This window comes from Seriola lalandi, unplaced genomic scaffold (genome assembly GCF_002814215.2).
Source record: "Seriola lalandi dorsalis isolate HSWRI2012SDOR001 ecotype SW California unplaced genomic scaffold, Sedor1 jcf7180002054272, whole genome shotgun sequence".
Taxonomy (NCBI): domain Eukaryota; kingdom Metazoa; phylum Chordata; class Actinopteri; order Carangiformes; family Carangidae; genus Seriola; species Seriola lalandi.
In genome coordinates, this window is record NW_019524825.1 from 408,277 (window position 1) to 464,027 (window position 55,751).

Here is a 55,751-nt window from a genome sequence, read left to right on the forward strand (position 1 = left end):
GGGGATTTGGGGGGTGTGGGGGGGTACCAAGGGGGCAGGCAATCTTTTTTGAGATGATCTAAAAATACAGCGGTGCTTCACAGAGATAACCCCGAGTCCCCCTTTCACTCATTCAGTCACCAGTGAGACCATGTGGCCATTTAAGGTCACTCAGTTGTTGTTCATTCGCTCACTCACATACAGGATCTCACGAGCTTGCTTAAATTACACTTTTTATTTCCAGTTTGTTTCTCCCCACAACAGATATGCCATATCATCCCTCCCCATCCTCCTTCCTGCAGAAAAAAAAAACAAGTCAATCTTCTCAACTGTTGTTTTTGTTTCATCAAGTATCCGTGGTTATCATTATCACAATACAGAACACACACATACAGAAACACACATTCGCTCTGTTGGGCGACATAATGGCTTAATATTCCTATGGCCTCTGATGCGTGATGGAAAGGATGCCATGGGTCAAATGTCAAAGACTGTTGTCCTGTGAGATTTGTCCCTACTCATGTGTCTCATCTGTCTCTACCTCCCTATATTCCTCCTCACAGGGGAAAACGCATTCATTCCCAAACGTCCAACGTGTTGAATACGGTATCCGGGCCTGGTAATGACAGACACCCACATGGTTTCTAAGAAAATTTTAGCACTATTTTCCGCAACCCCACTCTCTCTTGTTCACACTGCTACACCCCCTCCATCATTTCCAATGCTCTTCTCAATTCTTTCTTTCCTCATCCCACCTCTCTCTCTCTCTCTCTCTTTCTCTCTCTCTCTTTCTCTCTCTCTCTCTCTCTCTCTCTCTCTCTCTCTCTCTCTCTCTCTCTCTCTCTCTCTCTCTCCCTTTCTCTGAAACAGGTTTTCCTGACCCGGTGGTCTTTCCAGTGAAAAAATACGTCAGCAGTTTTCCACTAAGATTAAAGTGCTCTATTTGTGGCAAGCCATAAAGAGTTTAGCGCTTTGTGTGTCAGTTTGTGTGTATGTATCTCTGTGTATGCATGTTTTCGTGTTTATATCGGTATTTTTTTGCCATGCTAGCAACATGGATACTGGGTGGTCTACTGCTTTGGTACGGACTAAAATATCTCAACAATTATTTACTGGATTGCCATGAGATTTAAAAATTTTTTTTTTTTTTTTTTTACGTTTTTTGGTTTTGAGTAAAGTGTCTAAACATCTATTGGCTAGATTGTCTTGAAACTTGATACAGATTTTCATGCCTCCCTTAGAATGAGTTGAAATGATTTTGCACAAGTCAAAATTTTAATTTGTCCAGTACTTTACTTCATGACCAGATACCTGCAAAAGTAGTGAGACAGCTGCGTGACTGAGACTCAGCTGCACTGTGTGTTTAGCGCTAACAAACGAATGTTAGCATGGTGAACATGGTATTACATCTGCTAAACATCAGGATGTATGTATTCTAACTTTAGCATTTAACTCAAATCACCACTGTTTTTACATACACGCTCACAGAGCTGTAGACTGATTAGCTGTTGCAAGGATGAGTAGTTAGCAGTTTTCATTTTTTTTAAAAACAATGTTTCTCTTTCAGTTAGTCTCACTCAGCCATTTCAGGTAATCTGATTAATCTTTTATTCCAGTATTTGGCCTGTGGCTCTGCAGCCACAGGCCAAATACTGGACAGGCCTTTGTAGTTTTTACCAACTGAAATTTAAATATAATCACCAGGAAGTGTTCAATTTCTGTTAAACTGTGAGCAATAGCTTAGCAATGTTTTCATGAACGCTACTCTAAACAGGTTTGACATGGGCAGCTGGGAAAAACAGGAAGCTCTGTCATTTGGACATGGGGGAAATTGAAGTCAGATGACAGTTCGCCAGACTGAAGACAGAAGATGTACTAGTTCAGAGGACGTGACTGGGAATAGATTTGATTTGATTACCCTGTCTTTAACAGACTAGTCATCTTTTCCTTCATGTATCTAATGTGCTTTAGTAAAAAAGAAAAAAAAATGTTACCCTTGGAACTCGAGCACATATGTAAATCACATGTTCACCATCCACCCCCTATATTGCCAGTGTATACTTTAAACACTTTACAGTAATACTCTAGTATTTAACATAGGCATTTTCAGTTAACTCAGTTCACTTAATTTCAGACATGTGGTCTAATTTAAACCTCACAGGACAAATCTGTTTCATGACCAATTGAAACATTGCCCAGGACTGGTCGAGCATGCCCTCAGTCCTTGCGCCCCTGCCCCCAGCCTTTGCTTCTTCTCGGCCTTCAGCTGGCACACAGTTATCCCTCCCCCACACTGTACCCTCTGGATCGAGGCCTCCAACTCAGCTGCTAGGGCCAGCGGATAAAGGTGCAGCTGTCTGGGCACTGCAAGGCTATCGTGATGCTAAAGCCTAGTGCTTACTTCTGTTGCAAATGGAAAGGTCAAGCCAGGCAGACCCCATCATCACTAGTGGACCGTTAATCATTAATGCCACAGGAACCAATTGGACTGGAATTTCTCTGGGTCATCCAAGATCCAATACGATCCTCTGGAAGAACTTCACTGACTGCCTGTCAAATTGGTTGAAATGGATCCCAGTGACTGATTTTAAAGAACGTGCAATGTCATAATTAAGGTCTCAAATGGGCAATTAGAACCGATGAAGAGGGAAAGAATCATTTTGGGCTCCCACTGTGGGAATTGGGCATACTTACAGCTTAGCAAGTGTAGAGCAGGAGTCTCCTAGCTCAAGCTGCCATATAGCCTCAATTTGATGTTTAATACTCAGGTATTAAACATAGTGCACATGACTAGATTATCTGCATAAAAGGAAATTAAATAGATGATGAGATCATTATACAATCCTTTCATGCTTCCGGAAATAAGGCTACAGCTAGCAGCTTAGCATAAAGAAGGGGGAAACCGCTAGCTGGCTCTATCCAAAGAGAGATATTTAGGAAGCTACTGCTCCAGACGCGTCTTATTGTTTTTCTAACTTTCCAGCTCAGATTAAACTGTCCACTTCGGAAGTAGGCATGTTTAAATCTAAACTGGGATGGAAAAAAACACAAGCAACCAGGAAGTAGTTTCCCCAATAAAACTGCATTGTGTCATTTTTTGATTCCATTTTTTCTCCAGATAAAACCAAGACAATTTTACATGTTTTTTAGTGAGCTTTAGAGGCAGATTTGTTACCTTTGGACTGAGCCAGGTTAGCTGTTTCCACTCGCTTCCATTCTTGGCTGCTAGTCATAGCCTTATATTTAATGCAATCTTTTATCTAACTCTTTGCCAGAAATGTTGCATTATTGCTTAATAAGATACATTCTGTTATGCATCTGAGGTACTTAATCCACATCATCTGTGCAGGGAGGTAATTCTGTCCAAAAAAAAAAAAATGCTATCATTTTAGGGTAATACTATCTTCTGATATTACTAGTACCGGATATAATTTAAAGTTATAGTAATGTGGTCAGTGGTCAGTGGTATTATTTTTCTGGAGCAATCCACTTCTCCTGCCAAAAGGACAGTGTTATCGCTAATAAACTCAATGAATCAAATTACGCTGAATTTGAAGAAGTAATAGTGCCTTTTCATAGCCCCCTGAGCTCCTTGTGAATGTCCTGAGACCTGGGTGAGACTGCAAAAGTATCTGGGAAAGGAGAGGACTTATCTTTTCCCTTTGCCATTACAGACTACAATCCTTTCATTCCAAACTCAGGATTTTGTGTACAGTTACCGCCTGCCGCCTGCAGCATGTGACTCTTTAAGGTTCACTGTAGCTGCTCTAACAAATAAACTGAGATTTCATTTAAAGCTAAATATCTGTTGTGCCAGCTGGCAATGTAATGATGCATGTGTAACTTAAATAATGACCATAATAAATCATGAAGCCAGACCGAGATGAGTGGGATTACTTTGCATGATATCTGGCCATTTGCAAAGTTGTTTATTGTGTTAACTTGCCTGAAGAGAGTTTAGATCCATTAGTTGAGATCCAGTAGTGGAAGAGGGAGCATCCGCGGACACGGCAAGAGGAAAAAACAAACCTTTTAAAATATAAATTACTCCTGCAATGGCCAAAAATAGTTTTAATAGTTCTCAGGCTTTTCCTTCCCAAATTAACTAAACTGTCTCTGGTTAGTGTGGTGGCTTTGTCACCTGATGTTGAATGTATGACGATGATTAAAAGCCTCCTGTACTCATTTTCACTCTTTCTTCGCTTGCTGCCATCACACTGATGTGGGTCTATATATGACACAGCAAAGCCTCAGTCATTTAGCCTGGTGTTGTGTTTCAAGACTGCTAAATCCCTGAGGAGATTGGTGTGATGTTTCAACCCCAGCAGTCACTGGACACTTTATTTAGATGCTGAAGTTCCTCTTTTCTTTGCGTTCTTTTTGCCCGTGCAAACTCTTCATGCAGTCACACAGACAGTCAGCTTGACACCAATACATACAAAATTACAATGACCTGCTTTCCTCATCTGGATGTTAGTGTGACATTTGAAAGCATACGGCAGTTTGACACAGGCTTTTAGAGGTTCTACAATTAACATGGAGAGCCTCGAAAAGTAGAGCAGAGAGAATCCTTGTGACAGCATTAATATTTTAATGTGGGAAATTCATTTCCCAACTTGGATGTGACATTGTGTTACTCTCTTCCTGCAGAAAAGCTCTCATTTGTACTCATCAGTGAGGTAAGGTGATTTACAGTAAAATACTTTTCTAGCAATGTATTTTGTGAACTGGGAGGGAGTGCGTAGACATTTTGGAGATTTGTTGCGCTTCCTCCTAAAAATTGATTACCATCTCCTCCTCTGCTGATGATAGGCTACCTGTTCCAACTCTTCTAAAAGAGTTCCAGTCTTAATAACTATGTTGTTCATCTCGTGTTCTCATTTACTAAGTGGGTAAAAGACTGTTGCCGTCTCATCTGACCTCACTTATCTGGACAACAACTGGGCCCCTCTGTCTCTGGCTGAGTTTATCTTACTAATTCTGTCTGTTGCAAAGCAAGGACAGCTGTCATGGTGGTACTCTGGCAGCTCGTACCAAGCCCCCATGTCCCAGAATACAGATCCAAAAGATGTGGGGCGAGAGGAAAGATCGAGGCTGGAGGTGTGGTGGCAGCCAGGGGCCAAATTAGCCCCAAAAATCCCCACTTTGTAATGCTGTTACGCTTTTATTTGACTATTCTGACAGCAAAGGCCTATTGGTTTGGTGGAAAGGCGAAAGTGAAAGGCCTGTAGACAGTTTTCCAAAGTAAAACTTTTCAAACTTTTTTCAAACTTTTCCATTCAGTATTTATACTGAATGGTTAAATGAGCATTTCTCCATTTCATTGGCGTATCCAATTAAGCTCTGTTGCCGTTACAAATATTCATATAGCCTAATATGCTAACTGCCACAAGAAGACGAGTTTCTCGTAGAGAAACCTGAGCTATGCTAACAACAACAATAGCAATCGAATCACATCCATTCAGGGTTACTAGTATACAGCTGTTAATAAGCTGTTTTTAACGCAGTGGTATTGGATCAATACTTTGTGTGTGTTGTGCAAGTTTAGGCATCAGAATTGGCATCGGGAAGGAAATAATGGCATTGGAACATCTCTACTTTTCTCGTGTTGAGTTGTGGAAGGCTTCAAGCTCTGAATTCAGAATTTTTCAATTTGGAAATCTCCGACCTAAAAAGCAGCATAAAGGAAACAGATTAAACTGTGACGACACCTTTACCGTCACAGCAACACACGCTACTGTTCTCTGTTCAGCAGTGCGCACGCCTGTCGCTGTTTTTGAAGGGCTATAAAATCGCTGTTTATTAGAGTGTGAATCAACAACCTAATATCTGCAACAGTCATCACAACATAATCGTTTCTGTGGCTTTTTTGTGGTCTTTCAGTAAACTTTGAACCAGGATGTAACAGCTGCTAAAATATGAGGCAACTGCATGTTTTCTTGGAACACATCCCTGATATATTTTGCAACAGTATTTATCCAGTTAATCATCTGGATTCAACAGATTTTTCAGATTTGTTTGTGGTTTGGTTTAAATGTTTAAATGTTTGTGTCACAGTTGTAGTCTTGATTTGCTGCTGTGGTAAAGAAATGAAGCAAAGGGCAGTCTGAGCCTCAGTTTTAATTCTCTTCCATCCATTGATGCATTCTAAATCTTGTCAACCTTGAAACGGTAATTGCTTGAAATGAAATTTAAACTCTTTTATACAAAGTAAACACTAAGTTCTTACATAGAGATCTTCTCTAAATGTGGTGGGATCAGCTGCCATAGAAGATCTTGCAGTGGCAGTGGAGTCATGAGAAGGTACTCTGTGTGTGTTTGGTTGTGTGCCTGAAAGGGCCTCTTTCAAAAGTCCAGACATTGACTATAAAAATGTTTAAATATTTTCTAAATCAAATTATGCCCACCAAGCTGCGTCACACAACTTTACCAAATCTTCATAATGTTGTGACTGATTATGAAACAATACTAGTGAAAAAACAGTGAAAGGGCTGCAGCATTTGCACATCATAAGCAAAGCAAAGACCACTGAATTTACCTGTAATGGATAATGCCAATGCAATGATACAGTTTAACTGCATTTTATTTAGGTGTAAACCAATAAGGCAGATTGAATTATGGGGGTTTGAACATAACCAAGTAAGTATATCGTATGTCTATCAAATCTACATTTCCATTAAAAGTTGTTGAATAAGAGTTACTTTATTTCAGTGTGTACATTGTTGCAACAATAAAGGCAGAATGTATCTATGAATCTGGTGTAATTCAAACCATATTCATAGGTATCCTGTCCTTTTTCTACCCTCCACATTTTAGTTTATAATATGATACATTTGATAAGTTTTCATGGAAAGAAAATTCTCCTCCTTTTCTCTGAATTGAGATTAAATTCAGAAAAATAGAGCAGGATTCTTTTTCCATGAAAACAGAATTAGTATAGATAATATTCTCCTTGATTCAGAAAAATAGGGCCAACATTTTTCTCTCAGTTGGATGCAGTACGCTTGAGATATTTCTTCTTATGTTAGAGCATTTCACTTGGTTCAAGCTTGTTATCACTTATTTCATAAAATTTTGGCAAGTGAAATTTTCATGTCCTGTCAGCAGATAGGTTTTTTTTTTCTTGTTTTTGAAAACTGAGTTTTTAGTAGGATTAGCGTTATTCCCCTCTGCTGTTGAACACAAACAAAAAGGAACTGATCTGATCCCATTCAGACAATGGCCTTATTACCACAGAGATATATGTTCTTTGGCAATTACAATGGAAGCTATAGGCTCAATTTAAGAATAACATAAACCTGGTATAATTATATATAGTTTTATTATATAAATATTTATTGTTCAAAGCACATTTTGCTTATGTTTATGTTATATTTAAGACGCATTTCTATGATTTCCACTGACATGATTTTGAAGCTATTGTTATCCAATTTTTGCTCTCCAAATACCTTAAAATGCACAAATGTAGATCAGGAAATATATTTGGTCTCAAACCTCTGCCCACAGAAAGCTCCGTTTTTAGTCTTTGGTATTTCTAAATCCCTGCGTACTGCACATAATAATCTACATTTATTGTGATTCACATTTCACTGGGCCTGCAGGCCACCGAATAGCAAACATAGCACGGGAGCCACTGCTTCATCACATACATCATCACTTCCAGTCAGGTGGACTTGAAGACGGGCGCCTTTCTGCCAAAGTAAACATACAGTTTCATCAGCGTTGTAACTATAGCTCCTCTCAGCTCTCAGTAATCACTCAGTGGGAAGATTTGGTGCCGCTGGTGAGAATATGAGGGGCATGGATCTAAAGAGAAAGACATCCTGGTTATAGCAGTGGCAGATAGAGTGTTGACAAGTGTTACTCAGCCTCGATTAATAAGTCAAGCTGTCCTGTGGCTGAAGACAGGAGGGACATTCTAACAATTTTTCACTTTTACAGCAGCTTTGAATCCCATTCATTGCTGTGAACCACCATATTTTTACACTGTTGAGATTTAACAATGAAATCTAATAATACCAACTGTACATCTGATATAAACATGCACCTCAGCTCTTTCCAATTATCCTTGAGTCAGACAAACTTATTGTAAAATGTTCTTCAAAAAATAGGCCAAAGCATGTGCTTTTACTTATTCATCTAATTGCTTTCTAATTAAATTGATTTGTTAGGGTATGTAAGTCATTGTCTGTGTTGAGTGAGAGAGGGGAGGTGGGTGAAAGTTCAGTTGGTTATTTTAACATCCTGACACTGTAGTACAATCAGCTGGTAAAGGTTGTGTGACGTGCACGCTTGGTGATACAGACAGTGTTGAACTTTTCTGCCAGGGTTGCTCTGCCCCCTTGTGATAGGAAGTTCAACACTTCGTCAGTGCCAAAAAAAACTCTTCACATTTTACCTCAGAAATAAAAATACTGTTTTGCCCTCAAAACAATTTCACTGTCAGTTTCATATCCAAGAGTCAAAAATGAGTATCCAAAAACTTTTTTACAGGGGTACATTTCATTACTCCCATCCCCAGTGTAGGAATAAAAAACAGACATGTGGAGGTGCTGTGGAGCAGGGAACAAGTATCCGTGTATCTGTCTGGGTTGAACTGATAACGGATGAGTACTGTGTGAGACAGTGGTAAAAAATGGATGAATATTGTGGATTTAGACTAATTTTAGATGTGTGTAGGTGAGGAGGTTGTCATAGACTGGCAGTGTATTTATGGGACAAAGATATGACGTAACCCTCTGATTTTCAGTTTATCCTTAGTTTTTATTTTATGTTCACAGCAGAGAATGAGCCACAAATAACCCAAATTTTCTCTTTTTTCAACTTTAATGTCAATTTAAACAGAATTTGACTTAAACTGACCAAAAAAAAAGACAAAAGACAAAGGCTATTAATACACATACATCTATCACATATACACAAACTACACTGTCTAAATTCTGGCCATTTCTCGCATTCTCTCGTTTATCACAAACTTAAAACCATGAAATTAGTTTTTCTTTTAGCACATTTGGATAATACTTTGCCAGGGACTGTCTTTCTGAGTCAGACCAACATTACTTTATGATTCAATGCAATTTCCTGTTTGATGAAGCTTGATTCTATCAGAAGGTGTCGACCAAAATAGGATTGACTCACTTTTACCAAGTTCTAAACTATAACCTGTAATAATGTAACTACTGTCACTATAGCTATAAGCTCATGGTTTACTCAACCAACATGCATCTTTTTAGGAGCTCGCCTCCTCTCGTGTTGACTCACGTCAAAGTCATTCTACAATGTATATAAGTTACAAATATGAGAATGACGAGGGAACAAAGTTCACCACACCCCCACTAAATATAAGTTCTGCTTATTTAACAGCATTAAAACCTATGTCATGTGAAGTTTTTGATCCGATGTGAGTGTAGGCTACAAGTGTAACACCCTTTTCCATTCTACCGTCCATTAAATTTAATTTTTTTTAGAGCTCACGTCAACAACAGGACAAAACCCATTTCTCTAGTGCAATTTTTGTATTTATTTGATGTGTCTCGACCTTCCTGTGACAGCCTCCTTATAGTGGAAGCTCATAATATCCATAGTTGGCAACTCTGGTTTTATTAGGTTACTTCCTGTATCTTTACAAGCATCTATTGCTGTGCTTCCTCTTTTGGCTGAGACACTTTAATTTTCCTGTGTTGAAACAAAAAAAAAGTTGATCATGTGTAATGTGAATATGTAGCAGTTATAGAAGTGGAGTACAGTTGAAATCAGACTGTTGTTTAATACTGCTTTGATCTTACATTATGTCACATGTTCCAACATTTTGGAAATAACATAGTATCTGTCTTACTTTTTAATCTCATTTTTGATCCAGGAAACAGCAGTTGAGAATGAACAATTTTCTAACACAAATTGAATATAATATATATATATATATATATATATTATGATTTTCACATTAAAAAAAATAAAGGAAGAAAGAAAAGTCTTCTTGAAGTTGTTTTGTAGAATTTCAAAATTTCTGCCATTTGGCGTAAATGACAGACTTTCAAGTTAATTCAAGACATCCACAACTGAGGAAAATAGATTTGTGTCTGTAGATGAATGAGCTTTATATAACTCTATTAATCACTGTATATTACTTCCATTTATTGAATTCATGAATGGAGAAATTGTGTTGATTCACAGAGAGGCCTGTCTCTTATACACATCTGAGTCACAAGACTTCTCAAGATAATCACCTGTAGGCCTACTATAAAAATGTCAGAACCGGATGAACATCGACAAAAAGAATATAAAGCACGTTTCCCATTGTCATCAGCAAGGGGCGATATTGTCCCCTAGAGTTTGTCCCTTTTTTCCTTTGGCGTTGTCCTGTACTAGTCCCGGCGTTGGTGACATCACCAACCGGGCCGGCGATCAAGCCAACCAAAGAGAGCACGATACACCGGAAATCAAGTGATGTTCCTCCAAAATGTAAGTGTCTCTTCCCTTGAGTCGCTCATCTATAACGATATATAATCCCGAACCTGAATAAAATGCCAGTGGGGAGTACAAAAGTTAGATGATAAAATATTGTTATGAAAAATATAATTACAGTAGATAAAGACATCAAATGTAACACAGCTAAATATGTTATTCACAGGTTTCTCATTTGTATAGAATTTAATAGATATTTAATTTATGGAAAACTGAACAAAAAGGTGTTTGGCTCATGAATTTGACATCAATATGTGTAAAATGTAGCTATGATAATTAAGATTTGATGATCTGTGCTTGTTTTTCATTTGATCTGTTATAATTTATGTACCAAATTGTAGGCCTGTGTATTAACTAAAAAGTATACTTTACCAATAAAATATGACATAAATGTAGAATAGTTAAACCAGTTTGACCTCAACCAGATACAACACTAAAGTAGCCTATTGCTTAACTTGAATGCATTTGTAATAATAATCCAATAAAATAATATATTTTTCAGTTACACTGTTTTATTCGTTTTGTTTGTTTATTTCATTCTACTTTTTTCATCTGATTTTATTACATTTATGTATTTTATTCCGTTTTATTCACTGTAGTTTTACTTGCTGAATTTCTGCATACAGTGTTCAGTCTACAAAATGTCAGAAAATAGTGGGAAAATGAATTATTAATTATTATATTATAATATTATTCAGATTCCTTTAGCTCCCTGATTGATAGTCAAAAACCTAAGTAACTCGCTAATATTCATTAGAGAGCCTGGTACAAGGTTTTGGCTTTTTTGCTTGAAAATGAACAATAAATGATCAATGAATTGTTGCCACTTAATTTTGTGCCAGTCTCAACCAATCACTTCTGCTCCTGAACTGGTGGTTCAGGAACCTGGTTTCTGGGTGGCTCGTGAACTAATGGTACTGCATTGTATAGTGTCGGGTCTGTAGATGTTTTCTCAGTCTTCCAAGTTTTTATTACAACTAAGTCGAGCTGTTATCCAGTATGTGAACCTGTGCAGTCAACATCACCACTGAAATTGTATTACACATAAAAGAGTTGTTTTATTTTGGTAGTTGAGAGCGGAAGTTCTGGTTCCAACTGACTGGCTTGATGGGAGTGATTGAGGTGGAGGCAGTCAGCCTGCGACAGAAAAACAAGCGAGGATAGGTCGAGCAGTACATGGTCAGTCCATGATTTAAAAGAAAAAAAAGGAAACACAAGGAAATGTGGATTTAAACGTTGTTTTTGTAGCTTTTACGCCGGCTTAGTTACTTACAGTTTGCTACATAGGTTTTCATTTTGGCGTGCTGACTGTGTCGCCGTTCCCATTCTCACTGGAGTGAACATTAAGGTAAGCCTGTAACCGAAAATGAACTGTGTAAGTTGGTGCAGTTGGACGGGCTACTTTGCCTAGTCAAGCGCTGTTTAAGTGTCTTTTTTTAAATTGTATTGTCTCGCAAAAATGTAATCACAAACAGCCGTAAAAGTTGTGACAGAAATGGTAGCTCACTCGTGTCACTTTTCTCTACATTTGACGCTGGGTCTTTGTCCACTCAGATGTGGTTTGTTAACTAGACATTGTGCTGGAACCTCGGTTTACCTCGCATTTGGGCTTGTTAACGATTAAATAGCGCACTCTGCATGGCTCAGTTTTCCATTATAACAACTAAAACTGTTAGTTTAAAGGTATTCACTCTCCCATTTTGCAATATTTCTACAGGATCACTTTTTAAAGGCCTGTAAGCGCAGGCTACTATAGCAATCCACAAGCAGGTCTTTAGACATCTCTGATTTCTAAGACATCTGTTTTGTCTGAGTCATTTTCCACATTTCTGTTAGTAATTTACTTATTTAAAAAAAAAAACAACAAAAAAAAAAACCACACTCACATTTACTATTTTTTATTTACTAGAGTGAATGTCGTATGTCAGCGCTTCTCTTAAAAGCGCAATTGCTCACACAATGAACCACATTGGCCATAACACCATAGATTGGCTACTGGTGCCACATGCAGAGCTTGTCAATGTTTCTAGTGGCTCTTCATGGTAACTGCACCATGTATATTCACCATCATTCCCAGTACAATGATAGGATGCATTGCCTTTCTTGCTTGTCTGGAGTAGTTGCACACTAATTGTCCCTAAACTCATGATTTCTTACTGTTTGAGCAAAGGGACGATTCAGGTTCCTTGAAGGTACAAACACAGCAGTTTTAGTGTAGCAGGTACACTTAGATGGTACACCTTACAGACACACCCTCTGTTAAGGGTACCATGGTAACACAACGTCTAGGACAAGGTTCGTTCAGTATGACAGGTATGAGGAAGGCAAGTGTTGTAATAGACTGCTAGGTCTGTATTACAGCTACTTCTTATCTTACGTCATTAGTCAAGGCCATAAAAACTGCACTTTAAAAAAAAAACGGAAATTTGTACTTTTTACTCCACTACATTTATCTGAAAGGTAATTGTGCTAGTTAATTTAAAAATGATGATTTTACAGTTTTAAGTGACATTTAAAAATTAAGGACTTAAGGACTACTTTCACTGAAATAAGAGATATGAGCACTTCCTGGCACTGTTTGATGTGGTAGATTTGATAATGAGCTCCATGAACTTGATCCCTGTTCTAGGGCTGACGCAGTAAGTGAAAAAAGAAAATACACCATAAACTGTTATGGCAGATGGTTAATTGTTTAAGTAATTTTTGAGCTTATTCTTCTCTGATAGTGAGCTGAATATTTTTTTATTATTTTTATATTTTTATTTTTTTTGCTGGCTATTTTTCACCCTCAGAGGACAGATAGAGGAAGATTTTCCAAATGAGTCACTGTGAATTGCCTTTCTTATCCTGACAGAGACAAAAACTAATGGTGCATTCAGTTGGCCCTTTATTAATTAATAAAGAAATTCAAAAGTTAACATCCAGGAAGTTACTCCCTCACAGCTGGTTAAGTGATAAATGCAATAGATAAACTAAAGCACGTTTGCAGAGTTTACAGTGTTTATGTTCAAGACATAATTAAAAATTTGCAAAGAATACTCCAAGTTAATGATAGAGGATATAACTTCATATTGTGTGTAAGTAATTATCACAACCATGTAATGATTAACAACATATCCAGACTGATAAAAAAGAACAAACAGAGGTGTTATCACCCAGCGTTCATTATTCACACCTTGAAGTGACCTTTTTTTATTGGTCCAATTCATGCGGTGTATTTTCCAGTGACTGACAATGGAAACACATTCCAGGTAAATAAAATGCGGTTTGGTAGTTTCCAAATTCTGTAACTTGATATGGACCATGTGAGCGCACCATCCGCAATGGATTTCGGGAAGCTGAGGGCTGCAAAGGATACTCTGCTGGTGATTTAAGGGGATACTGCAGGCTTGGGTTCGGTGTTAGTTGTTGGTTGATGACAAACTGAAATTATGAATTTAACTTTCATAATGCTGTCCTGAATTTTGTGAGAGTGTAAATGTTGTCCTATTTCCAGTTTTGGTTTTGGCTGGTTTAATTTTGGTTCCACTAACACCTCTTGCATGATAAAAAATATTTCCTTCTCTTTCATTGGTTGTCATTTTAAGTCACTTGACACACAGATTTGCCATTTGAGCCACAGCTTCACAGATTAGATAATAAGCCAAAGCCTGTCTTCTTTATGTTTGATTGCGCAGTTATGAGCCGAGACTAATTACTCTGCAGTCATATGATGCTTAATGGACCTCAAATGTCCTCACACACTGAGTGATTAAACATCACACAATGCCCACACGTTTAGTTCATCCGTTCTTTTGAGTGGGAGTTAGTGGAAAATGACGTTAGGTTATTAACAAGAATTCTTTTTTCTGTAATAAAGTAGTGTGAGCATTGTGCATATAAGGAAATATTAGCCTAGTATATGTGGACTGCACATAGCGCAATTTAATATTTATAAATTTAATAGTCTGTGATACGTAACAATAAAAAATTCATACTTTAATAATGTAATTGGTAGTTCAATCATTTAAGATACTAATTTTAAGAGCAGGAAAAATGTCTGACTTGTGAGAAAAGGGTTTTAATGTCGATTGCATTGTCCTCTGAACTCTAAATAGATTATGTGATATGTCACTTTAAATCACTTAATGACAGTATGGGGTTTGATATTTATAATGCTGAGACATATCACTTCCTCATATGTGTGCGTATTTTTAATTTTTGTGTGGGCATTTCAAACGAAATAACACAATTTTTTATATATCGATGACAGTCTGCCTCTGTTTATGACTAAATAGTTTACAGTGCCTTTGAAAATTTGAGACTTATCTGTCACTTTGAGTAGCTGCAGTCGTCCTCCAGGAAGCCACAGCACGGCAGGGGAAACCATGTAAGGAATAGAGATCGTTGTATTTTGGCTTTGTGGAAAGTCTCTTGTTTGCCTCCCTCAGGAAATCTTAATCTCTCTAGCAGAGGAGAAGGAATTAATAAGTGAAGGCACAGATGGGCAGTCAGGAGACATAGAGCGATACTCATGAAGAACATCATGTTGATAGGGAGATAAAGGCCATGCCATTGTCATTGTAATCATCTGTAATCCTGGGAATGGGTAGCCATTAAACTGAGAGTACATACAGTTATGACAATGGACCCCCATTCTATGACCCCGTGATCTAGAAAGCTAAAGAGGATTAATGTCACTATGAAGCAGAAAGTGCACAATGACCACTGGTCATCTACTTGATGGATTGGCACAAAAGTTTGTATATTCATCGTTCGCAGACAATTAATCTTAATGAATTTGGTGATTGCCTCACATTTCATCTAGCACCATCATTAAGTCAAATATTTAATTTGTCTAAATCTTTAGTTTATTTTAGGAATGGGGCCCAAAAGTCACTTCCATTTTGGATCCGGTTGCAAGTTACTAAATTACTCTGATTCTTTAAGCTCCACAGCCATGAATTCCTTATGGAAATATTCCTTTAATGCTCTACATTGAGTCTCTGTAGTCTCTCCCTGGCACTACAGTCATCAGCAAAGAAGGGTGACGTATACAGACGAATGATGACTCACTGACACTGTTGTTAACATACATGGCGGACCAGCTTAAACGTTCCCAGGTCAATGAAACAGCTGCTAAATGTAACATCTGCAGGACGGTACTCACAACGAATGGAGAAAGGACAAGTCCTTTGTTAAAACATTTATCTGCAGTCGAAGTGTTCAAGTAAGAACTTAAGGAGGACGAGTGTCGTGTATTCACCATATTCAGATTCTGTGACCTGTAGCAATGCAACGAGTCCCCATTGTGCATGCAAATCACCCATGATTTATTTCATTGATATTCACTGAATATTGAAGTAGAATGAATATTATTTTGACTCTTGTTTTTACTCTAGCTTCTATGGCTTCTGCAGCTGCAGCACAGCCCCCACTGTGGAGCAAACGCTGTTTTCCCCTCGCAGCAAAAGGAAAAGTGAGTGAGGAAATTAATGTCAGAGCAGTGACAGAATGTGTGGTGAAATCCCTACAAGCCGCCAGCATAGTAGAATGTCCATGGTTTAGGTTTGATAGTTAATTATCATAGTTTATCATAATAATCACATTTATTAACTAAAAGACGTCTCCGTTCCCCACCAGACAAACTACTCACTATAGGGATTCAAAGGGATTCTGATTCAATAAAACACCTTTGAGCCCCATTCCTAATTCCCATCAGCCTCAGCTGTACTTTGTGTTTATGTTGTCCTGCTAACATGCAAGTGAGCTGGTGGCCATGGCAAATATCTGCTTAACATCAGCAACTAAACATTTTCATTGTGAGCATGTTAGCATGCTGATGTAAGCATTCAGCTCAAAGCACTGGCGAGTCTAGGTACAGCTTCTCTGAGCTGGGAGTGTGGCTGCAGACGCGGAGTTTTCTAAAAACCTGTTTTAAAAACACAGTTGATATCCAGGCATGCTTGTAATTTTACACCTTAGTTTTCTGTGACTTTGTTTTGTTCTTTTTATCAGTAGTTTAGAGTTTCAGTTGTCTGTCCTGAGCGTCTCTTTTGTTCTTTAGTTTGTCCTTTCTGTCCTCCTCATCCTTCATCTCTATCATCACCTCCCTCCTCCGCCACCCTGCTTGAGTGTTCCTAATTCATGGCCAACAACTGAACCAACAGTGTGTTGGCTTCTGTGTCCCTGTGTCACCACTGGGCACCAGGCCTAATCCTTCTCTGGGACACTGAGGGGGAGACCATGAAGGGAAGGGAAGGGAAGGAGCGAGAGGGAGGGAGGAAACTGGGAACAAGTAGAGCTGCTTATAGTACAGTGGTACAGTATCTCAGCATTACACTCACTCTGTCCACAAAGCCACAGCTGTGGGCTTTGTAATCTGTGGATGGTGCATGATGATGTCAAGGCCTGAGAAGGCATGAGAGGGGATCAGACATGCAACGCAGTTCAAGAATTTGAAACATGATGATGAAGGAAACATAAGAATGTGGGAGTAGGAGGGATATTATTTTAAAAACGGAAGGAATGGCAGCCGACTGTGAACCTTCATCTCTAAAGCAGGCAGCGTTTCTTACTCATGGAATGATACAGCAGATATAAGATTTCTTTAAATCTCCTGAGGTCTTCAGGGAGATTGTTTTGCAGATTGTTAATTTGATTCCCCCCTCCCTCCGCAGAGAAACATGACCATAAATTCACAAACGGACTGAGAACTGCTCGTTAAATGGCAATCAAGGGTCAATGGCTCCCTCGCACTGTGCTTCTGTGTGTATGGGGTTCATATTACATAGCAGAAAATTGGTACTTTCAGAGAGAGTGTGGGGAGCCGGGGCTGCAGGCTGCCACTGCAAAATGTATATAGTGGAAACACTGAGGGTGAAACCCAACACTTCTTAGCAGGAGAGTGTAAAACTTGGACAAAAGTTCAGGACGTTAGGTGCCTCTGCGCACACACACACACACACACACACACACACACACACACACACACACACACACACACACACACACAGTGGAGCTGAAAGACTTAGCCATGTAATTAAAGAAAATGAGAAATTAGCAGAAAATTAACAAATTAACTGCAATGCTGTTTTACCCAAAATGCAAAATATAACCTCTGTGTGTGGAACTGACTTAAGATAATTTCTCTCTGTGGTAACGTGCAGTTTATGGAATTGAGACATTACAATGCATCAGTCTCATGACTGACAGCAGACGCATCATCACACGTCTTTGTATGTCTAATACACACACAGTTTGTGCGGTAGGCGTACTGCTATGTGAACAGATATAGACCTGACAGAGAGCACTGAGCTGCTGTGATAAATGATGACTGGAGTCAATGCTGCACTCACTGTCTTTGGAAAAGGCTTCCCTCAGCTTAATTACATGCCTCTACATCTCTTCACAAACCACCTTCACCTGTGTGTGGCCCCATATGTTTTTCACACACCGAACCTATGTGCTAAACAACATCGCTGAATAACAGTGCAGGAAAAGTAATTAGAGTAAAAAGAGTAAATCCTCAGTTATGTTTGCTAAAGGCTTACTGCTGCTTTTTCATTAAAATGTGTTAATTAGTTAATAAGCTTACCACTATAAATGAAAGGAGCGGGAAAAAAGACTGTACTTGATGTGGATTGCTGATGTTTTGGATGATACCTGCTTCGTTTGACAAGGTCATTGTCGGTGTTGGATCAACATCGGTGCATCCCTAGAAAATAATCAGCAGTTTAATCAGGAAGGAGAATAATTGAGACTCCATTTGTATCATAGAAGCGTAAAAGTTGTGAAATGGAGAGAAGCCTGTAGCTCCTACATCATCAGAGTTTCTGTGACTCATGAAAAGAGTTAAGCTGTTGTTGGTAAGTTTGTTCCATCATGTTGTTTTCTGCAGAGGCTTCGGCAGGCCCTTCATGCTCTAATTAATTTAATTAAGTGGACGTTTTCCCCTTCAGCTGTACTGATGCACAAAACGGCAGTATGCAGACAAACATTGAGTTATCTCACCCAGAGCACGAGGGCTTTGCTTATCTGTATTCCACAGAATGATCCGTGTTCCAAGTTCCCCTTGGAGCATCGCAGCCCACGTCTCTCACCATTCCTGTGGACGCTCTGAGAGCCACCAGTGTTCGAGTAAATATTATGATTTACATTTGTTGAGTGTTTTTCCTAATAGGGGTTTGAATACATTTTGTGATGGGCAGACACGTGCTTGATTTCTGGATTTCTATGACAACCTTGTCCCTTCAGCTCGTTTTGATGTTCATTTCAGCTGAAATAAAACATTCCCCTGGAAAAATTAAGACAGTTCTCCTCCTTTTGATCTTAACAAATGTCTATTTTCTAAGTCCCCCCCCCCTATTTGGTATGTCATATTAACTATGCACTGTTAACCCTAATGTTGTCCGGCAATTAACTTCACCAAGGAGTAGCACATAGGTGCTGTACACCCCAGTTCCAAAACCTGTGTGCAGGCTCTGTGACCATCCAGTCTTCTGTTTGCAAAATAACATTCCCCTCAACATCACCGTCAGTTGTATCCTATCAATGACGACAGGCTAAAATATGATTAATATTCTTGGTGTCTGTAGTCATCCAAATATTGTTTGTGAGGGAAAAGAAACCTGACTCTGTGAACACACTCTACAACCATGAGTGAACTGCATATTCTTGCAGTACAACAAGAGTGATGAGTCATCTCAATCAAAATGATCTAGTTATTTCGCCTCAGTTTCAGGAGTCGGAATCAACCCAGTTAAAGTTTCTTTTCCTTTATCATTATGTAAGATTATCAACTTAATGAATCTGAATCGTTGTCTTCAGAAATAGGAGCCGGTAGCTTGTGAGAGGAAGTTGTGTAAAGGTAGTTGGCCACGCTTGTTATTTCAGTGTCTCAGTTATTTAATCAAGATTATTTCATTTTCAAGTGTTGACCTTTAATCAGACCGACACTGAAAAATACCATCAAACCTCAACCTTACACCACACCCTTAACATCCTCTTCAGATAACTAAATAGAGATTGGTCCTTAGTGCCATAGAGCTTCTGTGCAACTGTAATATTTGTAGCAGCGACTACTAATGTTTGTGGCTTCATGGTCAAAGCAGAAGTGTGTAGTGAGTGTGTATCAGAACACAAACTTTGAAGAGGTCTAGTGACTTGTTGAGCTTAAGTGATCTGAAATTGTATCTATGTGACTGTCCGGCTGCTGGTAGCTTTAAAATAATGCACAGGATGAGGACGTATATCCAGCGACAGGATGGCAAGTTGCTTATCTTGAATTTAAAGCATTTCCATTATTATGACAGCCACTTGAGAGCAAGATCTTTGTTGACTCATGACGGAGACAATTAGGAATGCGTTTCAAAATAATTCCCCACACAATAATTGGGAAATCTCTGTGTTTAAAGGAAATACTAACACTACACACAGAGAAAAAGAAAGTGACAGCTTCTGAAGGCGTATCAATAGTGCGTGCGTTTGCGAGGACATGCATTATGAGAGGGATTATGGGGATGGAATTAAACTCCTGCCACCACCTCTGTTGCCTCCACAACGCAGGAGCTAAACAATGTTGACAGAATTACACAATGAGCGAGACGAGACACAACACAGAACAACTAAGTGATGGTAGCCACATATCTGCATCAGACATCTGATCTGGTCGTGTGGAAAAGCTTCCTGTCACATATCACTGGAAAGCCATGTTTTCTGATCTTTTTTTCTGCTCTGGTTTATTGCCGACTGCTAAAATCATGGCTCTCTTACTAAAGTTAGACTTCTTGGATAGTTTTTCATTGTCTCACCAGTACCTGAAGCAGTGCACCTCCACCAATACAACACATTGCATTTTTTAGCTCAGGGATGTTTTTTGTTTGAATACCATACCCTTATCTGCAGCTGAAAATTCCCCAGCTGAAATGCTGCCTTTAAAATGACTTGTTGTTAGGTTTTGATTCTCCAATTGGCTTGTAACATATTTTTTTATACCAATCTGATTATGCTGCCACTGATTATTATTGACCTTTGAAATGATTAGGTTGTAACTGTATTAGTTTTTTTTTTTATCGTAATTGTCTTTTCAATGGATGGATGAATAGATGGATAGATATTGTTCAAAAACTAGCAAAAGTCATGTGACAGCCTCTCTGAACTTCAGTGAAAATCAGTCACACCAACCATCTGGACAACAGTCTGGCTGATCATGGTTGATAATTCAGTGCTCATGAAATCTGGATGAGGACAGATTAATGCTCTGGAAACAACAGTTCAACTTTGATATTTCCGCTCTAAATATTTCTAAATATTTTAAGGCAGATTATCGAGTGAAATCACCAGTTCATGTAATTTTTAACATGCCAGCTGTAAAGATATAATTTTTTCAGTTATTTCTCCTGAAATGTGCTGCTGTTGCGTGCATGGGAGGTGAGTCGGTTACTGAATTGAGCAATATGATAGGCCTCTTCTAATCCATTTGCACCCTCTCTCTCTCTCTCTCTCTCTCTCTCTCTCTTTCTCTCTCTCTCTGACACACGCGGCTGCAGCTGAAGGAAATCCTGCTTTATTTATGAGACGTATAGCTCAGAGTGCCACAGGGTTCTCCTGAGAATTCAAGACTGCACACATACACAGTATTTGGCCTGTGGAGTCTTTCTTCCTTGCACTCTCTCTCTCACACACACACACACACACACACACACACACACACACACACACACACGCACAGTCATATACACTTACTGCAGGACATCTGTTTACCCTATCTGCTGTTTTGGCTCAGCAGATCCACAGTTGTTTGAGTGTGACCTCTGTCTTCCTTAGCAGTGCGTGGAGAGCTGCCGGCTAATGCTCCCTTAGTGCGGTGCTTCGCTGCAGTTTTCTGTGGCAGCAGTTCAGAGGAAGGGGTGATATCATCTGCATGTCAGAGAAGCAGAAATGCCATCCTGTGCTCAAGTCACGCTAAATCACTGGCAGCATTCGAGTATATTGTAAAATGTCAACCTATGATATCCGATGGTGCAGAACACCATAATAGGTACAGAAGAAGTGTTAAAGAAGCTGTTTAGATACTGAACAGCATGGAGATAACATCAAACGCAGCCTTTTTTGGCCCTCAGCTGAAAGGTGAAAGAGCAAAGTTGTCCATATGATTTAGAGGTGTCTTGAAAATGTGTTCTTCTGTCCATAGCAGGGAGCATTCAGCCAGGTGTTACCTGCCCTGTGCTGGACTTGCTGGTGGAATTCTGGTATTTAACACTAGAGGCTAAATTAAGCAGCTGAACAAATATTCACCATGTGTCAGGTGAAATCCAACAGAAGCAGAGGTCATGGGAAACATTATACAAGTTGGACTTTGAAGCAGCTATAATCAATATTTACACAATAGCAATGTATCGAAAGACGATGTGAAAACAATGTGATGAATTTGAGAGGTGTCGCTAGTAGTAACGAACCTACAGAGATCTGTCTGTTCACGTCTTCCGCCGCCCACAAGAGGCCGAAGAAACTAGTTATCGCAGGTTTAAATGCTTGTGTCTATATTTGTGCACTTATCATCCAACACTCTCATTTTAAACCATCAATATAGTGTCCTATGTTTAGGGATCTTTATTTGCAGGGTTTTTTTTTTTTTCAAAACAACAAAACTAAAAACTTGGGTATTAATTAGTGTTTATTCTAATTATTAAAAGCAGGGAAGGATCCCAGCACAGTCTCTGTCGCGAGTAGTTTGACATCTTTTGAAATACTCATTTTCTTGCCAAAACATCCCAGCCAAGAAATAGTCAGGTACGTGTTTTTTTGTTTTTTTTTGTTTGTTTTTTTACGGATGAAACAAACACAACAAAACATTTTAAATAGTGATCCTTAGAGGTGCTGGCTGGCAGATTTGTTACCTTTGTACAAAACCAGGCTGTTTCCTGTTTCTACTGGCAGAATGTCATTGCAGAGGTCAGAGTCTTCTCCGGAGATTTGACAAAGCCAGTTCTGATGCTGTGAATGAGTGAAAGCATCCAGCGACACGCTGCAGCTGAAGCATGGCTCCCAGGAACTGACACATCTGTGGTTTATGCATACAAGTAAAAGAGATATGGCTTTTACATATGCCGTTTCCATTTTCAACATACTGCCCCGGTCCCCCGGTGGCTCTGACGTCAACACAAGGTTATGTAACACAGACAAACAAACATATGCAAGAAAGTCGAGCAGGATACCGGCAACAACTCTCTGCTCATGCTCCTTAGAGAGAGTTCCCATGTGTCTCGGAAAACCTGGATAAATTTAGATTGTTTCTTCAGTCAGTCATGGAAAATAACAGCCGTTCATGGAAAATAAACAACATGGATAAATGTTCTAGAAAATATTTTCTCTTCTCTGAAAATATTTGACAAATTCTCACCTTTTCCATTTGCTGAAAACAAAACTCTCATATTCCTGCCACAGTAAGTTTGAGTCTCTTTAAACCAGCTGAAGTTTTAAAAGTTCGTTTTGCTCAAATATTTTTTTTAAACAGATTTGCTCACAGTTTCCGTTGTATATTAGTCAATCAATCAATCCAAACAAAATGAATCAGAAACTATTATGTTAATCAATTAATAGTTTATTTTTCATTACAGAAATGCTGAATGCTTCTGTTTTTACATGATTTTTATAAAAATCCACTAAATATCTGTTGGATTTGGACTGTTGGTAGTGATTACATCACACTGGGCTATTCTGTCTATATCCAAACAAGTAATCAATTGATCAACAGTTCAATGTTTCTTGGCCACTTGCAAGTTGTTTTTCTGACTCTTGCTTCGGTAATTGCTGTTATCCCACATTTGGTTCACTTTTTACACTTTTTAGCCATTTCCTTTTCCCCATCTCTCCCCTCTGGAACTGAGGTTGTACAGACCGGGGACACCTCAGTAAGATTGCAAACGTAAGATGTAACTTTCTACCTTTTTTATAACTCATTTTTTCCCCATCCAAAACAGGACTCGCTTCATTGAATTTTCAGAACATTTATATATATTTTTAAACAAACACTATGCATTTAATCACAGTTTAGGGCTTTTCTTCCCTAGAGTCTTTTGGGATGATGTCTTGGTGTTGGACATATTTCCAGGACAGCTTTTGTGTCAGCTCTCCAGAGGTGTGAGAGAAAGCTGAACCTAAAAAAGAATGAATGAAATGAATGTTTGTCCTTAGAGTCAGGATAAAAATATGTGACTGAGGCATATCTGGACTTCTGTCACCTTCATTAGGAAATGATTTACACAATTTAGTATGTATTATCCACTTTAGCCTGTTTCTGGTTTGTTGAACAGACTAAAAATATTCACTGTGACTACTCAGCATTTGACTGTAAAGTAGATGCTTTGAGTAAATTAGCCACATGTACATGTGGCTGACGACGGACAAAGGCGTTCAACAGGTCTGCATTGTGTTGCACCAGTTTTTCTGCATTGCTGTCTCTACATAAGTCTGTTATCTCTTGTGAGCCTCAAGGTAGCGTCTGATCAAAGAGAATAATTCAGGTCCATAGCTGAGAGAGGAGCAGAAAGAAGACCGATGGAGCAGAGGGTACAAAGAGATGGTAAAGCTCAAGCTGGGATAGAGTCAGCAGTGCTTTGTGTTACAAAGGGAAGCAGAGAGGGGGTGAGAGAGTTTTGGAGGACTATTTCAGTACTGTGTTGTCGCATGAGCTCATTGCGCAACATATTCTTTCACAAGTTATCCCCTGTATAGGTAGTTTTAAAATGAAGCTGGCGGTCCACTGGGTGATTATGAGCTTAGTGGTGGTACTGCCTGCATACTTACACATATGAAGCACAGAGTGAATTAACTAGAAGATGCTAATTGTGCAAACTTCACACTCATACACACTGTAGATGCAGCTTGTTTAGTTTCCCTCCCATGTTACCTCATTAAGATGAAGTCTCCGCCTGACATTTATCGCTTGCAGGGATTCTCACAGATCTATATTAATGTGTGTTATTACTTGAACTGTAGAATTGGATGTTTGAAAGTGAAATCCCTAAGTCCCTTCCTCAAGCAGAGGTTTTTTTTTTCCTACTAATGCCTTGTTTTCCCAATTTGAGTCTGTTTATAATCCATGCATACTCGTTCCCAAAAAAAAGATCCACATTGAGGTTTGTGGATTATCCAAAGTAACCAGGGCATTGTTTCTGGAAAGAGATACTGGTGCCGAAATCTAATTTTTTTTTTTTTTAGATTTTTATTCCATTAGCTCCACTGTATTATGGTAGGAGAAGAAATCCCAAAACCTGGGCAAACAGAACCAAAACTTTCTGCATGGCTGGATACCACAAGACATGGTCGGGAAAATATATATTTATATTTTAGTTGTTTAATCGAGTTCACATTTTTGCAGTTTATGAACAGTCCTTTTCAGATTGTGCTGAAGTGCAGGATCCATCAGTTGGGATGGGAGCTGTCAGGGCTGTGAAGAGAAACAGAGTCTTGGGAGGCTCATAGGAGTACGAGACAATTTAAAAGTGAAGACACACCAACGATGCTGCCTCTGCATCCCTGGGTGGGAGTTGTAAACAGCAAACCATTTCATAAACAGAAGCAAACCATCATTAATTGGCTCACAGATTTACTCTTGTGTGTTCAAGTGTTGAAGTGAATGTGGCCTAGATTGTGTTGTGTGGAGTTTACACTCGCATGCAGAGAGAAATATATGAACTCCTCTACTGAAGTGTCAAACTTTGCCTTGACAAACGCTCTTCAGGAAAGAGCACAGTTAGTGTATTTTCAGTACTGCCAGGCAGTGGACTGGAGTTTAACTGTTTGCAGAAGATGAAGCTGTAGGTAACAGAAAAACAGTCATCTGATAATCTCAGTTCAACACGTAGGAGGAGGAGTGTATTAACAAATTGTTTAATCTGGCCTTGGAATTGTTAAGATTGTTGCACTGTGAATCATAGGTATTGTTCTACGGTTGGTTAAAACAAGTGATGAAACCTTTCAGAGAACCCAGTAAATATGAGTGAGTGAACTAACCAGCTACTGACTCAATAAACTCCCAGTTAAATAATGTATTAATTCAATTTGCAAAAGTCAGTCAATGATACTTGAATGAAAAGTTTCCAGAGCACTCCAGCTCTGATGAGTAAAGTAAGACACATATATTTTTTGATTTCCTACAATGAAGCATTATAATCCATGCAAATGAAGGTGAAGTGAATTGATTTGATACTGATTTCTCTCCTCTTGCATAGTGCGTGAGAATGCTGCATACCTTTTGTACAATTGCTATAATAACTAGAAAATTCCAGGGAAATTTTGAGTGCCACGGGGGCTACTGCCGGGATGAGTACATGATTTATTTCCAGTGTTCAAAAGTCACCCTGATCATATTCTGGTTTTGAGAAATGTCTTGATATTAAAGACTCTGATATAAAACTTTGGGAAAAATTGGAATTTTATCACCAAAAGTCATAGCACCTCTTTCGGGATCAAGACGCACGTTTTGATGTATATATTACCGAGGTTTTCTCAAAGCTGCGGGACGAGTTATGCGCCGAAATTTGGCGGAAGAATAATAAACCCGAAAGCTATTCTAGCTGTAGAGGAGTGCCTCGGAGCTGAGCACCCGTGGCACTAATAATAAGATAAACAATTTATATTTTAATGACGTCAAGAGGCTTTTTTTTTTTTTTTTTGAAGAGGAATTTGACAAAGCTTTCCATACCAACGTTCGGTATTTGACAGACTTCAGTACCCGGAGCTAGAGAAACATTTCAGCCATAAAAATTATTTGAGTTTAAAACCCAACCATGCTTTCGCCTTGTCTTAACATTATCACTGTAGCACACTCGGCAACATGGATCTCATTGCAAAGATGCATAATTAGCAAATTGTTCACTTATATTGTGACTAATTATCTGTTCCTGATTTAATGTGATTTCATATAATTCAGTCTCCTCTGCAAAAACAAACAAAATAAAGAGGAAATGATATTGAGACGATAATAGCAGAGTTTTACGGCCACCACGGCTCTAATCAGATTCATCAAGCAGTGGTTTGGACAGCTGTAGAGTGGCACTTTTTTTTTTTAAATTAATTAATCTTTTCAAAAACTGTTTAATTTTTCAAAAAAAAGTTACCATGGAAACATGATATCACTTGAGTGTAGACTCATCATCACTCCTCACTTGTCTGACTCTTATTGTCATTTGTTCGTGAAGAGCATGCAGCACTCACTACATCCCCATCCAGTGTATCTTCTTACTGCTGAGTGCTCCCCTCAGATTAACTCTGCATTGCTAATTGACTATGTTGTCTGTATGGAGAAAAGATGAAATGCACGGCTTGTTTGGCTTGGGGCATTTTGTCCATTTGATTCCACAAGCTGCTCATATTCCATAAAGTAAGGTTTCCAAGCCAATAATACACTGCAGTGTGGAAATGTATCTTAGCTTTAGTCCCAAAGTGCTCAATACGGCACAGAACATCGCTTGTTCTCTCCCAGCTAACTGTTGTTTCTTTTCATATTTTGACAGCACATAGATTTTCAGAGTTTGGTTAGAGAGAAAACACCACATCAGCTAATTCTAAAAATGCAGTTTATGTATAAACATAACGTGTCCACACAGGTGTGTTTAGGTTGTTTTTGTAAAGATTTCTGTCCACACCTGACCAGCAGAAAAACAGTTTCATATCTTCTTGTAGGTCCTTTTTAGTTCAGCAAGAAAATATCACAGCTGTGCATCACAGCTGTTACATGTGGAGTAGGACGGCCACAGTCCAGTGTCTGGTAAAAGCTAAGTTTTTCCCCTCGTATCACCAAAACTGTGTTTTAATACATCTGAATTAATGGTATAGTTGTTCTCATTTATATAATTTTCTGTTGAACTGAATGAGCATGAAATAATGATTTTGTGGGCGGCTCATAAATGCCACCTGTTAATGAGGCAAACAATATTTCCTGGACTGCTGTGTTGAGACGTCAATCAAATCACTATTTTATGATCAAAGATGTCTGTCAAAATCGACATAGACAAAGTTTAACAAAAAAAAAAAAATCTCAACACTACATCCAGCTTGCTTGTTTCGGAATATTTTAACATCTTAAGGCCTTTGTCATATACAACTAATTGTTAACAGGTGATTATAAGTCTACACTGATGTCATTTGATAACAAACTAAACCATCTCAATGACAACTGAGCAACTTCATCCAATGAGCACAGCCACATGTGGATGAAAGCTTCGAAAACAAGGATGTTGGATCTCGTGTTGACAACTTTCCCAAAGTCGAGAATAAAACCCTCATGCTCAACATAACTTCATGATAACATGTGAACTATGTGATCAGCTATATTGACAATTCAAATCAGTGATTACAGTGATTATAGAAAACCTACATTTGTACTTTCCCCATGTCCCCAGCTAATCTCCTCTGCGGAACAGTTTTGAAAACCTCGGTTTGAGGGGAATTATAAAACAGAGGCAAACACATGACACAAGCTCAGAGAGAAGGCCCCTGGAGACAGGCTTTATGATGAGGGGTTAGAAAAATACATTTAAATTTACACAGTGTAGTACAGTTAATTTAAAAACGATACAATAGCTTATAGCCACTGCCATATCTCTGTTGCTTGACCTGAGAGTGACTCTTTATTCATACTCATCCACACTTTATTTCTCTACTTCCCCCCCGTGTTAAAAAACAAACACACCATCACCTCAGGTTTTTCTCCAGACAAAGGAAAACGAGCAGTGTTATACATCAAAGCTGTGTTCACTACATTTGTCCTGCTGTGCTTTACAGTGCTTGCCTTTTGTTGTTCTGCCAAGGGACATGGATACCAGACTGTCACATACATAGTTAAAAATAGAGAATCCTCCAAAAAATGTTAAAAAAAAAAACACAAGAGGAAAACTATGCTAATATGTAATGGCCTGCAGCAGAGAGAGGTTGTACAGAGGAGTGAGTTATAAAACTAAAAGAGAGAAAGAGCTGCTCAGAAGAGACATCTCATCATGTGTTTAGAGCACAGGGAGGTGTGTGAAGTGAACAAGCACCTCACTGTTGTGCAAGGAGGTGAAGTTGGCATCAAGGCAGACGTTTAAGGCTGGAGCGAGGGAAAGGAATATAGTAAGAACTCAATGCAGCAGGGATTCAATGTTGTTTATCACCTTTCAGTGCAATCATTATGATGGAATAATAATATCAAATTAACATGATGTACTACTCCGCACCTACATCAAGCAGATACTAATTAAAACAGCAACTCACATAATGTGATCTCTAACAAATTAGGGACTAGGGTTTGATGCTTCAGTTGAAAAAAACATCAACACCTACCATCTGTCTGCACAGATAATGTGTGAAGCAGGAATTAAATAACAGTGGTGATGCACAATCATACCCCACTGTGGTGCCAGAACAGGGTGTTAAATGCATATCATTGTGTAATTATATCATGCGGTGCATAAAAGCACTTTTTTAAAAAAATGAATATAATCATCACACCAAGGAGACGTTTGGAGATTTAGCGCTCTCTGTCGGTCTCGCTCTAGTCCTCTCCTTTCACTTCACTGGGGAGAAAGAAAACCTTTGTTTAAAGCAGCACTCTGTGGGTGCTGAGCCCACATTCGCCTTTGTGTAGAATGAAAGTTGATCCTTTGTAAAGAAATATCGAAAATCGAAGAGTGGAGGGATAAAAGTCAGATTCTTTGGGGAACGCCCCTGTCAGTGAAACTGGGACCACCCAGTGACTGTTGTCATGGAGACTCGCTCAACAATGTTGGCTCTGCTCAGGAGAGGAGGGCTGAAGTAATGACACAAAATGAAAGTGACATGTGAAAATTGCTTGTAAAGAGGTTGGGGGGGGTTCAACATTTCTGTCATAATTAATTTAGGCAGATTTAAAGCAGTTTTTGTTGCTGCTTCAGTGGCAAACATTTGATAACTGATTATCAAAACTTAAAAATACATGCACAAGTTTGGGTTTGGTGCATAGCACTAAGGCTCGGTATCGTGTCAGATTGTCGTGTTGAGTTGAGCCACCAATACCAAAATGGTACGTTTTTTTTTTTTCAATACTTTGCTTTGAGAAATAGACATATGTTTTTGTTTTGTTTTTTTTTGTTTTTTACAAAAGAGAAGTTCTCAACTTAAATGATGCTGTACAAATACAGAAGTGTGGGAGCAGCTAAACACACTGTTTTGATAAAGATGTCAGGCAATAATTGGCCTTTTCCCATCATTCTTTGAGCAACCACGATTTTTCTATCACACGACATGAGTCTGTGAACAGCAGGGCACAGTCAAAGGAGCTTGTTACCTGGACGAGACGTTGGAGGTGTGCAGCCTGTCGCCTGCAGCTCTTCATCTAACGGCTCACTATGGCTGCTGCTCCTTCTTCCATTACTTCCTGCTAACTGAGCCATGGTCAAACAATGTGGAGGAAGTGTTCAGTTTGCATTAGCAGCCATCTAATACAGCCTTTTTTCCACTGTCACCACAGACACTCAGTTTGTAATACTGCATGTATATAAATAATGCATTACTTTCATCAGTAGCTGTAGGCTCAATCGCTTATCATCTCATTCAGTGATCAATAGTGACTTAACACAAGCTATTAAATGAAAATCTTTGAGATTGCCACTTTAAAGGGACACACCCATCAATTTAACGCGTAAAGATATACTGTATAATGTATTTTGTGGCTCTGGAGGCAACCTTTTAAAGTCTGGGAAAACAACCCTGATTGTGTCATCATTAATATCTTGAGTTAGTCCAGTGTTTTTGAGGTTTTTAAAAGGTACTAAAAGTTAAGATATTTTAGCCTCTGCTGCTTTGATCTTGTTTTTAATTTGTCTCCCAACTCTACGGATGTGGAATACTACTTGCTGGAGCACCGTCATTTACTTGCCATTGGTTTTGGATACTTACGTTTATTACATGTTATTATTATTGTGTATTTATTACGTGTAATATATATCCCAGTCTGCTGCTCAGACTGACTGTAATCATCATAAAACAGCTCAGCTTTTCAGGGATATTATTGCTTTACTTGGCCATATTTGCCCTCTGTGCTTTGTATCACAGCTTGGAACATTTGAGTTTGAAAAAGAAGCCTCCTCTGTCTTCAGTGTGTCATATGGTTTGGTGATAGCAGCCCTGTCTCTGGGATGAGTGTGTGGTCTGAGGGTGCCTTTCTTCTCAGTCCTATTTTTAAGACGACAGCAAGGAACCCTCTCAGTGTTGTAGTTGAGCTGTCTTTGAGTGGTTTGAGTTTTGGGATTTTTTTTTTTTTTTTTTAATCATTTTGATGGCATCCATGTGTATGTCACCTTTTTCCTTCCCTGAAACTGAAGAAGAGCAACCACCAACCTCATCACAGGGAGTCGGAGGAGCTAATGTTATATACCACACCCTCAGTTTAGGGTCTGTTAGTGTAAGACTGAGACAGAAAATGAACTATATGTATGTAAGTTAGAGTTTGAGAGCTTGCTGGAGTTGTAAAATATTGCCTGTTCCACAGTATAACTGTAACTCTGTTTTTTAGCTCTGTTTGTGACCTAAGGGGAAAATGTGGCATCAGCAGCAATACATGAGGAAAACATTGTTAACATTGACTGCATGTGAAAGGCATCTAACTCTGCTCTGGTCTGTTTTCTATGTTTCGCACAATTCTTTCTGTGAAGAGAAGATTAGGCCTCTTAAAATCACAGAATCTTGTCCACAGTGGCTGTACCACTGACTCTGCTTTCCTCATGTTTCAGCCTGTGTACTTCACTCCAAATGTTGCAGACACTGATTGCCAGTAGGGAGTAAAACAGTCCTCCTTCCTGTGAGAAGCAACTACCACAAACAGTGTGGAGTGGAGGGGGGAGGTGGAAATGTCCTCTCATTGGCTGAATCCTGACTGTCTTTGACCTGAATGCCAAACACAGAAAGCTCTGCCAGACGTTTCTTTAAACATCCCCCTCGTTTTTTTTTTTTTATAATCCTCTTTTACTTTCCCTTTCTCTTTGTGTAGTGTTGAAAGAGCCTCTGAGCGTTCCCCCCCTCAGTGAAGGGAGTTGTGAAGTGCTGGTGAAGCCCAGCTCAGCAGTCTGTCGCTCATCTTCCCTCTTTTAACTCTCTCAGCAGAGGAATGGGGAGGTCACAAGGAGCATGAGCTCTCAGGCTTTTTCCTTTTTAAACCCAACGCTCTCCCAAATCTGTTTGTTTTCTGTTGTGTATATTTGTATGCACTATCACAGGAACAAGCAGCTTTTGTCAAACCACCTGTCTGTTTTATTAAACATATCAAGGAAACTGAGATAAAGGCTCTGATTAAATGACAAGTGTATCAAAAAAGTTTTTACCCACAGTTGACTGAAGCACAAATGGCTTAAAACAGCATTTCTCTATAAACTGGCCTCATGGATTTCATTGGCATGTCGAGAGTGACGGCACATTTGCAGGCATCTGAATGAGCAATGGTATAGCTGCCACTCTGACATACATGATTGCCCATAGAGGAGGATCGACTTGACTTGGAGTGGCAATCCCATCACTCTGCCTAATGGGCAAGGTTGCCAGGGAGACAGAGAAATTGGTATCATGGATGAGGGGAGGCGAAGCACTCGTGCTAGGGTGGGAGGTAAGGCATTATTCAGCCAATTTACATGGAGTCACAAGTGGAATGAAATGACTCTAAGGTAGAGGGATTACAGAAGGGTTTGTTGTGTAGTGAGACTATTTTTAGGTGCCTTTTACACTGAACCTGTTGCTTAGGTTTAAGCAGCAGGAGCCGTTTGATTCAGTTCGATTAGACTCGTGAGGCCGATCCTGATATTGACATTTGGGAGTTAAAACATTGGATAACAATATATCGGTTCATTAACATCACTTGTTGGTCCAAACCAACTGAACCACACTACAGGTGTGAAAGCGACCTCAATACCGTTAAGCATTTCTGAGCTGCTTTGGGTTTCAATATCTCAAACACCATGGAGCATATTCCCAACAGACTTCATCAGATTTTCTCATCCAGCCGTCCACACCAGGAGGAATAAATGCAATAAAAATGAAAGGAAAGAAGTAGCCTAGTCTAATCCAGCAGCTGTGGCCTGAGGCGGATAGAGGCTTCAGCACGCTCACATACCTCCTGTCTCTAGGAAGAGTTGACGTCATCATCCTTCATCTTGTCATAAATCTGTCCTTCCATTTCTATTTCCCGCGTTCTCCAGAGAATCACAGCTGCTGCGTCTTTTTATTTTTTATTTTTTCTCTCTCTCTCTTCCTGGATGTTGAACATCTTTATTCTGCTGCAGTAAAAAGTTGTCACATCCCAGAAATTTGAGTAACTTAACTTATGGTGAACTTGACATAAACTCACTAAGTGTTGCGCAAGCGCCTCTTGCTCCGCCTCCTCTGCTGTCCCTGTCCTGGCCTGTGAAGAAATGCAGTTTGACAGCTTAAGTGACGGCAAGCAGAGGCACATTCACAAGTGTAATTCTTTACTCTATGCAACTGTTGCACTTGAATATTTAATTTTTTTTGCTTGGGATAGAGATGGAAAGTCGCTGTTAGACACTCTCATGCAGTGGCACACAACCCTGCTTTTGTTTGTGACTGTAACTGTAAGGATATATTCAGTAATGGCTGCGCTGTCTCTGTGGTTGTGGCCTAATTGAAGTGGAAATAAATATCTTCAGTTGAAAAAACAGCCAGCACTTTTGAGTGTTGCCATTTGCATTTCATAAAATGTTGCCTACACAGAAGATATCAATCTTTCCACCAGTAATGGAATCTTTTTACATGCTCTAATTTGTGCAGCTACACTTCCCATGAGTCATAACTCTCTTTTGTGGCTACCCTTTATCTGTGCTCTGTCCTCTCAAAGAATAAAATATAAACGACAATACGACTAAGGGAATATACAATCACCCTGCATTTTAAATGTGAGCTGGTTGTTTTAGTCCTTGTGTCTTGTCGCAGTATTGTTGTGCACATATACTAAATATGCATGAAAACATGCTTTGTGATGCTCACAATTATCAGTACTGCTTTTCTGTTTGACTCAGCAGGGGTTTCCACTCGTAAAACATAGTATATATTATGTATAAATGACCTAACCTGTTAGCATTATTGAACAGCTCTATAAAAGGTCTGTTGGGTTGTAGAGCATATGTGACTGTCAGTTTTGGCTCCTGGAGGGAATAGCTGATATAAATCAGATCATCCCACAATAGCTACTCATTACATGAGATGAGATATGAAATAGACAGTTTTATTTGATTATTCAGGCTGAACAATCGCCCACATTAAAAGCTTTACAACATGACTCTATATTCTGTCTTTGAATTCACCCTTCTCTCGAGAAAACCTTTTTTTTTTGTTTATTTATTCCAGTAATCTTGTTTCCAGCTGCAGACTGAGCTAAATATAAACTGGATTGCTCGGATGGTTCTCATACCATGCGACGCCTTTTATCACAGAAGAGGTTTTTGCAGAATAGGAATAAACTAAATTAAATCAAACTTTCCCAATCCTGTCATGCATATTCCCAAACAGTCAATTTCCCATTCGGCTGTCTCCTAAACGGCTACATGTAATTTCTCAGCAGTTAAGGGGGTCCAGCAAACTCATGTCAAATCACCTCACCTAAGGCCTGGTGAAATAGAGCATGCAATTGCTCACTCTGTCTAAAAAAAAAACTAATAGGCAAGGCTTTGCGTATGTGTGTGTGTTTGTGCGTTCGTGCGTGAGGGACAGAAAGTATTGCAGAATGAACACATAAATTGATTTTGTGTGTTTGTGCCGCTCTCTACCACAGAACCTTTCTCAGATGTGCTTTTTTGAGGCTGAATGTTGCATTTTATAGCCACAGTGCTGCTACCGTCCTAAAACCTGTGCGCTTTGTCATGTTTCCAGCTCTGTCCTCCTCTTCAGTTTCACAGAGGGGTGATCATGTGCTCAGCAGCAATTTGAGATTTTGCCATAATCTTCATCCAAGGAATTATCAATGTTAGTGCCAGTCAAGGCGCTGAATATTACCACTAACCTTAAACTCATATTTGGCTTGGTTATGTAATTTAGCCTTGTGATAAACTGGCAACCTGTCCAGGGTGAATCCTGCCTAATGCTCACTGTGAGCCGGGATAAGCAGTTTAAAAATTGTGTGCATGGATGGATATGGATTATTTTGTAATGACTTGTCACTTGTCACAGCAACACTGAGCCTTATATACACACACACACACACACACACACACACACACACACACACACACACACACACACACACACACACACTTCACAGTACATTTGAAATAATAATACATGTACTCAAATATATAAATGTCTTATAATAGGTATGTTTTGATCCAGTGTTAATACCTGTCACTGTTAATAATTTAGCACAATAGATCCACAGTTACTTAGGAACCAGAGAACCACGTTCTGGTTTGTATCTTTTTAAAATGTGAATCATCAAACAAAGTATTTCCCAATAATCAATGAATCATTAATGCATTCAATTACCTATGATCAACCGATCTGCCTCCTGTTGGCTTTTCGAAGATGTGTTAAAGTCTACCAGTGGCTGTCAATATGTCACTTGTTTTTTTGACACTAATAATACATTGAAGCTGCTGTGTGCGGCTCTGTGTGGCAGTTTGTGAGATGTCATACTCCTTGGCTGACTGAAGTCCCCTTCTTCTCCACAGGGGGACTCCATGAAAGATGACAGAGGAGGTGATTGTTGTAGCCAAGTGGGACTACACGGCCCAGCAGGACCAGGAACTTGACATCCGTAAAAATGAGCGTCTCTTCCTCCTAGACGACTCAAAGACCTGGTGGCGCGTTCGCAACGCCGCCAACCAAACGGGGTATGTGCCATCGAACTACGTCGAACGCAAGAACAGCCTGAAGAAAGGTTCGCTGGTGAAGAACATCAAAGACACACTGGGTAAGAGGAATTTGGTTTCACGCTATTAAAAAGAGAAAGGTCGCCCGTGTGTTGTCAATGATTTTTTTCAGTGAAAGTGGAACATCTCTGATTTTCCTTTTCAGTAGTTTGTGCTCCCTGGTGGCGATGATAAGATGTGGTCATAAGCAGCGGTCAGTTTGTGTTCACGCATGTGTGTTAGTCTGACTTTTCTGTCCTCCCCGGGAGCTGTCACTGCACTCCAGGGATCCTGTTGAAATGGCGTTGCTCTCAGCTGTCAGCACACGGTCTCTCAGTCCCCAGTCATGACTTGAATATATTAGACTGTGTCTGTAGCCATAGCTACCAACATATATAATGCACTTTTGGTGGATCTAGTGAGAGAGATATTTATACTCCTCTCAAATTGGGCAAGACCAAAATCATGGAACAGGCTTTTGATAAGCTACTCAAAAATAGAGACGGATCTCAGTTCTTTTAGAGCCAGCTGTGAAAATAAATAGGATCTATAAAACATAAAAAGTTACATCAAAGAAATTGCTTTCATATGCACCAAGTAGCCTATCATATAAAAAGGCCCCTCCTTCATTTTACCATTGAAGTACAGAAAGGACAACACTCCGTGTCAAAGCTTTTGGTTTTTTTCTTTTCTTCCGTCACAATCGACTAGTAAAACAGGATCAGCATGTAACTTCAGGGAAACACAGAATACACATTTGATGCATGTTTAAAAATAACATAACTATGCAGCATGTCACAGAACAACATTTTCTGAACGTCTCGACTGAGTATCGACTGAACTGTTTCTATATCACTGAAGATTGTCCAAAAGAATAAAGAGTTTTGAACATTGTATGATCAGTTAATTAATACGCACATCATCTTCAGTCCAAAGGTGATCTGGACGCATAAACTCCCTCTTCATCAGTTGTACTAAATTTAGTCTGCGGATGATCTGAACATGCATGTTAGCCCAATAACAACCAAGACACTTAGTTAGTAGTGGTAATAGTGTGGTTTATACTTACTGACTAACTTTGTGCTTAAAGACAGAGCTTTGCAGTGGTGGTATGAGAGTGTGACACACAAGCTCTGCCACATGACAGTGAGCAGCAGCTTTAACCTTTTACCAACACAATTATGTTCTCTGTTGGTATTTTGATATTTTTTGATATTTACCAGTGCGCTCTTTGATACAGCTGCATGGAGGAAAATGTTGCCTCCGAGCTTCAACTACAAATCCTGTCATGTAACTCGAGCATCATGACTTAATTTATGATGACTGATAGTGAGACAAAATAACTCATAAGCAGATATCATGCTTTCAAATTGCATGTGATCTAATTTATTTTTTAAATTTTGGGATTTTGAGATAAGCGCACACAATTATTTGGGCTACTGAAGCTCCTAATCACCCACAGAGCTGGTGCCTTTCTGCAGTCAGAGTACGGATGCTACAGATATGATGGCCAGACAGCGGCCTCGAGAAAATGAGATGACGTCCGTTATAGATTTGTGCTAAACTTGGATGTGTTGGTATACAGCTCAAGTCAAGAGTGTAGGAATTAATCAAAAAATAATGCGTTTTCTCCACTTTCTTTTGGTAGACAAAGAGCAAGAGGCGGAGCGGCGCACAGATGAATCTGTTTTGACAGTTTTAGCTTGAGTTCTAACTTTGTGTCTGGGTGGTGGAGAGAGAGAGAGAGAGTGAGGGATATGGGGAGAAATAGAAACATCTGGTAGAAATTCTAACAAAAGAAAGAATGATCAAGAAGCGAGATTGAAATAAAAATAGAAAGGCAGCCATATTTAGTTCTGATGTTCTGATACCATGATTCCTCTCGGCTCTGTGGATACCAGCCCTCAGGGAAACTGCAGCTTTATATGGGCCAGCATGGCACAGCCTGCCACTGTCACCCTCACCAGGGTTCATTGTGTGCAGAGACAACATGTATCTCCCCTCCACCCCCCTACTTCAATACTGTTCCTATCAGACCCTGTCTCTATCACTGTAGGCCTCTGCTTTTCTATGATCAGTAGATTGATTAGTGGAGAAATCAGCAGCCTAATGGTTGTACTGAAATGATGGATTACCCCTCTGCCCCCACTATGTTACATATCGACTACAACATTATGGCCTAGTTCCATTTCAGTCTAAGTAGTTTGCTTCCAGCCAGTAGCTCTTTAGTGTTAAAAGCCTGGGCAAATCCAATTGGCGAGAACATTTTCATGACGAGGTGATGAGCAATAGGTGAGGTCAGGGGCTAATGGAACTTACTCACACACTTGAATAGAGAATGTGATTGGCTGAGAGTGTGATTACTTCATCCTCTCTATAGTCTCTGGCTCTTTCTCTCTCTTTTCCTGCTCTTCAGTAAGTTGTCATTGTGATTATAGACCTTGCAGATACTCTGTGACTAGTGTTATCTCCAGCTTTTCCTCCTCATTTACTGTGCTTTAATGTGGTTGTATCATCAACATCCATCCAGGCAGAATTGAATTGTAAATGGCTGCATGCTGCTTTGTGTCCCAGTTTCCTCTCACAGGAAATAAAAACAGTGATGGGCAAAAGAATTCAGCAAAGGTCCTGCTCATTACTGAAACTGGGCCAGTACTCATTGGTAAAACATCGGCAAGCTAGATTTCTGTCCACCCGAGTTTTTACATGGCAGCTCTGCTGCAAATCAGTGTGTGATTGTGTTTAGGTGAATGTGGGGCTGTCTGAAGCACTTTGTCCTGTCCCCATGTCAAGTGTTACATACCTGCCATCACTTTTACTCAGTACTTTCAAATGAACATAGTTATAGTAAGTGTTCAGTGAAATAGCCTCATTTCCAGCTCCAACAGGCTGCTGTGTGAAGCACAATATGTGGTCTACAGTAGTTCAGTCAGAAAGCTTCTAATAAGGGCTTAAATTTCTGGTAGAGCCTCCCAAATCCTCTGTCTGTGAAAGGTCTGTACAGAACCTGGCTGGTATTGGGGATTTGTGGAGTGTTCTGGTGGCCTCATGGTCTAGATGAATACAGGATATAAAACCACACGTTGCATGTCAAACCCCCTTCCCAAGCTTTGAGTCAGTCCACCACTTTGGTCCAGACTGAGATACCTCAACAACTGTTTGACAGATTTCCATAAGATTTTGTACAGACATGTGTTGTACCATGACGCTGGTTTTGAGTGAAATCTCTCAACTCAACTGTTGGATGAATTATGTTTAGTGCAAAATAGCAAATATTAGCATGCCAACACACTAAAGTAAATTGTGAACCACAGGAAACTTGATGAGCTCTAAACATCAGCATGTTAGCATTATAATTGTGAGCATGTTAGCATTTAGCTCAAAGCATGGCTGTGCCATAGCACGACCTCACTAAACGCTTGCATGGCCATAGACTCTTAAGCTCCCAGCACACCTGCACACCTTTGCAATCCTCAGCCTCAGTCTTGTTCATCTGCATCTCCACTGTAAACAGTTTAATTTAACAGTGTACTAATTCTGTTTTTTATTCCAATGTAAGCACTGGTATCACCGGCAAATATTGTCATTTGTCTCTTTAAGGTTTTACTGGTTTTACACAGTTATGCATTAAAGAGCTTGTGGCACTTTCAGAATATTGAACAGAGCATCACTCTTAGATTTATTTAAAGGGCTTTGACTTACTCAGAGTTCTCTTTTAAATCATAGCACTCGCTGACACGGTGCTAATGCTTTATTTGAGGGCCAGGTTGTGCTTTTTCATTACTGCACACACTTAAATGTGTCTGGTGGGTGGTTTGGTATTGTGTGGACTCATTTTATACAGTAACTTTCAAACTGCCCTCCACTGTAAGCTAGAGAGTGAAGCAATATGCTGCAACATGCAGTCATCGAGGCTTTCATCAACTCACTTCCCTCTGAGTTGAAGTCCTCTGGGCTTGAAAGTCTAGTCTCCTTCCACGAGATGAAGAGGTAGGTGGAGGTTGGGAGTGAATGTGTGGGAGGAGAGAATATAGCCCGCTGCTGCTATAACCAGCAGGCCAGTGCCTTGAAGTGGAAATGAGTAAAGAAGAAAGGTGTGTGTGTGTGTGCGCGCGTGCGTGTCTGTGTGCATTAAAGTGTTTTTGCTTAGCTCAAAGGAAGTGTGTGTTTCTCCCCTCTACCCCATGGCAGCGACAGTCTATTTTATTCTTCCTGAGGGACTACCTGAAGTAGACCCGGGAGTCAACCTTTGTCTTTGGCTTACAGCCAGGAGATGTGGAATCCTCTCACACATAGACACAGCGATCAGATATAGAGGATACACACTGCTATCCATAAACATGATCTGCTTGTTATTCCTGTCTCATCCCTCCTCTTGGCATTTTTGTCAGCTGTGGTCTCTGATGTGCTTGGTCTACTGTTTGTGTGAGAAACAGCTGCCAAGGGACCCCTTGTCTTTCTTCACCACTCTCCTCCTCCTCCTCATCCTCCTCCTCCTCCTCCTCTTTCTGCCAACAAGTTTCATGCTACCCAGAGTGAACCCAGCAATTTTCCAAACAATGTAAATGTACTACTCAGCAGTGACATTTCTGTGGCATTTCAGCAGGCTCTGTGGCACAAACTGGGTGATTAGCTGTCAGGAAACTCACTTCAGTCATTAGTAGCACACTTGAGCATATGCTGACACCAGCCTCAACTGTCAAGTAAACGGTTTAAATGTTGTCAACTGCATATTGTATCATTATTATTTTAACAGGAATTTGAAGAGGAGACCTCCTTGGTTATGTTCAGCTGAGAGACTTTAGAAACTTAAGGTCTTATTGAAGTGTTCAAACACATGTTTAAAGTCTCGTCTTTGAGAGTACATGAATGGAAAAGTCAGAGACAGGTAAGACAGGAGACGACTTTGATCCTGGATATGCCTGTCATTATCAAGCCCATGGTGCCTGCTCCACTTTTCATTCCCTGTCTACACCACCTATTTTCAGCCTTTTGATTAGTATAGATGTGAATACGATGTGTAGATGTGTCGACAGAATACCAAGTAGATAATGAGCTTTGATTTCATTGGTTTTGAGTAAAAGGACACGGGGCTCTCAGTGCAAGTGGATGCGTGCACCTCTGTGTTAATTCTATTATCTGGAGTATTGATCTCTGAGGTTTCCCATAAACATTCTGAGATTCTGTATCCTTTACTTCGAAAGTAGGTTTTTTTTTTTTTTTGTCCTTCTCAGGGCCCATGAGTGAAATTTGCTGCTTCAATTAGCGTCCTGCTGACCTTAACTGCCTCCCCTCCCCGTGGAGCTCAGGCCTTTCCCTGCTTTCTAAAATCTGAATCTTTGTCACCACAGCCTCTCACTGCTGTTTTGTTGCCAACATGCAAAAGTGTTTTGATTGTATCTAAAGCTTAAAGCTGTTATAATCAATAGTTTTATGTTAACAATTAATCAAATGACTTCTTGTATGTTAAAGGAGTCACGTGTAATGATGAACCCACAGACAATTATCACCCGGCTCTGCAGTTCTTCTCAACTCTATAGAGCAGTTTAACGTCTTTCAGCTCTTTGTTTTGATTTCACGGCTCGCAGCTTAACTGTCTCCATTGTGGTCACCATTGTTTACAGAGGCAGTGGTTAGCAGTTAGCAGGTAGCAGGTTTTCAGCAGTAAAAGCTCTGATAAGCCTGCTGCTCACTACTTGCACAGTACCAAACAGCAGACACACAAAGTTAGCAACTAGCTGCTGAGCACAGTGGAACATTTATTTTCCTCACAAATTAGCTGAGAGCAAAACAAAGCTGAAAGGAGTGAATATTGGATGCATCATGAAGGCAAACACAACTCCAAGTGAATGTAGATTTACTTTTTGCTGACGAATTAGCCATAGCAACAACAAGGTGATAATATGTCACGGTTGCATTTCCCTAAAGTTTCCAAAAACGTCAAATAATGCAGGTTAATTTATGGGCCAAAGAGATGAATAAATGTGCCAACTGTTTAAAACACATGCAGGCTTTACTGCTCTGTTTCTATCTGTGACCATTCTGTTCTGCTTCTCTTCATGCTGCAGGTTTGGGAAAAACTAAGAGGAAGACAAGCGCCCGTGATGCTTCGCCAACTCCAAGCTCAGATACAGAGTACCCCTCCAATGGCAGCGGGGGTGGAGGGGTGGGAGGAGGAGCTGCCGAGAGAATCTATGACCTCAACATCCCCGCTGTGGTCAAGTTTGCCTACATGCCAGAGAGGGAAGACGAGCTGTCACTGGTCAAGGGCTCCATGGTCATCGTGATGGAGAAGTGTAGTGACGGCTGGTGGCGGGGCAGCCAGGCGGGACGCGTGGGCTGGTTTCCCTCCAATTATGTCCAGGAGGAGCTCGGAGGAGCAGATGACAGAGGAGAGGGAGATTCCTCACGAGGCTACCATGGAGGATCTCAAGGGACTTTGTTGGCCAATGGGCGTGCAGGCGGCCGCGGTGGAGTGCTCCACCTGGTTCAAACGCTCTACCCCTTCAGCTCTGTAACAGAGGAGGAGCTGAACTTTGAGAAGGGAGAGGTCATGGAGGTGGTGGAGAAGCCTGAGAACGACCCGGAGTGGTGGAGGTGTAAGAACTCACGTGGCATGGTGGGCCTGGTACCTAAAAACTATGTGATGGTGCTGGACGAGGGGCCCGGCCTGCCCCCCTCTACGTCGAGCTCCCCACAGAACCGCTTCGTGACACCGGCACGCTCAGGGAAGTTCGCTGGGAGGGACTGGTACTACGGCAACATCACGAGACACCAGGCCGAGTGTATACTCAACGAGAGGGGAGAAGAGGGAGACTTCCTCATACGAGACAGCGAGTCATCGGTGAGTCTGCGAGATGAAGTCATGACAGAGCTGAGAGAAAAAGGAAGAAAAGGAGATTTCAAAAAATGCTAACAGAAAGAGTAATGTGGTTTGGAAATATATTTCCAAAGTTACAAATGACTTTTTTGCATGTTGACCAGTATCTATTACTTAAGATCATTAGAAGTTTGATAAATAGCCAAGTTAAAATTAAAATGTTTTTGCTAAAAGGGATATTAAAGAATGGTAAAGAATATTACATATTTATTAACTGACTCATTCCTACTTACCACAATACCTTTTAGAGAAATGCTGAAGTCATCACATGATTGCTGACAAATGCTCAGAGCAGGAACAGCCAATCAGACACAATTATTCAACCTACAGATGGCTCTTTTAGAAATTCCTAATTTCTTAATTTCGTTATCCATTCCTTTGCTGATAATCTTCTCTATTAATCATTTTGCCTGCAGGTTAAGGGGACATCACATGCCTTGTTTTGTTTGACCAACTGTCTGAAGCCTGAACATTGTCAGTTTTCAATTATATAAAACAGGGAAAAGCAGCAAATCGTCACATTGGAAAAACTGGAGCCAGAGAATTTATTTTTCTTTAAAAACAAAAAGAATCAATAATTAAAAAAGATGATTTTTATGTTGATTACGCGATCAAGTCTTTAAATCAGCTCAGTTTATAATTTCTGTGAAAGCAGCAGCTGCAAATAATAGTAAATAGATAATAATATAACATTATAAATTACATGTATTGTTTCAGACTTATTTATCTCATGGCTAATGCCATGATGATAAAAAGGTGCTGACCTTGCGGCAGCCATTAAGAGTTTTCTCTTTAACGTCTTCAGAGATCTCAAGTTCTGCGACTAGCAATAAAAGTGAAGGAATTTTACTTTTCTTTCATTGAAGACCAAAATTTCACATGCAGCAGTTTGAAAAATGTGGGCCCAGATTTTTAAATGTGAGAATATACTGCCACCTGCTGGCGTAAAGCAGCAGATGATTTGTTTTCCTGTCACTCTTATATTTCTAACCGTATCAACAACTCTTTCTCTCTTTATGTTCCAGCCCAGTGATTTCTCTGTGTCTCTGAAGGCAGTGGGTAAGAATAAGCACTTTAAAGTGCAGCTGTCAGAGGGAGTGTACTGTATCGGCCAGCGCAGGTTCAACTCCATGGATGAACTAGTGGAGCACTACAAGAAAGCCCCCATCTTTACCAGCGAACATGGAGAGAAGCTGTACCTGGTCAAAGCGCTGCTGTGATTCACACATCCTCACACCTACACTGGATCGCACACACACAAACACACACTCTCTCATACACACTATACACACATAATACTAACGCCACTCCCTAACTGTCTTAACTCAAGCCTTAGCTCTGAACCCTCTCGCTGTGGCGTCTGTACCAAGTCCAGATCGTCAGTCACTCCTCTAGGTTTTATCGATCACCCTCTAGTGGTGACCAGGTGAAACTCTTTCCAGCTCTACAGCTGAGCAGTTAACCCCAGGACTGCACTAGGAGAACGCTTACCCAGCCACATCCTTCATGTGCAGCACAGTGCATAAAAAGCCTCTCTATTCTGGATGTGCTGACATGCAGCGACAACATCTGCTGCAAACAGAACGCCTGAGGCCTTGCTGTGGGTTGAGCTCTCCTTCTGATGTCATACATAATGTCCATATACTACCACGCACATAGTAGGTTACACCATTGCTCTTAATCCACACAGAAACAGTTCAAAGAGGACTTGAACCTCTGAGGGACCTTACTCTGGTGTTGTCCTGTCAAATTGCTGGCCATTGTTTTATTTTGCTCATTTGTTGTTGTTTTAAAATGCTTGTTCCTGAGTCAACTTTTTGTTAAATCTAATTTAAATTCCTCTTTGGAGGTTTGAATCATTGCGCTTTCATACAGTGACTTCACAAAGTGACTAGAATCACTCTTGCCTTTTTCTCCTAATTTTCGCCATTCCTCTACACGACTTCTCTCCCCATTTGAATCTATGTCTTTTGTTACTTTTTCAGATTAATCCTCGTTTCCATCTCCACAGTCCCAGCCATTATTAGTTATCTTATTGATAATCTGGATACGATACTTCCTGTAGTACTTCTACCAAGGCAGTGGAGGGAGTGTTAATGCAATAGGGGGGAACTCTGAATTCCTGTAGAGTTTGAATGTTTATCAATGTAACCAAATGTGCCACCCTGTACCCATAATACTGGCTCCAGGTCTGCACTGCACTCACCATACTTGGCATTCATTCATAGCTCTATGCTCATGCTTTATATTGTGTCACATTGAACATGTTCTTCAGTATGTGTCTGTAGCTACACGAGAATACTGAAGAAGAATAAGAAGAATAATAAAAAAACTTCTTTGGTAACACTTTACGAGTAAATACACTTGATCTGCGCCAGCTCCTGTGAATGAATGCAGTTAAAAAAAGTACTTCTCTTAATGTAGTATTTGTCAAAGATAAATATATCTTGTGATTTCAGAGAATTTTGCAGGGAAAGTGTCATTTACACAAAAAGGTATATGTGATTTAGTGATTTACTAAGACCCCAAAAGTAAACTAATTAGGAAGGTGTGGCCCTAAGCTCTACATTTATCAATCGCAAATGATTTAGAAATACTTGTTATTAAACCATGAAACCAGTCCGGCAACAGGTATTGACTGTTCACTAAACCCCCCCACCAAACAGCTACTGTCCACTTGTAGCTGTGCACAGCGGGTCTGACAAGCTAAGGACGGTAGTAATAGCGATACAAGACATGTAAAGCTAAAGGATTTAGAGAGAGTGTGTCTTTTTTTTACAAGCCTTTCCAAAACCAAGAACCTAGAAATAAGAAACACCCTTTTTTTTTGGTTCTACTTATGTCTGAAATCAAGGACCGATTATTTAAGAAATTGGTAAAAATTTAAATTTGCTCTCAATTTTAAACTGTGCAAGACTGGAACGTTGAACAGTCACAGCAACAGTAACAGAGGCAGGTGGGGCTTAACCAACAGTCAATTTTTAATAACAGTCATCTTTCACTGTCAACAAACCAAATATATGTCATCTGGATTATAATGAAAATAATTCTAGTCCTACCAAACATTTTCCTGTTTATTTTCTTTTGCTATGTGCATTTGTTTACCAATGGAAGTGTTGATCATGGGGTCCTCAGCTTTTATATGATATATCTGAATGTTATTGAGCATTGTTATTTAATTCTTGTCTCCACTGTATGTATATATTCAAAATAAGATGAGGTGCATATATGAATCGTTAAGATCCAACTATGGTACTGTATCACCGACAACGTGATGAGAATTGAAATACTTTTGTTCAATAAAATTTTTTGAAGAATTCTAAAATTAGGGCGTGTTGAAATGTATGTCGGTATCATCTTTGTTGTCCCAGTGGTGAATTAGAAGAGCTTCAGTCCATGAATTCGGGAAGCAAATCTATCTTATCAATAAGGTAAAACCACAATCTTTACATCATTTAGATGCATCACATTAGATGCTTTTGTTCTAAGCGTGTTCATTTTTTTCATTACATACAAAAGGCAATTAGCAATTCAGTGTTCAGTATATCTCAAGGACACCTTGGCATGCGAAGGATCCACAGATGTTTTGTTGGCAATGACTAGTGCTACATTTAACAGCTGACACACTCCACCTGACAACAAATCTTTTGTGTTGTAAAACCTGCTGTCATTCCTGAACTGACAGATTAATCTATTGTTTACATCTGTAATGCAGAATTAAAACTGGTCAATATTTTGAACTGTGATCGGATGAGAAAATGATAATTGTGCTGTAGCTTGTAGATGACAAGTTGAATTCATGTTTGAAATAGGTTTTATATTGTTTGATACCTACAGTAGAGCCGGCCTAATTTACAAGGAAGGTTTGTTTCAATACTGTAGAGCTTTGATTGGGTGCTCGTAATTTGTACTTCTACTGTATATCAAATGGCTTACCAGTTATAATTTATTTGAACAATTCCAAACTACACACATAATATATTACTCCTGTTAGACCCTGCCAGACCCAGTATAATGTAGTTGACTTAACATAAGCTAAAACATTAAATACTGTTTTAAAAATGAATGTATCTCAGAGTTACTTTTGATTAGCCTAAATTGTGCTGTGAATACCTAATATATGTCTTTTTGAGTTAAACAAATTATCTGAAATTTTGTCGTAACACTATGTACAAACTCAGTCAGCCATAAACAGCCTCGTCAGGGCGAATGAGCCCTGTCTGCCAAATAGTTATCCCCTACATAATCTGTCAGCTGGTGAAGCCACATTTGGAAGATGTTTGAGTTCACCTGAGAGGAATGTTTGTGTCTGTGTCAGTCACAATTAAACCGCCATCTGCCTCAGCTTTGATGCCACCCAGCAGCTGGCAGTTGGGATTTCATATCTCTAAATGAGAGTGATGACTGAAACATACTTTATACCCAGTATTGTGGCTTCTGTGCTATATTTGAATGACACAAATACATTAGCTTTTGGATGGAGATGTTCAATTACTCTACCTGGTACAATAATACAGCAATATTTGTTATGGTGATTAAAAAATTAATTCAACCACACAGGAGAGAATATTTCGACCTTGGAAACCTGAGATGTGGACTGCAGTAACTTTAGATTTCCACATGATGGCAGTAGTAGGCTTCTTGTATTGTCACCTGTCAATTTCTACATTAAGACCCTGCAAGAGATGTTGACATAAAAAAGCACAGCATCAGTTCGGTTGGTTACCAGTGAATTCAGTTCAATTCAGTGACAATGAGATTATGTGCTAAAGATTTCAATTTACTTTTTTTCCTGTTTTGCTTCCTGGTGAGATCTAAGTAGTGACAAACAAAAATACAAACAAAATGTAAATTAATTCTAATAAAATTAAAATATAACCCAGCTCAAGGATACACTATCAGGGGAGAACACTCAAGATCTGTACTCTAAAACTGATTTTACTTGACTCAAAAAGAAAATTTACTAAAAGCAGACCAATTTCAAGCAAACCAAAAGGGTCGAGGCCAGAGGATAGAAAACTCGTTCAAGGGTCAGTAAATCACAGTATTTACTTTGCCATAAATCAGTGCTGGTCCCAATTTGCAGTTTTGATTGTAACATCAGTTATTTGCCTTTTCCTAAACAGAATAGAGTATTTCTGGCCTGTCAATAGAGAAAGAAATAAATGGAATAAAAAAGAATGTAAATGAAGAATATATGATGTTACCTTGTACTCCATGTCCTCAAATTAACATGCAACATTCTGTTTAACCTTGCAGGTCACACCCCCATCAACACATAAAAACAGAAATCAGCTCTTGGTGGTCTGGAAAATTCAGAGTAGCAATTTGCATCATGGTCAGCGGTTTGCAAGACAACAGTGTCTGTGACACTCCCTGAGGCCACAACACCTTTAAACAGGGAGAAATGCTTCAGACAACAATATCGGTGTCAAGACCAAATCCCTGAATAAACAATATTTTCAAACAAAGGGGCATCTATTGCTTCACAAAACAAACTTGAGGCAAAATAAATTAACATTAACGCAATCTTACCAATCCAACTATCCATAACTCAACAATGTCTTCAGGTGATAATTCATTGGAAACTGATGGGGTCTAGTTATACAGTTGCTGCCAGGAAGCTACACATGTTATGCAGCAACTCAAACCAAACTTCAACCACTACTGCTCAAATTTGCAAACAAGGGAAACTACACAATTGAGGACACTGATCACAGACCAAATGCCTAAAAAATAATTGACAAGCCCTCATTTTGCAACAAACGGTCACACCAACTAAACCAGGCAAAATTAGTTTTGAATCTGTGGGTTTTCATTTACCCAAAAAAAACAAAAAACGTTATTTCAAAATGTTTATTTTGATCCCAAACAAGCCCACATTTGTTACCTCCAGGCTAAAGGCTGGCAACAAAATGAGAAGTCGCATAGAGGTGTGTAGGACGGGCAAAGGTTTGAGGAGGATGCTGGGAGCCAAAAAAGCGAGAGACTGGACACATAAACAGTTTCCTATACTTTTCAAAGACATGGCACAGATGTCAGGTTGGAGAAAATGATCCACCCAACTGCGCCCACAAACAACCAGCGAAAGAGAGCACATTAGAGCAAGAAGGCAAGCACAAAAAGTCCAATATTTCATTAGTGGGGGCTGCTACACAGTGTCGTTTTGAATTCAGCTCAGAGAAACCTTTCCATGGCAATGTTCAAGTTCTTTCAGGAATGATATTTGATACAAATATGAACATAGTTTTTTTCGACATTTTTTTCAATACAAAGGACACAAATGACACATGATGGCAACATGAACAACAAGAAATACCAGAGGATATATTAGAAATTTTACTAAATTTGTTTGACATTCTTGGAAATATGGTTATTCATTTTTTCTAACAGTAAGACGAGAAGATTGACACAACTCTAATCTCTGTAGGTTAAATATGTATGAAGCTAGTAGCTAGTGAGCTTATTTTAGCATGATGACAAGAAAGAAGTGGAGACCAACCATTTTATTAAGGCTTAATTGAAGGTGTGGCCACTTTGAATTACAGGTTGGGGCTGTTGCTTGGCCCCGCCCACACCAACCTCTGTGGAGTTTGGGAGAGTCAGGTACTGCTAAGATGGCAACAGCAGAGCAGCTCACTTGGAGTTTCAAAAACACAGAAATCTATGTATGATGTCATAGAGGCACATCCATCATTATATACAGTTTATGGTGAATACAGCTAGCTGATATTTCCAACTACAAGCACCTCTAAAGCACTATAATTAACTAATTACCTCTTTTGTCAACTGATTTAACCATGTTAGCTAGTGTTAAGAAGCAAGTTAACCTTGGATTCTGTCTTCTGTGGTCTAGCAGTCAGGTTGCTAGCAAGAGTAAAAATAAAATTGTGGATTTATCAAAGTATGAGTTAATTTCTGTCGAAAAATCCCATGAAAATGTCACCATGAATAGTTTGACGTTTTCATGCCTTACTTTACAATGACGTTTTTATGAAATTTTATTCATTACTATGCTATGGCATTAAATGCCTTACTATACTATATCGTTTTAATGACATATTATGCCTTGCTATAAAGTAACATTTTTTAACGTTTTCATGCCTTACTATACTATGACATTTTTTGAAACTTTTATGACTTATTAAACTGTAAAGTTTAGTGAAATGTTATACCTTACTATACTTTGACATTTTTATTACATTTTATGCCTTCCTATAATATGACATTTTTTGACTTACTATACAATGACATTTGTATGAACTTTATGCCTTGCTATACTATGTCTTTTTCATGCCGTACGAGACTATGACATTTTTATTAATTTATATGCCTTATTATACTATGACATTTTCATGATTTTTTATGCCTTATTATACTATGACATTTTTATGATTTTTTAAGACTCACTATACAATGACATTTTTATGACTTTTTATGCCTTGCTATACTATGTTATTTTCATGCCGTACGAGACTATGACATTTTCATGATTTTTTATGCCTTATTATACTATGACCATTTTATGACCATTTTATACCTTGCTATACTATGACATTTTTATGATTTTTTATGCCTTATTATACTATGACATTTTCATGATTTTTTATGCCTTATTATACAATGACATTTTTATGAATTTTTATGCCTTACTATACTATGTCATTTTTATGAATTTTATGCCTTGTTATACTATGACATTTTTATGATTTTTTATGACTCACTATACAATGACATTTTCATGATTTTTTATGCCTTACTATACTATGTAGTTTTTATGAATGTTTATGCCTTACTATACTATATCGTTTTTATGAATTTTATGCCTTGCTATCCTATGTCATTTTCATGCCGTACGAGACTATGACATTTTCATGATTTTTTATGCCTTATTATACTATGTCATTTTCATGATTTTTTATGACTCACTATACAATGACATTTTTATGACTTTTTATGCCTTACTATACTATGTCATATTTATGAATTTTATGCCTTGCTATACTATGTCTTTTTCATGCCGTACGAGACAATGACATTTTCATGATTTTTTATGCCTTATTATACTATGACCATTTTATGACATTTTATGCCTTACTATACTATGACATTTTTATGATTTTTTTTGACTCACTATACAATGACATTTTGATGACTTTTTATGCCTTACTATACTATGTCGTTTTTAAGAATTTTATGCCTTGCTATACTATGTCTTTTTCATGCCCTACGAGACTATGACTTTTTCATGATTTTTTATGCCTTATTATACTATGTCGTTTTTATGAATTTTATGCCTTGCTATACTATGTCATTTTTATGATTTTTTATGCCTTATTATACTATGACCATTTTATGACATTTTATGCCTTGCTATACTATGACATTTTTATGATTTTTTATGCCTCACTAGACAATGACATTTTTATGACTTTTCATGCCTTACTATACTATGACATTTTTTATGACTTTTTATGGCTTACTATACTATGACTTTTTATGCCTTGCTATACAATGATGTTTTTATGCCTTAACATACTATGACGTTTTTATGACTTTTTATGACTTACTATATTATGACATTTTTTTACTTTTTATGCCTTAATATACTATGACGTTTTTTTGCCTTACTATACTATGACTTTTTTATGACTTTTTATGCCTTGCTATACAATGACGTTTTTATGCCTTACTATACTATGACGTTTTTGTGACTTTTTAGAGCTTACTATACAATGACTTTTTTATGACTTTTTATGCCTTACTATACTATGACATTATTTTGCCTTGCTATACTATGACCTTTTTATGACTTTTAATGTCTTACTATAGTATAACTTTTTTATTGCTTTTTATGCCGTACTATACAATGACGTTTTTTTGCCTTACTATACTATGACATTTTTTATGACTTTTTACGGCTTACTATACTATGACTTTTTTATGAATTTTTATGGCTTACTATACTATAACTTTTTTATGACTTTTTATGCCTTGCTATACAATGACTTTTTTATGACTTTTTATGCCTTGCTATACAATGATGTTTTTATGCCTTAATATACTATGACGTTTTTGTGACTTTTGATGCCTTACTATGCTATGACATTTTTTTGTCTTACTGTACTATGACTTTTTTATGACTTTTTATAGCTTACTATATTATGACTTTTTAATGACTTTTTATGCCTTGCTATACAATGATGTTTTTATGCCTTAACATACTATGAAGATTTTATGACTTTTAATGCCTTAATATAGTATAACTTTTTTATGACTTTTTAAGCCCTAATATACTATGATGTTGTTTTGCCTTACTATACTATGATATTTTTTATGACTTTTTATGGTTTACTATACTATGACTTTTTTATGACTTTTTATGCCTTGCTATACAATGATGTTTTTATGCCTTAACATACTATGACGTTTTTGTGACTTTTTATGCCTTACTATGATATGACATTTTTTTGCCTTACTATACTATGACTTTTTTATGACTTTTTATAGCTTACTATATTATTACATTTTTTGACTTTTTATTCCTTAGTATACTATGACGTTTTTTTGCCTTACTATACTATGACTTTTTTATGACTTTTTATGGCTTACTATACTATGACGTTTTTGTGACTTTTTATGCCTTACTGTACTATGACATTTTTTTGCTTTACTATACTATTGCGTTTTTTTGCCTTACTATACTATGACGTTTTTTTGCCGTACGAGACTATGACATTTTCAGGATTTTTTATGCCTTATTATACTATGACCATTTTATGACTTTTTATGACTTACTATACTATGTCATTTTTATGAATTTTATGCCTTGCTATACTATGTCTTTTTCATGCCCTACGAGACTATGACATTTTCATGATTTTTTATGCCTTATTATACTATGACCATTTTATGACATTTTATACGTTACTATACTATGACATTTTTATGATTTTTTATTCCTCACTATACAATGACATTTTTATGATTTTTTATGCCTCACTATACAATGACATTTTTATGACTTTTTATGCCTTATTATACTATGTCGTATTTATGAATTTTATGCCTTGCTATACTATGACTTTTTCATGCCCTACGAGACTATGACATTTTCATGACTTTTTATGCCTTAGTATACTATGACATTTTTTTGCCTTACTATGACTATTTTATGACTTTTTATAGCTTACTATACCATGACTTTTTTATGAATTTTATGCCTTGCTATACTATGACTTTTTCATGCCCTACGAGACTATGACATTTTCATGACTTTTTATGCCATAGTATACTATGACATATTTTTGCCTTACTATACTATGACTATATTATGACTTTTTATAGCTTACTATACTATGACTTTTTTATGAATTTTATGCCTTGCTATACTATGACTTTTTCATGCCCTACGAGACTATGACATTTTCATGACTTTTTATGCCTTAATATACTATGACATTTTTTTGCCTTACTATACTATGACTTTTTTATGACTTTTTATGCCTTACTATACTATGACATTATTTTGCCTTGCTATAATATGACCTTTTTATAACTTTTAATGCCTTACTATAGTATAACTTTTTTATGACTTTTTATGGCTTACTATACTATGACTTTTTTATGAATTTTTATGGCTTACTATACTATAACTTTTTTATGACTTTTTATGCCTTGCTGTACAATGACTTTTTTATGACTTTTTATGCCTTGCTATACAATGATGTTTTTATGCCTTAATATACTATGATGTTTTTGTGACTTTTTATGCCTTACTATGCTATGACATTTTTTTGCCTTACTATACTATGACTTTTTTATGACTTTTTATAGCTTACTATATTATGACTTTTTTATGACTTTTTATGCCTTGCTATACAATGATGTTTTTATGCCTTAACATACTATGACGTTTTTATGACTTTTTATGACTTACTATATTATGACATTTTTTGACTTTTTATGCCTTAGTATACTATGACGTTTTTTTGCCTTACTATACTATAACTTTTTTATGACTTTTTATGCCTTGCTATACAATGACGTTTTTATGCTTTACTATACTATGACGTTTTTGTGACTTTTTATGCCTTAGTATTCGATGACATTTTTTTGCCTTACTATACTATGACTATTTTATGACGTTTTAATGGCTTACTATACTATGACTTTTTTATGACTTTTTATGCCTTGCTATACAAGGATGTTTTTATGCCTTAACATACTATGAAGATTTTATGACTTTTAATGCCTTAATATAGTATAACTTTTTTATGACTTTTTATGCCTTAATATATTATGACGTTTTTTTGCCTTATTATACTATGACCATTTTATGACATTTTATGCGTTACTATACTATGACATTTTTATGATTTTTTATGCCTCACTATACAATGACATTTTTATGACTTTTTATGCCTTATTATACTATGTCGTATTTATGAATTTTATGCCTTGCTATACTATGTCATTTTTATGATTTTTCATGCCTTATTATACTATGAAATTTTTATGAATTTTTATGCCTTACTATACTATGTCGTTTTTATGAATTTCATGCCTTGCTATACTATGTCTTTTTCATGCCCTACGAGACTATGACATTTTCATGATTTTTTATGACTTATTATATTATGACTATTTTATGACATTTTATGCCTTGCTATACTATGACATTTTTATGATTTTTTATGCCTCACTAGACAATGACATTTTTATGACTTTTCATGCCTTACTATACTATGTCATTTTTATGAACTTTATGCCTTGCTATACTATGTTTTTTTATGCCATATGAGACAATGATATTTTCATGATTTTCTATGCCTTACTATACTTTGACATTTTTTATGATTTTTTAGGGCTTACTATACTATGACTTTTTATGCCTTGCTATACAATGATGTTTGTATGCCTTAACATACTATGACGTTTTTATGACTTTTTATGACTTACTATATTATGACATTTTTTGACTTTTTATGCCTTAGTATACTATGACGTTTTTTTGCCTTACTATACTATAACTTTTTTATGACTTTTTATGCCTTGCTATACAATGACGTTTTTATGCCTTACTATACTATGACGTTTTTGTGAGTTTTTATGCCTTAGTATACTATGACATTTTTTTGCCTTACTATACTATGACTATTTTATGACCTTTTATGGCTTACTATACTATGACTTTTTTATGACTTTTTATGCCTTACTATACAATGACATTATTTTGCCTTGCTATAATATGACCTTTTTATGACTTTTAATGCCTTACTATAGTATAACTTTTTTATGACTTTTTATGCCCTACTATACTATGACGTTTTTTTGCCTTACTATACTATGACATTTTTTATGACTTTTTATGGCTTGCTATACTATGACTTTTTTATGACTTTTTATGCCTTAATATACTATGACTTTTTTTGCCTTACTATACTATGACGTTTTTGTGACTTTTTATGCCTTAGTATACTATGACATTTTTTTGCCTTACTATACTATTGCATTTTTTTTGCCTTACTATACTATGACGTTTTTTTGCCGTACGAGACTATGACATTTTCATGATTTTTTATGCCTTATTATACTATGACCATTTTATGACATTTTATGCGTTACTATACTATGACATTTTTATGATTTTTTATTCCTCACTATACAATGACATTTTTATTACTTTTTATGCCTTATTATACTATGTCGTATTTATGGATTTTATGCCTTGCTATACTATGTATTTTTCATGCCCTACGAGACTATGACATTTTCATGATTTTTTATGCCTTATTATACTATGACATCTTTATGACTTTTAATGCCTTACTATAGTATAACTTTTTTATGACTTTTCATGCCCTAATATACTATGAGGTTGTTCTTCCATACTATACTATGACGTTTTTATGACTTTTTATGCCTTACTATATTATGACATTTTTCGACTTTTTATGCTTTAGTATACTATGACGTTTTTTTGCCTTACTATATTATGACATTTTTCGACTTTTTATGCCTTAGTATACTATGACATTTCTTATGACTTTTTATGGCTTACTATACTATGACTTTTTTATGACTTTTCTTTGCTTACTATACTATGACTTTTTAATGACTTTTTATGCCTTGCTATACAATGCCTTTTGTATGACTTTTTATGCCTTGCTATACTATGACGTTTTTGTGACTTTTTATGCCTCACTGTACTATGACATTTTTTTGCCTTACTATACTATTACGTTATTTTGCCTTACTATACTATTACGTTATTTTGCCTTACTATACTATGACTTTTTTATGACTTTTTTTTGGCTTGCTATACTATGACTTTTTTATGACTTTTTATGCCTTAATATATTATGATGTTTTTTTGCCTTACTATACTATGACGTTTTTGTGACTTTTTATGCCTCACTGTACTATGACATTTTTTTGCCTTACTATACTATTACGTTTTTTTGCTTTACTATACTATGACTTTTTTATGACTTTTTATGGCTTGCTATACTATGACTTTTTTATGACTTTTTATGCCTTAATATATTATGACGTTTTTTTGCCTTACTATACTATGA

General features: G+C 38.0%; 1 protein-coding gene across 1 annotated transcript; it reads left to right on the top strand.

The window, feature by feature from the left end:
• The first annotated feature begins 11,543 nt into the window (after positions 1-11,543).
• nck2a (NCK adaptor protein 2a) lies at positions 11,544-45,496 on the top strand. The gene is made up of 4 exons (XM_023405347.2): positions 11,544-11,791; positions 35,112-35,353; positions 41,360-42,135; positions 43,197-45,496. The coding sequence occupies exons 2-4, from the start codon at positions 35,128-35,130 to the stop codon at positions 43,389-43,391; spliced, it is 1,197 nt and encodes a 398-aa protein (XP_023261115.1). The 5' UTR covers positions 11,544-11,791; positions 35,112-35,127; the 3' UTR covers positions 43,392-45,496.
• Positions 45,497-55,751: the final 10,255 nt, after the last annotated feature.

What these genes read in the sequence shown, in the direction of transcription:
- nck2a (XM_023405347.2), top strand. Translation starts at nt 35,128, where the DNA reads ATGACAGAGGAGGTGATTGTTGTAGCCAAGTGGGACTACACGGCCCAG. An exon ending in GAACATCAAAGACACACTGG is followed by an intron (nt 35,354 to 41,359) that starts GTAAGAGGAATT and finishes TTCATGCTGCAG; the next exon opens with GTTTGGGAAAAACTAAGAGG. An exon ending in TACGAGACAGCGAGTCATCG is followed by an intron (nt 42,136 to 43,196) that starts GTGAGTCTGCGA and finishes TTTATGTTCCAG; the next exon opens with CCCAGTGATTTCTCTGTGTC.